The following is a 72089-nucleotide window of genomic DNA, read 5'->3' as shown; positions in this document are numbered from 1 at the left end:
GACTTTTTTAAGAATTTGATTTCTGTTCCACATTTTGCTCCCATTCTATCAGGATCCATCTATTTTTTTCCTGATCAGAATGGTCAGTAGTGGTAGCCAGGCACCATCTAGTTTGGGTCTCACGGTAGATGAGATCATGCTTCATGTAGATTATTAGTCCTATAGACTAGTTTCTTCTCTGAGTCTTTGATTTCCTTCTTTCTCTTTTATTCTGGATGTGTAGAGACCAATAGTATCTTAGATGGCCACTTGCACGTTTTTAAGACCCCAGATGCTACTCACCAAACTAAAATGTAGAATATAAACTTTATGTACTATATTACGCCAATTGACCAAGTTGTCCCAAGAGAATATGGTCCTAAGACTTCATAGTCCATAAACCAATCTCAGGAGGTACTTGGTTAAGTCTAAGAAGTATCCTTGTTTGTGCCCCACTATGTGGTTACTGTATATACGAATGTATATGGATACATATACTTACATATATGTGCACTTATATATAGATACATCAATATATGCCCACATATATACCTATACACTTGTATGCATACATACATATGCATGTAATGACACTAATATTTTTTAGTTGTTGCTGCTGTTATTGCAAAGCTGTATGCGTCATAGCATTTACCAAAAACGTTTTTTTCTTGTGTTTTTCTTAGTGACATCATTTACCTTGGTCAAACTATGTACTTTTCACCCACATTTGGTGTTACTTTTCACATTACCAAAAATAACAAGCATTTACTATCTAGAGAGTCATCTTGCCCCCACACAATCCTATTCCTGGTAACCACTAGTCAACATTGGTTTCAGTGTGTATACCTATTCTTGTCTTTTTACAATAGTGAGATCATACAGTATTTGTCCTTTTTTGATTGACTTATTTTACTCAGCATAATGTCCTCAAGATTCATCCAGATTATATTTTGAGAACTTATCATTATTCTTTATGACTGCATAGTATTCTACTGTGTGCATGTACCACATTTTGTTTATCCATTCTTTTGTTGAGGGGTGCTTAGGTTTCCAAATTTATGCTATTATGAAGAGTGCTACAAAGAACATAGGTGTGCATATGTCTGTTTATGTCTTTAGTATTATATCTCCAGGGTATGTTCCTAGAAGGAGGATTGTTGGATCATAAGATAGTTCTATTTCTAGTTTTTTTGAGGAAGTGCCATATTATTTTCCACAGTGGTTGCACCATTTTACAATTATTTACAGTTCAACCAGCAGGGGGTAAGGGTTCCAATCTCCCCACATCCTCACCACCATTTGTTGTTTTCTGAGTTTTTTTTTTTCTTTTTTTTTATCAGTTCCGTTTTAGCAGGGGTGAGACGGTATCTCAGTGTAGTTCTGATTTGCATCCCTCTAATGGTTTTTTTTTTTTTAATGGTTAATGATCATGAGCATTTTTTCATATGTTTGTTGGCCACTCAAATGTTCCCTATGGTGAAGTGTCTGTTAGTGTCTCTTGCCCATTTTTTGAGTTGTCTTTTTTTTTTTTTTTTTTTTTGAGTTCTTGAAGCTTTCTATATATTTTAGAGATAAATTCTTATCAGAGAAGTCATTCCTGAAGATTTTTTCCCTAGCCTATAGGTTCTCTTTTTACTCTTTTGGTACAGTCTTTTGATGTGTGTTAAGTGTCTAATTTTTATGAGGTCCCAGTTATCTAATTTGACTTCTGCTGTTCACCAATTAATAGTTATATTTGAATTTTTTTTTAAATTAGGTCCCATAGTTTTGCCTGTATGCTTTCTTCCAAGATTTTTATAGTCAGGTCTAATTCATTTTGAGTTAGTTTTTGTGTATGGTGTGAGGTACAAGTCCTGTTTCATTTTTCTGCATGTGGATATCCAGCTTTGCCAGCACCGTTTGTTAAGGAGACCATTTCTTCCCCATTGAATGGGCTTTGAACTTTTCAAAAATCATAGTCGATAGATGTATGGATTTATTTCTGGGTTCTGGATTCTATTCCACTGGTCTGTATGTCTATCATTGAACCAGAATCAGGCCATTTTGATTATTGTGCCTCTATAGCCCAGGTGGCACATTGATTAAAAGCCTAGCTGCCAAACAAAAGATCAGCAGTTCAAATTCAGCAGCCACTCCTTAGAAACCTTACGGGGCAATTCTACTCTATCCTATAGGGTCACTATGAGTTGGAATCAACTCAACGGCAACTTTTTTTGGTTTTATAGTATATTTTGAGATCAGTGAGTGTGAGGCTTTGGCTATTTGGAGCCAACTTGTTTTACTTTAAAGTTGAATTTGATCAAACAGGTATGTGTGTAGAAAAAAAAAAACAAAACCTTTCCATATGAAACTATTACAGGATTTTAAAAAAAGATAGCTTTATTGGTAAAAATATAGATTTCAGTTCAGGTCTGAGGTAGGGTCTGAGAGTCTGCATTTCTAACAAGCTCCCAGGTGACATCAATGTTGCTGGTACACAAGCCACAACTTTAGTAGCAGGACTATAAACTATGTAGCATTGGATTTAAATCTTTTGTACTGATGTTCACTTTGTGTGTTATTTTATATTACAAAATTGATAGGCTTTACAATTATAAAATTATAATTGTCAAACTACACCTCTCTCAAATTATTTCTACTGCATTCCAATGGGGAGGATGGAAGCATATAATAGGTAACATAAGAGCAGAAACTCTCCACAGGTTCCTTTGCAACCAATCTAATCCATTTTCCTGAGCACCAAGAAATCACTAAGGTAGGTACTTAGAAAGACTTACTATTGTCTCCCTACTAGAAAGTGGTAAGCTCCATGATAGCAAAAACTGTCTTGCTCATGGCTTAATCCCCAGGAGAGAGAACACAGCTTGGTAAATAGAAGGCACTGAATGTTTGTTGGATAACTGATTGAATGAACAAATGGAAAGAAAATTAATAATACACCACCTTCACTAATATTTCCTCCATTCTGGTAATTCTCAGGCAGGCCCCTCTCTGTAAGATTGTATTTAAATCCAATCCTTCCAATGATACCTCCTGCAAAGGAGGCTGCTCAGGTTTTTTCCAGGGTTGAAAAATCAGTGACTTCTTCTCCACATTTCTACAGGTCAAAACCAAAACTGAAACAATCCACAATCTGTTTTTCCATAAATATCTCAGCACAATGCCCTGAACCAGCCTCACAGTTCAATTTCCTTAATATTTTTAATTAACTTATATTAATAGAAATGCAAAAGCACTTAAAAGCAGGCTTGATTTATCACAGAATTCAGGACCCACATGTATCTCATATTGAGCACAGTTGTTTTGCCTATATGTTTCCCCTACCATCTAGTATTTGTCATGCTTGATGTTAACAGTAGAGGAATACAGCACTACTTCCACTAGGGAAATAACTTTCTAACCAGACATCTTTAGAAGAGGAGTCCAAAATCAGTGAAGTTAAAATATAATCCTAATGGCCCATAATTTTTATTTACCAAGAATATTACTTGCCAAAAAAAAAAAAAATGTAATTAAGGGAACAGGAACAAATTTAAATTTGTCTTTTTTTTTTTTAAAGTACCAATTCTATGATAAAAATTTTCAATATAACTCACCATATTACAGCTTAAGTATTTCCACCTGAAATCTTAGAAACAAAGCTCTTGTGGTTGTAGATTTCACCGTTTCAATCCTGTTGCTTTTTCTCTTCCAATTGTTGGCTACCCAGCGCCAAGCAGTGGTACTAAGGGGGCTACCCCAGCGTGGTACAAGACAGTCAGGTGGTATCCAGTTTGGCGTAGTTCAAGCCCCAAAGAAAATCATATCATATTTGACCTTATCATTCCCTAATTATATAAAAACACAAGGTGCTTTCTATTAATTTTTTTTTTCTTTTTAGCCAGAGCTCCAACTCCACAATGAACCCATTTTCCCACTGTGAAATATTTAGCCAACTTTAAATAGTTATTTTTTGTTTTCCTCGCTCCATGTTTCTGGATAGCAGAAGCGAAATCTGGAATGAGATTTTCAAATCACTGTCAATGGACATGTCTGACCCAAGAGAAAGCAGGAATGAAACACACAGAATAGTATAAATTCTTCTTTACGTCCAACTTAACATTTCTTCTGCTACTAGTATCAAGTGATATTGGTAAAAGCAGTAAAGCATCATGGTTAAGAACATGGGCTGTCATATCAGACAGATTCAACTCTTTGGGTCAAACCACTAACCACATGTGTGGCCTTGGGTTAGCTCCCAACCTCTCCATCTGAACCTACCGGCATGTGAATGTGAGGGTGGTAAGAGCACCACACTCATGGGGTTGTTGTATCAAACGTGATGGTGTACATACAGCACCCAGCCCTGTGTCTGTCACGTAATGGTAGCGAGCACCCAGTAAATATTAGTTAATTTTAGAAACAGTGGTAGTAATATAAAAATTCGATAAAAATAAACCAGCAAAGTAAACACAAAATTCTAAACAAAACATTAAGGGAGTAAGCCTTAATAATTGAAATGCTAGTTACTGTTTATGCTCCTGGTAGAAAGCTCTGGCATGGAAACCATTATTGTCTTATTTAAAAGAGAGGTACTTGTTTAAAATGTAAGTTTCTATTAGTATTAAAATCATAATTCCAGTTTCAAGAAAGGAATTCAGCTTGACTTAGGTGCTTATAGTGTATTAATAATTTTAATGTGTAGGTCAACAATTACTTTAAAACAAAGATGAGAATATAAGGGATCAGGGAAACTAGATTAATGGAAACAAAACAACTAGAATGAAAATAATGGGAATGTTCATGTATTGTGAAGAATGTAACCAATGTCACTGAACAATTTGTGTAGAAATGGCTGAGTGGGAACCTAAACTGCTGGGTAAACTTTCACCGAAAACACAATAAAATATTATCAAAAAATAAAATTAAATAAAAATATATTTTAAAAATTAAAATAATAATTTTGACATGTAGCTGCCCATGGTTTTGCTTTGGTTGTTTTGTGTGTGGTCAAAATTTTTGGACCTCTCAGAGATTGGTCAGTAGCCACCAGGCTAACTGACAGAATCACTAGAGCACCAGCTTCTGAGGGAGGCAGTTATATTGGACTTAGATAAGTACGTTTACTTCTACCCATCTGTCAGTTTGTAGTACTGTGGTCACTTGTCTGTTGGTATGATGCTGGAAACTATGTCACCAGTATTTCAAATACCAGCCTATCACCCACAGTGGACAAGTTTCAGTGGAGCTTCCATACTCCGCTAGGAGTCTGACTAGTGTCTTCCTAGTAAGGCAGACAATAAAGAAAGGCCTGGTGACCTACTTCTGAAAATTAGCCAATGAAAACCTTATGGATCACAATAGAATACTGTGTGATATAGCTTCTCACAGTACTAGAACTTAGCAAATATCCAGCGGGAGAAGCCAACTGTGCTTTCTAGGCCTCTCATGTTTCCAATTTGTCGCACCAGCCCTACATGGTCACTGAAAGCTTTGCTTGTTTCTCGTTGCCTGAGCAAGTCCTGGGTAGACATCTTCAACTCACTTCAGAGAGATTCTCTCACCTCTGTCATTTTCATTCATTTAGTCCTTGTTGTTTTTATAGATTTCTGATGACTTTTATAATATAATTTTATATGACCTCGTCTAGTTGCTTTCATGGAAGCGTTGGCCTGTCATAAACTACTACCTTGCACCCAAGAGTGAATGCCTTCTATATCTATTCTTAACAAAGATTTTAAGGAAAAAGAAGAAAAGCTAAGTTTAAACATGCTATTTCACACTAATAAATTTGAAATATATTTAAAGTTTAAAAACATTGATTAATCAAAACACAATATTTTCCCTTCTTATAGAGTTTAGAAATATCTTAAATATAACAATTTTCGTAAGTGCTTAAAAAATGCTATGATATAAAGGCTCAGATTACATGTGATGCTTTGATTTGCAACACCTTTTGCCTCAGCTATAACATCTTAAAGACCTAAATTTTAACGTTGTTTCTTTCATGATCTCTTTACTGATTCTTCAGATAAATTAATTTCTTCTTTTTTCAATCCCTTCAAGCACTGAAATAAGTAAGTGCTGAGCCCTGGTGGCATAGTGGTTAAAGTGCTCAGTCGCAGCTCAAACCCACGAGCCACTCCACAGGCGAAAGGTGTGGTAGTCTGCTTCCGTAAAGATTACAGCCTTGGAAACCCTATGGGGCAGTTCTACTCTGTCCTGTAGGGTCGCTATGAATCAGAATCGATTCTACAGCAATAAGTTTGCTGCCTAACTAGCCTAATAAATTTGCCTCCTTAAGTCAATATTCTTAAAATATTTATACAGTATGTCTAGGGAGAGATACTGCTATTAATTAAAGCAGTACATCTCTTTGCTAAAAACTGATAAGCCATAAATCAACTGAACCTCAATCCTCTTCTTTGATCTTTCCCCAGAACATTACTCTCCCTGGTACAAGTCTATTAATTTACTGAAAATTCTATAGAGGAGATGAAAAGTCATTTACATTGTAGAACATATAGTATGTTACAAGAAAAATTGTGAGAGAGCATGCATCCCTTGCCTCTCAGCTTCATATAAAAAAATACATACAGCATACATCAAACACCATTATACTAAAATGTTTATGATACAGAGAGGATTATACATGGATTCCATACAAGGACAACATCTATATATTTGAAGTGTGCTAGGCAATAATTTTGCGAAGAATGGGAATTCCAGAACACTTAATTGTGCTCATGAGGAAACTTTACATAGACCAAGAGGCAGTTGTTCAGACAGGACAAGGGGATACTGATTGGTTTAAAGTCAGGAAAGGTATGCGTCAGGGTTGTATTCTTTCACCATATCTATTCAGTCTGTATGCTGAGCAAATAATATGAGAAGCTGGACTATATGAAGAAGAACGGGGCATCAGGATTGGAGGAAGACTCACTAACAACCTGCGTTATGCAGATAACACAACCTTGCTTGCTGAAGGTGAAGAGGACTTGAAACACTTACTAATGAAGATCAAAGACCATAGCCTTCAGTATGGATTCCACCTCAACATAAAGAAAACAAAAATCCTCACAACTGGACCAATGAGCAACATCATGATTAATGGAGAAAAGATTGAAGTTGTCAAGGATTTCATTTTTCTTGGATCCACAATCAACAGCCATGGAAGCAGCAGTCAAGAAATCAAAAGACACACTGCATTGGGTAAATCTGCTGCAAAGGACCTCTTCAAAGTGTTGAAAAGCAAAGATGTCACCCTGAAGACTAAGGTGTGCCTGACCCAAGCCATGGTATTTTCAATAGCATCATATGCATGTGAAAGCTGGACTACGAATAAAGAAGACCAAAGAAGAATTGATGCCTTTGAATTGTGGTGTTGGCGAAGAATATTGAATGGACTGCCAAAAGAACAAACAAATCTGTCTTAGAAGAAGTACAGCCAGAACGATCCTTAGAGGCAAGGATGGCAAGACTGTGTCTTACATACTTTGGACATGTTGTCAGGAGGGATCAGTCTCTGGAGAAGGACATCGTGCTGGGCAGAGTACAGGGTCAGCGGAAAAGAGGAAGACCCTTAACGAGGTGGATTGACACAGTGGCTGCAACAATGAGCTCAATCATAACAACGATTGTACGGATGGCGCAGGACCGGGCAATGTTTCATTCTGTTGGGCGTAGGGTCGCTATGAGTTGGAACGGACTCGACAGCACCTAACAACAACAGGCGACAATATTAAAAAAAACATGAATTTATTTATTTATTTTTAGTTAAACTGCATTCAACTTTTATCTTGCCACTTCAGCCCATAATTTAAAACAAACTGAAAGATGGGTTCAACCATACTTTCTGGCCCACAAGAATATAATCCAGTGGTTCTTTATATTGACTAAAGGTGTGGCATGGGGAAGGGGAAAGGAGGGAATGGATCATGAACAGGTAGAGGTTAAGAACACCTTGGCAAAGAGTGGAAGTGCCTTTTCCTTTCACATAGGAGATGTGGAAAAGGCTAAGTGTGTTTTGAACAAAAATGAATGGTACAGATAGGAAGAGGAAGGGTAAGAGATTCCAGGTAGATGGTTTCAACAGTCTCCTAAAACTGAGAGCTACTCTGTTGGTCAAGGGCATCTGGGAAGCTTATTGAAAGTACTGATTTCTGAGCCCTGTGCCTGCTGAAAGATTCTGATTCCACTGGATTTTGATGAGTTTCAGTCTATTATGGTCCTTACACCAAAAGAAAAGGGGACAGGCTGGGAGAGCCTAAGATAAAGTTGGCCTCACAAAGGAAGCTTGCTTTGGGTTAAAACATGAAGTTAGGTGAGAAAGAGGAGCGTTCTGTGAGTAGAGCTGTGGTTCACTGTTGGTTTGCTTTCGTTCTTTTGAGTAATCACAGTTATAAAGGTAAGGGAGGTTTTGTAATGTTAAAAAACCTACCTTTCATGTCTACCCATCTCTGTAGTACTGAATTCTTTTTACAACTAAATTTAGTTAGACTTGGCATTTTATAACCATAAAAGTAGAAAGTTTCTTTCCGCTAACTTTACTGACTATTTAAAATGTTTTCTATTTAGATTTATTCCTACTTATTTGATAGGTATTTCAATAATATCTTTTGGCATGTTTAGTACTAAAATTTAGTCATTATATTTTTAAATGTAATTTCCTTTAAGAAATTAATTAAAGGTGATACCTGCCAGACTCAAATACTTACTGCTTAGTGCTCTCCCCATCTTGAAAATGTTTACTAACCTTTGCAGACAAATTTTGCTCACTACTCAGTGTGGAATATCAGTACTTTTCCTAAGCAACTGGTTTGTTTTTACCCTATAGGCACCAACTCTAAATTTTATCACATTGTCCTCTTTACCTGATTTCTACAAACCTCAGAACCAATTCTGTGGCCCACCTCTAATACATGAAAAAGAATCCTCAGTCACTTTAGTCTTCATTTTTTCTTTTGCTCAATTTGCTCACTTGGTTGTATCATGTAAGCATTCATAGATTAGCTTAAATAGTTTTTGGAAACAAGCAGAATACAAATAGATAAATGAAACTCAAACTTGGCAAGAGTTTCCACTGAACCATTATGCACACCTCTTACTGTTTGACGAAAATCATTCATTGAAAGCAGGGACACAAACAGATACTTGTATACCAATGTTCGCTGCAGCATTATCCATGATAACCAAAAGGTGGAAACATCTCAAATGTCCATCAACCAATGAACAGATGAACAAAATGGGGTATATACATTCAGTGGAATATTACTAAGCCATAAAAAGCAGTGAAGTTCTACCACATTATAGTAAGTGAAACAAGCCAGACAAAAAAGGGCAAATGTTTTACAACACCATTTATAAGAAATATCTACTCTAGAAGGACATAAGGACAGAAAGTAGATTTGTGTTAACCAGAGGATGGAGGGAGTGGGAAATGGGGATTGATTCCTTAAGGAGTGCTGAATTTCTGTTTGAGGTGATAAAAAAGAAAAATTTTGATAATGGATAGTGGTGATGGTCCACAACTCCGTGAATGTAATTCATGTCACTAAATTGTACATTTAAAATGATCAAAATGGCAAATTTCATTATATATGTCTACAATAATTTTTTAAATTATTCTTAAAATAAGTCTCTAAGTGAATGCTCAGATATTCATCCAGGGATCAACGTCGTTGGTTCAGTGACATAAACTTGAAATTACCATTTGTTCCTATTAGTACCCCGTGTACACAAAGTGTGTCATCTCCCTCCCAGAGGCTAATCAGCAATCTTTCTTCCATCTGCTGCTTGATGAATATTCAATGCTGTGGCGCATTCACAGGAAAACCCTGGAGGCACAAACTCCTCTTTTCTCCCATTTGCAGCATCTGCGATTAGGAAGTCAAAAAAACAAACTAACAAACAGAACCCCACGGAGCATGGCTCCTAAAGGGCAGCATTCACTGTTTGTTTTCTTGGCTGCTCGGCGGTTCTTGCTATTACCTGCCTCTCAGTAGAGTGTTTATTTATATTTGTACAGAAAATACAGGCTGTCTCTCAATCCTGTTTGTTTAGCGCTCTGCTCTTGATCAAGTAATACATGTTAGAACGATATGCGCTCTAAGTTTAATATTATTCATTTAATAGCACTTCAATCTGGATGCAATTCCCAAATACGAGTTGTATGCACGCAGATGATTTCGCGAGTACAAATTAGAGCATCCTTTTAAGGGAGGCCTTCAGATCAGCAGTTCTCCTGGCAACTGTTACTTTCACCCAGGCCCTAAAGAACAAGTATCTTTGCAATGACGCAGGAAGCCGAACAGGAAGTGCCGGCTAAGTGTATTTGGTGACTCATATCCATTTGCTCTCAGCTCCCTCGGTTTGATCATTAGCATCAGTGCTGGGGACTAATGGATACTCAGTAGGAAGTAATTTTTCTTTGTAAATGTCTGTTGAAAAAAGGGGAAATGAAAAACTTAATGAGGGCCCTGTCCCTGAACAAAGCTGACAGAGATTGTCTCTGTGTGTGTGTGTGTGTGTGTTTTGCTGGAGGGTGTCCAGTTACACGATTTTTTGACGAATTTTCTGTTCTTAAGACTGATTTCCTTCCTCCTGAGATGGACTTTTAATTAATACAAAAAATAAATAAATAAAGTGCGAAATAAGTAAAGCTAAGGCAACGAGGTTGCATTTATCTCTATTGTCTGTTTCTTTTAATATTAGAGTGAGCTTCTCAAATACCATGTACTCATTATGTATCCAAGCACCCAGCAGTGTGTTGGTAAATGTTTAACAACAGCCTCTTGGGAACAAGAAGAGGCACTGATGTTCACTGTTTGCTGATTTCCATGGTCTAAGTACTCCCACCATGGCCAATTTCAAGCTCCAACATGAGTCACTCAACACAGAATCTGGGGGGAAATGTGAATAATCAGCTCTCTGGTAAACTGTAAGTGCCAGTTCCAACACACCATAAATGGGGGCTTATCTTCCTATAGAATGAAAAACCATCATCCTTCTTCACAGAGGATTCCCCCAAATCAAAGTATGATACTGTTCCGCTAAAGGTCACATATACGTGTATTTAGATAACATTTTCAAGCTTTTGCTTTTTTCATTCTTAGTCCTGTCACATGCAGCTCTCGGGTCTCTCTAGTTGCTCATGAGTAATATTTGAAAGGTTATAGAAATAGCCAATTCACTCCAATAAAAAAACTGGGTGTGCTCTGATATTAGGCAGTTTTAAGAATTTTTTTTTTTTTTTGTACAAGAAAACTCATGCGTAGTGACACAAAGCCACTGACACACCAGCCATATGGAGTAGTTTAATGTCTGCCACTGCAAGCTATTTGCTTTTTGCATTTATATCCATATTATTAATGCTATTGGTAGTGATTATTTTTATGGACGTTAAAAAGAGACAATGATATTTTTCTGGGAATATGTGAACACTGTATGTTTGTACTTAACGTTTGAAAAGTGAAGTAAAGATAGGGCTACTTAAATGAATGAAATCTAACACCTGATCAATTTTATGCCACAGATGGTGGATCTATTGTGCAGAAAACGGTATTGGCTGTACGTTACCAAAAAATTCTGTATTAAAACTCCAGATTGCTCGGGATTGTAAAACAAAGGCAACTAAGAAGAAAGATTGTGAAGCAGTTTGGTTCCACGGTCTTCGAGGACCTGGAACAATGGCTTAGAGGATGGGCCCTGGAGCCAGACTGTTTGGTTTGAATGCCAGCTCCCCCACTTGCTAGCTTTGTGATCTCAGGCCCCAGTTTTCTCAACTATTTAGTGAGGACAATAAAAATACCTAACTCACCAGGTTATCTTAAGGATTAAATCCACCACTATAAAATGTCTAGGAAGACATTTTATAAATAACATATAAGAGTTTTCTAAAAAAACATAATGGAGCATCTCCCTTATCTTTATTTAGCAAACAAAAATGAGTGGATTAGAGAATAAATCTAAACCTCGTTTATAGAGGAAGTTGCAGTTCAGTGTAATACATTACTTGACCCACAATATTGCTCTTGCTGTCATCATTATGCAAATTAACTGGAATGCGAGTAAAATTTTAATTTAACAATCTAGGCTAAAGAAGCTACCTCTTTCTATAAACCTGGGAGTCATTTCTTAAATGTGAACATTCAGGTAGTCAAAGGTATCATTCTCATCACCAACAAAAGACATTTATGGACCATGAATCATTTACATCTCTGCAGCATTTAATGCCTGGGGAAAGGGCTCAAAGCAGTTCTGTGGTATAGCTGGTCAGATCTGAAATGTCATGGAAAGTATTTAATGAAACTTTGATATATAGTCCTTGAACTGGATTTAAGCCAAGCATTATGCTTCTACTTTATAAACCCTACTTGATGATAATAAGTGTTTCCATATTAACATTAAATATCAATGAATTGAAAGAAGAGACAGGCCTATGTTCTTCATCATGTTTGCCCCTCCTTTGGTCCCTCCAAACCTCTTCATACAGCCGACCTTCTCCTGGGCTTCAAATCTTCCCTTCCCCAGCCATCAGAATGAACCTTGCCTTTTCTCAGTTTCAAAGCAACTTTTTCACAGGATTTCTAATACTACAGCAAATAATAAGGGAACACTATGGATAACCATATGCTCATAAATTTGACAATTTAGAAGAAGTGGACAATTATTTGAACACCACAAGCTACCAAAAATCAACTAAGATAAAATAGATAACCTGAATAGTTCTATAACTAGTAAGAAATTGAATTCATAATTAAAAGACTCCTCCAAAGGAAATCTACAGGCCAAAATGCTTTCACTAGAGAGATAGGACTTAAAATTTTTTTTAAAGTGGCTATTGCCTCAATCCCACTGCAATCGATTCCATCTCACAGCTACCCTGTAAGACAGAGGGGAACTGCCCACATAGAGTTTCCAAGGCTATAAATCTTTACAGAAGCATTCTACCATGCTTTTCTCCTGCAGAGCTGCTGGTGGGTTAAAACTACTGATCTTTTGGTTAGCAGCCAAGTGTTTAACCACTGTGCCACCAGGGCTCCTCCACTGAGGAAGAAGACCAAAGAAGAATTAATGCATTTGAATGATGGTGTTGGTGAAGAATATTGAATATACTGTGGACTGCCAGAAGAACAAACAAATCTGTCTCGGAAGAAGTACAGCTAGAATATCCTTAAAAGCGATGATGGCAAGGCTTTGTCTCATGTATTTCGGACACATTATCAGAAGGGATTAGTCCCTGGAGAAGGATATCATGTTTGGTAAAACAGAGGGTTAACGGAAAAGAGGAACACCCTCAATGAGATAGATTGACCCAATAGCTGCAACGATGGGCTCAAACATAGCAATCAGTGTGAGGATGGTGTAGGACCAGGCAGCATTTTGTTCTATTGTACATAGGGTCACTATGAATCAGAATCAACTCGACGGCACCGAACAACAACACTGTCTCGATCAGAATCTCTTTTCCAGATAACACATTTTAGAACAGCCCTTATGGAAATATAACCTCTTAACCTTATAGTAATTTTAAGAGTAGACATTTTAGGCATGTGGCACACCAACAAAAGGGCTAAAAATATAAATAAGGGGAATCATTTTGGGCAAGGAGGCATTTCCAAAGAATATATGTTTTTCAATTTCTTTTTGAACCACGCTACCTGAGTGGTCATTTTCTTTACCTGATACAACATTTTGTCCCATATCAAGGCTCCCAAAGTATTGAACACTTCCCCAAGTTAATCTAGTCCTCTTAATATAGAATTTTTTTACACTTACAAGGATTAAATATATATATTTTGCAAGTTATTCATTTGTTTTTCAGTTATTAATATCTAAGAGGCCAAACGAAAGTGAGAGACCTTATATCGGACTGTTAAGCTACATTTAATAACAAAACAAAACTTATTTAATGCAAAATAGCTGGGAAATAGAAGCCTCCAGTATTCTTTAGACACATGTATTCTTTTAAATGTAACAATAATTACATCACTTAAGCCTCACTATCATGACCGTTGCAAGTAATTTGGATAAACAAGCAATAATTACAAAAAAGGGAGCAGGCATCTGTGTGTGTGATATGTGTCTGTCCTGTATTTCACACATGTCATCTCATCGCATCTCCCAATAACAAAGAACAAGAGAGAAAGTTACATTTTCCCTGTTATGGACAATGATGCTGCCTACCTATTATCCATCCCCAACTTCTTCCTTACTACCAAAGCTCCAAACTCCCTCTCTCTCATGCTTGAGGATAACTTTCCATAAATGCTTTAGACAAAGAGGTAGCAGTGGAAGCCTGTTGGGTTGGTAAGGTTTGTTTTCCTCATGAAAAGGGACAGAATCAATTGACATAGCCCTTTTGTACCCTACCTTTCCCTTCTTCCTGCCTAACACATTGACACTATGCTTGGTAGTATAATCATAAAGATGAAGCATAAACTTAGCTGGCAAGTAGAAGAAGCCTGGGATAATGCTAACATGAACGCCTAAGCATATTGAGTCACATGGTCTCACTTAGAATTTTGACTCTGCTGCGAGTGACTCACAGCCTTGACACAGTCTGAAATTATTTGTAGTGGTTGGTGCTGAATTGAGAGTGCTTTGCCATGATGATAAGTTTCCCAGGGAGCAGGGTCCAGAGGTGGCTGGTCAGTGGTGATGGCTCCAGTAATGGCAGGCAAACTCTTCCTATGACCTAAAGCCTTGGCTAGGCTTTGTGTCCATTGGTTCCTGCATCTAGTTCATCCTGACTCCCATCAATTTCTTGAGCTATTCAAGATCTTCTACAAATTTCTTTTCAGTTTAATTTAGATTTGGTATCTACTGGCTGCAACCAAATAACCAACCTTGATATTACAGAAGAAGAAATGGTTTACAGAAAATAGACCCTTACAGAAATGAGTGGGAACCTAAAATTGCTTATCTAGCCTAACTGAGGCTGAAGAAAATGGATATCCTTTTAATATTTGGTGATAAATTCCTGATAACCCATGCATATTGAGGCAAGAAAGCTAATTAATATGTATGCTGGGATCACCTGCAATGCCATTCTATTAATGGTGATATTTGTGAGACTGAACGGAAATTGTCACAGCACAGGATAAAGACCATGAAAGAGTCAAAAAACTTTGGGAAGCAATGGATAATTCTAAAGACACTGAGTACTTAACCAAAAACAAGATAAGCTCAAATTCTTAAACCTTTACAAGGAAAGCACTGAAAACAAAGGACTCTTTATGGCCTTACTAAAGGAATAGCTAACCTCTTGTAACCACAAGGCTCATATAACCTAGAGCCAAAAACAAAGCTTGATCCTTTGGGTGGTCCAATTACCATGTCAGCTGATTTCACATCTTTGCTGGATTACCATTTCAAACTGGGGAGTTAATCAAAAAGTAGTGGACCCCAACAGAAGAGGGATAAACAGGAGAAGTTGATGGACTTAGATTTAACCCACTCACTGATCCCCCTTACCAACAAAAACAGCCCTTACTCTCTTATCTAATGAGGCTTCCCCACTTCTTATGTTGAACGTACTGAAACTCCCTCACCTAAGGAAGTCACCTTGCAAGAGGAAGTTAATTCTACTACTTCTTGCCCACAATTGTCAATTGTTCTACTGAAAGAACTTGGATCCCTTAGGAAAATAAAGCTCATACACCAAAGAACTATAGGACCTTCTAGTCCATTTAAACAAAAATCAAGGGAGTTTGTGTGGAAATGAATTTTGAAGGTGCTTGTGGAGGGACAGAGAGAATGTAATATTAGATTATGGGAGCACTTACCATGTGGTAGTCTGAGCAACTGGAGTGGTGCTAATTATTTTCTTGGCTGTTTGATCAAGATTTGAACTCAAGAGAAAAAGTTAAATGATAGAAATTTTTTTATATAATGTAGAAGAAAAAATTCAGACTTTGGGAAATAAAATAATGTCATGAAGTAATCATTTATGCCACCCACCCAGGGCCACCTATATGATTGTGCAAGTCTTGCACTGCCCAAAGATTCTTGGTTAAGGGGACAAAAAAAAAAAAAACCTGTTGCTGTCGAGTCGATTCTGACTCATAGTGATCCTATAGGACAGAGTAGAACTGCCCCATAGGGTTTTTAAAGAGCAACTGGTGGATTCGAACTGCCGACCTTCTGGTAAGCAGATGGATGCTTAACCATTGTGCCAAGTAAGTGCTAATATCCAGTCTGTGTGCCACTTCTTTGGTCCCAAAGAGTCTCCTCTTCTTCCCACAAACTCCTGCCTGTTAACAAAGTCTTACATCCACGAGGTGCATCAACTCAAAAGAAGTATTGTTATTTAATTTTCCAACCAAAAGGACACATTTTTTTTTAACAAAAGTGGCTTAATTCTGTCTACTCCCTTTTTAAGACTCCTTTAAAACTCTCTTTGCCAAGACCTTGAAGAATACCTTAGTGATGGTAGTATCAGCCTCTTTCAAAACTGCTTTCATAGATATTCTACTAATCCAGGGATACTGAAGGAAAATGCTGCAGTTTAAATGATCTCCATAATTTCGGTGGTGGTGGGAGGATCCCGGCTGACTGAGGACAAGTAACGACATTGAGTCACTAAAGGTGAAGGCTAGTAATCAAAATCATCTAAATTACATGGGTCTTTAACAATGGATAATCGATCTTGGAGATCTTACAAAATTTAAAGGTACGTCTCAAAATGAGACACTAGGTGATTTCCAGCATCAAGTAGAACACTTATAACAAATAGGGCCCAAGAGAATTCTCATCAGCTGATTCAGGTTGTAGTGTAAGTAGTTTTACAACTCAGTCCTATGACCCAATGGATTTGTGTTTGAAATTATGAAGAAAAATCAGGCTTAGGATGTAACATGGAGCCTATAAAAGACCATGGAGCCCTAGCGGCACAGTAGTTGAGCATTCAGCTGCTAAACAAGAGGCTGGCAATTCGAATGAACCAGCCCCTCCTTGGAAACCCTATGAGGCAGTCCTACTCTGTCCTATAGGGTTGCTATGAGTAGAAATCAACTTGGCAACTTTTTTTTTTCTTTTTTTAATAGAAAATCAGAGGATCATAGCCCCTAGTATTTTCTTTTTCAATAGATACTGTTCTCCTTTTAAGAAAATGTTCTTGCCATTTAACTCGCCTGGTAGAGATAAAGTATGTGTGACCAGTAGGTTAGGCAGAAGCTTCTGGATAGAGAAAAGGGAAGGTTGTAGGAGAAATACTTGCATATTGATTAGGGGTAAGAAGGCAGTGGACTCTGATGAACATTTGTCTTTTTGGTAGCACAGCAAACAACACACTTTCTGCCTAGTGGGAATCTTAAAATAAATGGGAATCAGGGCCTCCCATACCAATATGGAAGCCATGGAGGCTTCTTTTAGATCCCTGACAGCCAGCACATAGGCTTAAGCTCAGCCAATCAGGTGCTTCCACCTAAAAAAAAACAAACCGGTTGCCGTGGAGTCGATTCTGACTCATAGAGACACGGTAAGTGAAATATGGAAGACCTGAATCTTAAAAAAAAAGTCATAGATTATTCATTCTGAGTTTGACAGAGTTAAAAGTATACCCACAGGGCAGCCAGTGTCAAAGTATGACAGAATCAAGAGCAGGGCAGCTGTTCTTTGATGTGTAATGTAGTGCCCTGGGCTTTCCTGTGGAATGCTCTAGAGCAATATTGGCTTCTCTTGGTGCCTACCCATTTTCTCAGCCTTGTGCTCCAGAGTTACATTGCTTTCATGAGCTACCCAATTTATTTTTTAAGAATTCCTTTTTCATCTTATTTGGACAGCTATTTCTGTTGCTTGTGACCAAATACCCTGACTGTTGAAGAACCAAAGACCCACAAATATTTAAGAATTTTTTTCATAAACTTTAAGTTTATGGGTATTAGGGGCAGCATAAAATATAGAGTTCTCATTTGGATGTCAGACAGTTCAGAGTTGGAATTATCCTCCCTTACCTTGGTTGGACATATGACCTTACATAAGTTTTTGTCTATGTTTATTAATTCACTGTATCTCCTTCTAATCTGTAAAATGACAATAATACCACCTACCTTGACTTAGACTGGCAACCACATGTCACATAGCTAGCATGAGGCCCTGGATGTAACATATTCTTTCTTGTTCCTCTCTGCTAATACACTGGCCTGACCTCTTTTTCCTGTTTTTCAGAGTTTATACTATTCATGAGTGAGCTTTCTCTTCATTCTATTCCTTCTACCTGGTATGTTCATCCCTCTACTCCACCTCTAGTTAACTCTTAATAGTTAAAAGCCCTCAGCTCAATGCTCACTTTATCAAGGAAGACTTCCGTGGTTTTTCCAGACCAGGTCAAATCCATCTATTGTGTATTTTCTTACAGAACTATATTCCTCTTTGGCATAGCACTTAATTATTCATTTAACAAGCACCTAATGCATGCCAGACACTATAGTGCTTAAAAAAACAGTTAAGGTCTCTGTTCTCATATAACACACATGCTAGAGTCCGACAGGCCATAAATAAATAAGTGAACAAACTTCAGCCAGGGATAAATGATATAAAGAAAACAAAATACTAAAAAGAGATTAAGAGTGAACAGATTTTTAGTTGGAATAGTCAGCAAATCTTTTTCTTAAGAAATAACATCTGAGCTCAGACATGAATAATAGAGGAAGATATGGAAAGTTCTAGGGCAATGGTATTCTGGGAAAGGGAAATAAGAAATGTAAAGGCCTTGATGCAGTAATGAGCTTGGCATGTTCAAAGATCTCAAAGAAGCCCAGTGGCTGGAATATAGTGAACAAGGAAAATAGTTTGTGATAAAATCAGATGAAGAGATTGTAGAACACCACAGTCCAATAGAAATATAATGTGAGCCAAAAAATGTGAGCCACATATGTAATTTTTAATATCTGAATAGCCACATATTTGAAAAGTAAAAAGAATCAGGTGAAATTACTATTAATACTATATTTTTTTAACTCAATATATTCAAAATATTATTTCAACATGTAACCACTATTTGAACAATTATTAATGAAGTATTTTACATTCTTTTCTGCTTAAAACCCATTGCCATCAAGTCAATTCTAACTCATAGCCACCCTATGGGACAGAGTAGAACTGCCCCATAGGGTTTCCAAGAAACAGTTGGATTCAAACTGCTGACATTTTGGCTAACAGCCATAGAACCTAACCACTGTGCTACCAGGACTCCTCTTTTCTTTTTACTAAGTTTCAAAATCTATTGTATATTTTATGCATACAGCATACCTTAATTTGAACTAGCCTTTTTCCAAGTGCTCAATAGCCACAGGTGGCTAGTGGCTACCATCTTGGACAGTACAGTTTTTTGTAGAACAGGATGGCCTTTTCAGTTACTATAGGGTTTGGAATTTGATCTAAATACAGTGAGAACCATCCAATGGTTTTCAATGAAAGGGTAATGTAAATTATCTGCTGCTAATTTTATGGATTCATTTTTTACATTGAAACATAATAAAGCTAGAAAATATTTTGGTATGATATGTGAATTTTAAATTTTTGCCTCCAAAAATAATCAAGTATACTGTATAATATAATAAGTACCATGTACTGAGAATAATAGAATGTATACAAAAACCAACCAATTCTCACCAATCCCTCCACTGCCATCCTGGTCCAATCCCCCATCACTTCCTGTTTGTATTAGAGACATGACTCCTACCCATCTCCCGGCTCTTCTCTTGCCCTTCTGTAGTCTATTCTCAACACAACAGTCAGATTATGATTAAAACCTAAATCAATAATAAAGTAAACCCTCAGGTGGCTCTCTACACATTGTCCTTCTGAGGCCCTACCTGCCCTGGCCTCCTGTTACATCCCTGGCTTCATCTGATATTAGTGGCCCCCTTGCTCACTCTTCCTTGGTCTCTCAGGACTTCATGATATTCTGAGAACACACCAGGCATCCTACTAATTTAGGAGATTTTTCCTTGTGTTCTCTCGTCACCAGTTATACACATGTCTTTCACCCTCACCTCCTTCAGTTTTTTGCCCAGATGGTATATTTTCAGTAAAGCCTTACCTGACCACCTCATTTAAAATTGCATCTGTTTATGCCACCACTCTCCATAACCCTCCACCACTTTATTTTCCCTATCTCATAGCATTTATCAGCATCTAAAATATGTATTTTTCCTTTTTATTTTGTTTATTCAACGAGATCAGGGATTTTTTAGACCCTCTATATCCTCAATGCCTAAACACAGCCAGAACATACTCCAGTAAAAAAACCAGTGCTGTCGAGTCAATTCCGACTCATAGAGACCCTATAGGACAGAGTAGAACTGCCCCATAGAGTTTCCAAGGAGCGCCTGCACTCAATAAATACTTGTTCAGCAAATGATTATGTCAGTAATGTCTATCATCACCACTATATTCTAGGCCTCCATGAAGAAACAGCTAGTTCCTCTTTTGGCTCACAATTGTATTACTAGAGACTAGTGCTCAATAAAGGAGCCCTGATGGCACAATGGTTAAGCACTTGACTACTAATGAAAGGTCAGTGGTTCGAACCTACCAGAGCTCTGTGAGAGAAAAGACCTGGAGATCTGCTCGGGTAAAGATTACAGCCAATGAAACTACATGGGGCAGTTCTAGTGTGTCCTATAGGATCACTATGAGTCAGAATTGACTCAAAGCTACCAAAACAACAGTGTTCAATAAATACATATTTATTTCATAGAAACTCAATAAATATATACTCAGCGAATAAATATACTCATTACCCATGTATATTAAATAATATTACACAGAAAACAATAATGCTTTCATGGTAGTTAGACAGAATAAAAGCAACAAATGTGAGCCAAAAAATGTTAAATGGGAATTAAATGTGCTTTGGCTTATAGAACCTCAAAGATAATGGTGGTTTATTGTTTCCTGTTTATTACTTTGGTTGGTAAAGAAAGATCTCTGGGGGTGGAGCCAAGATAGCAGACTAGTCAGAGGCACTAAGATATTCTACTGTAACAAAGACCTGTAAAACAGATACAGATATCAATCCTGGAGCCCTAAGTCTTAAATAAAGAGATAATGTATTAGATCGTAAGTCACTGAGGAGAAGAAGAAACTGATAGAAAATGAAGAAGGAATAGAGATACGGAGTAGAGGATCCTGGCCAAACAGCATGACACGGCATGGCCGTCTTAGAATAAAACCAACAACCCCACATACAGAAAGGCACTTCCACAGAATTCTCAGTAGGAAATAGAGGTACAATGTGGACACACCCAGGCTAAGCATGACCACGTTTGCTGGCTGCAACTCAGGGAAGAGCCCAGACACTCTCATCTGGCAACCAGAGGAGCACACTCCTGCAACCCCTACCCCTTGAGTGAACTGTGGCTATAACCACCCTATCTTGGCAACCTCAACTGCTGGGAATCACAGTGCCACCTACCCTATTACCTTCCTCCATCTAGCCCCCTCTGTCCCTGCCTTCTCTCCACCTCCTACCTTTCTGCTCTGGCTCTCCAGCAACAGCCACAAAGGAAACAAGCCTAGACTCCACGCCCCTCCCCACTAGCTCCAGACTCTTCTCTTTGCCTGCCACAGACCCAAAGGCACCAGACCCAGACCCCAGGTCCCTCCCCACCAGCTCCAGGCCCCTTCCACCACCCGCCATGGCCTGAAGGTAGCCAGTGCAGAACCAAGGTGCCTCCCTGCCAGTTCAGGACTCCTGCAACTAACTGGTGTGGCTCCACTCCAGCCGTCAACCAGGTTCATGATATAGACAAATGACCCATCTCTGCCCCTCCCCCCTCTGCTTAACCTGCCCTGTTGCACCACGCCTGAGGGACCAGCCCTGCACGCCCGGACAAGGAGGTGAGAATTTTCATGCCCACAGATGACCAAGCAAAAAAGTACACATGGCTGCCCTACCCAGACATAACCAAACAAAACAAAAAAGCAAGACAAAACAGAAATAAACCTATAGTTGATAAATAAATAGTACCTGAATGTATTGTAGACAGCAGACAATATCCAAACACATTAAGAAAACAGGACAAGATGGCTCCAGCAAGTGATCAGAAGAAAGTACCAGTTGAAGTTCTGGCAGAAGAAAAGGCACTCAAACTATCTGGTAAGGAATTCAAAACACTAATGTTCAGAGCTCTCCAAAAGATTAGGAAAGAGATCAAGCAAAATGTAGGCAAAATCATGGAAAACACAGATAAAACCAACCAAAACATAGCCAAAATCAAAGAAAACACAAAGCAATGAGAGAATTCAGGAAAATAATACAAAAGCAAAATGTCACAATAAATAATTAGACATTATACAAAAATAACAATTAGAAAGCCCAAAAATTTCAGAAACAGACAATGCAATAGAAGGTTTAGGAACAAATTTAAAACAATGGAAGACAGAATCAGTAAAATTGAAGACAAATCCATGGATGCTACTTTGAGGAAAAATCAGTGAAAAGAATAAAGAAAAATTTAAAAAACCTAAGAATTATGTGGGATACAATCAAGAGGAAAATCCTATGCATGATTGGAGTTCCAGAAGAGGGGAACAAAATGGAAAACACAGAAAGGATCGTTGAGTATTTGCTGATAGAAAATGTCCCTAATATTATGAAAGATGAAAAGCTGGCCATTCAAGAAGGTCAACAAACCCCATATAGGATAGACCTCAAAAGAAAGTCACCAAGACATATCATAATCACATTTGCCAAAACCAAAGACAAAGAAAGAATCGTGAGAGCAGCTCCACAAAAGCAAAAAGTCATATATGAAGCGGAAACAATAAGACTAAATTCTGATTACACAGCAGAAACAACACAGGGAAGGAAATGGGATGATATATGTAAAACCTTGAAAGAAGAAAAATTTGCCAAACAAAAATAATATATCCTGCAAAACTCTCTCTCAAATATGATGGCAAAATTAGCACGTTTCCAGATGAACAGAAATTAAGGGAATTTGTAAAAGCTGAACTTAAAAGAATTATTAAAGGTAGTACTTCAGTTAGAGGACAAACGACATCAGACGACAGCCTGAATGTAGGACACGGATGAGCATCAGCCCAATACCAACCTAGGTAATGAAATCTCAAGGATAACACAAATTAAAATTTCAAAACGGGGAACTAGAAACATCAATCTGTAAATGATGACAATGTCAGAACAATAAAAGGGGGAATAAACAGTGTAGGTATAGAACTTTCAAATGGAGAGGAAATCAAGGCAATATCAAGTAATAAAAGACTTAGATTCAAACTTGGGAAGATAATGGTAAGTTTCAAGTTAACCACAAAGAAAGTTTGCAAACCTACTTATCAAAATAAAGAAGAAAAACATAAAGCCTCAGTAAATACAGAATCTACAACAACAAAAGAAGTGAAATTTGATAAGCAAAAGAAACTCAGCACAGGAGAGTTAGAGGAACAAAGAAAATGTCAGCACCACAAAAAAAGTTACTACAAAATGACAGCAATAAACTCACACCTATCAATGATCACACTGGATGTAAATGGCTTAAATGTACCTATAAAGAGATAGAAAGTGACAGAATGGATTTAAAAAAAAAAATGACCCATCTATATGCTTTCTAAAAGAGATACAGCATAGACACAAAGACATAAATATATTAAAAATCAAAGGATGGAAAAATATATATCAAGCAAACAGCAACCAAAAAAGAGCAGAAGTGGCAATACTTATCTCAGATAAAATACACATTAAGGCAATATTCACCACTAAAAAAAAAAAGAAAGGACATTATATAATGATTAAAGTGACAATCCACCATGAAGGCATAACTGTAATAAATATCTATGCACTCAAGAACAGGGCTCCAAAACGCATAAAACAAACTCTAACAGTATTGAAAAGAGAAATTGACCGTTCCACAATAGTAGTAGGGGGCTTCAACACACCACTCTTGGTAAAGGACAGAATATCTAGAAAGAAACTAGAGAAAGTTACGGAAGATCTAAAGGACACAATCAGGCAGCTTGAACTCATAGGCATGTATGGAACACTCCACCCAACAGCTGCAAAGTATACGTTCTTCTTCAACACACATGGAACATTCTCCAGAATAGACCACATCTTAGGCCACAAAACAATCATCATCAAAATCCAAAACGCTGAGATAATACAAAGCATCTTCTTTGATCACAACACCATCAAAGTACAAATTAATAACAGGAAGAGCAAGGGAAAAAATCAAATACATGGAAACTGAATAACGCCTTGCTTAAAAACCAGTAACAGAAGAAATCAAAGCTGGAATCAAAAACTTTCTACGATCAAATGAAAATGAAAGCATATCATACCAAAGCCTTTGGGACACAGCAAAGGTAGTGCTCAGAGGTCAATTTATAGAAATAGATGCGCACATCAAAACAAAGGGACAAAATCATAACATTAGCCACACAACTCAAACAAATAGAAAAAGAATAGCAAAAGAAGCCCACAGCCACAAGAAGAAAGGAAATAATAAAGATCAGAGCAGAAATAAATGAAACAGAGAATAGAAAAACAATAGAAATAATCAACAAAACCAAAAGTTGGTTTTTTGAAAGGATCGACGAACCATTGGCCAAATTGGCAAAAGAAAAACAGGAGAGGAAGCTAACGACCCAAGTAAGAAATGAAATGGGGGACGTTACAACAGACGCAACTGAAATAAAAAGGATCATGACAGTGTGCAATGAAAAGCTGTACTCCAACAAATTTGAAAACCTAGAGGAAAGGGACAAATATCTAGAAACACACTACCTACCTAAACTAACACAAACTGAGGCTGAAAATCTGAACATACCTATAATAAGAAAAAAGATTGAAACAGTAATAAAAGACCCCCAACAAAAAAAATCCCGGACCAGATGGTGTCAATGGAGAATTCTACCAAACATTCAGAGAGTTCACACCAGTACTACTCAAACTATTTCAAAATATAGGAAGGGAAGAAATACTTCCAATTTCATCCTTTGAAATCAGCATAACCCTGATACCAAAACCAGGCAAAGACACCACAAAAAAAGATTACAGGCTATTATCTCTCATTAATATAGATGGAAACATTCTCAACAAAATACTGGCCAATAAAATTCAGCACCGTATAAAAATATAATTCACTACGACCAAGTGGGAGTCATACCAGGTATGCAAAGGTGCTTCAAAATTAGAAAATCAATCAACGTAATAACATAAATAAAACAAATGAATTGCACGATCATCTCAATCAATGCAGAAAAGGCACTTTATAAAGTCCAACACCCGTTACTGATAAAAATGGTCAATAAGATATTAATAGAAGGGAAATTCGTCAAAATAATAAAGGGCATCTATGTAAAACTAACAGGAGTCCTGATGGCACAGTGGTTAAGTATTTGGTTGCTAACCAAAAGGTCGGCATTTTGAACCCAAGAGCCACTCCTTGGAAATTCTATGGGAGCACTTGTACTCTGCCCCATACTGTCACTGTGAGTAGAAATAAACTCAACAGCAATGGCTTTGGTTTTTCAGTTTATATAAAACCAACGACTAACACCATTCCCAATGGAGAGAAGCTGAAAACCTTTCCCCTGAGAACGGGAACAAGAAAAGGATTCCCTTTATCACCACTCCTATTTAACATTGTGCTGGAAGTCCTAGCTAGAGCAATAAAGCAAGAAAAAGAAAAAAGGGGTATCAAAATTGGTAAGAAGCAAAACTATCCATATTTATGGAATGATATGATACTATACACAGAGAACCCAGAAGCCAAAAGGCTCCACAAGAAAACTACTGGAACCAATAGAGAGATTCAGCAGAGGAGCAGGATACAAGATAAAAAGACAAAAATCAGTTGGAGTCGTATACACCAATAAAGAGAATGACAAAAAGGAAATCAGGAAATCGATACCATTTATAATGGCCCTTAAAAAAAAAAATACCTAGAAATAAATCTAACCAGGGATGCAAAAGACCTATAAAAAAAAAAAGAAAAAAAACTGCAAAACACTACGGCAAGAAACCAAAAGAGATCTACATAAATGGAAAAGCATACCATGTTCATGGATTGGTGACTCAACATTGTGAAAATGTCAATTCTACCCAAAGCAATCTATGAATACAATCTCAATCCAAATACCAACAACATTCTTAATGAGATGGAAAAACTAACTATTAACTTTACATGGAGAGGAAAGAGGCCCCAGATAAGTAAAGCATTACTGAAGGAGAACCAAGTAGGAGGCCACACACTACCTGACCTCAGAACATACTATACACCTATGATAGTCAAAACAGCCTGCTAGTGGTAAAATGACAGACGCATTGGCCAATGGAACAAAATCGAGAACCTGGATGTAAATCCTTCCATCTACAGTCACCTGATTTTTGATGAAGGCCCAAAGTTCATCAAATGGGGAAAAGTCAGTCTTTTTAACAAATGATGCTGGCAAAACTGGATGTACATCTGTAAAAAAATGAAATAGGACCCATAGTTCACAACATACACAAAAATTAATTCAAAATGGATCAAAGACCTAAATATAAAATGAAAAACTATGAAAAATAAATATAAAAATAGAGTCAACACCTGGGGTCCTAATATATGGCATAAACGGCATACAAACTATAATACACAAATACCAGAAGATAAGCTAGATAACTAGGATCTTAAAATTAAACATTTACATGCTAATCAAAAGGCTTCAACAAAAGAATAAAAAGGGAGCCTACAGACTGGGAAAAAAATTTTGACTGTGACAAATCCAGCAAAGGTCTAATCCCTAAAATCTATAGAAAGTCCAACATCTCTACAATAAAAAGACAAATAATCCAGTTAAAAAATGGGCAAAGGATATGAACAGACACTTCACCAAAGACATACTATAATGAGATACTATCTCACCCTGATATTACTGGTACAAATTTAAAAAAATAACAAATATTGGACAGGTTGCAAGGAGACTGGGGCTCTTGTGCACTGCTGGTGGGAATGAAAAATGCAATAACCTTTTTGAAAAACGATATGGTGCTTCCTTAAAAACTTAGAAATAGAAATACCATACAATCCAGGATTCCCACTCCTAGGAATATATTCTAGAGAAATAAGTCATCACACAAATAGACGTATGTACACCCACGTTCATTGCAGCATTATTCACAATAGCAAAAAGATGGAAACAACCTAAGTGCCCATCAGCAGATGAATGGATAAACAAACTATGGTGCATATACACAATGGAATACTAGGCAACGATAAAGAACAATGATGAATCTTCAGAACATCGCACAACATGGGTGAATTTGGAGGACATCATGCTAAGTGAAATAAGTCAATCACAAGTGAACAAATACTGTATGAGATGACTCTTATAAAAACACATGAAAATGTTTCCACACAGAAAGAAACAATCTCTGATGGTTACAAAGTAGGGGAGGTATGGGGAGGAAAAAACACCAGGTAGTAGGTGAGTGGTAATTTTGGTGAAGGGTAATACAGTACACAATACTGGGGAGTCAGCACAACCCGACCAGGGCAAAGTCATAGAAGCTTCACAGATGCGTCCAAACTCCCAGAGAGACTGAGCTACTGCACTGAGGGCTGGAGATCATGGTCTTGGAGGACATCTAGCTCTATTGGCATAACATAGTCCATAAAAAAAAAATGTTGAACATAAGACTGTGGTGAGTAGTGTCTGGCATCTTAAAAGCCTGCAAGCAGCCATCTAAGATACATCTACTGGTCCCAACCCGACTGGGGCAAAGGAAAATGAAGAAAACCAAAGACATACGGAAAAAATTAGTTCGAAGGACTAATAGACCACAACTACCACAACCTTCACCAGTTTGAGCCCAGGACAACTACATGGTGCCTGGTTACCACCTCCGACTGCTCTGGCAGGGATCACAAAAGAGGGGCCCTGATAGAGCTGCAGAAAAATGTAGAACAAAATTCAAATTCACAGAAAAAAGACCAGGCTTGCTGGTCTGACAGACAGTAGAGAAATCCCAAGAGTATGGGCTCCGGAGACCATTTTAACCCAGTACTGAAGTCAGTGCTGAGGTTCACCCTTCAGCCAAAGATTAGGCAGATATATAGGCCCAACAATAACATACTTGAGGACCATGCTTCATAGTTCAATCATGTGTAGGAGACTAATGGGCACACCAGCCCAAAAGCAAAGACGAGAAGGCAAGAAGGGACAGGAAATCTGAACGAATGGAAACAGGAAATCCAAAGTGAAGAAAGGGAGAGCATTGACATATCACGGGATTGGCAGCCAAAGTCACAAAACAATTTGTGTATTAACTGTTTAATGAGAAACTAATTTGCTCTGTAAACCTTCACCTAAAACACAATTAAAAAAAAAAAAAAGTTTGAAAAATATTAACTTGAGTCTTCTTTATTTTTCCCCAATTATGACAGCCCTATTTCAAGCATGTGAAAATGAACCGGGTATCATACGTCACTATCATTCACTTTAGAGGAAAAGAATTTAGTATGAAATGGAAATAAGTGAATACCTCAAGTAAAAATGCTTACCGTAGCCATCAATCATTCCTATCTAGATAAGGGAATATATTTTTCTTTGTAAAACTGAGTATACTGGTATAGTCCCTTTTCTATTTTTACATAAATCTGTTGTGTCTCTTAGTGTTTAATTTGTTAAAATTCAGTTAAAACAATCTAATAAAGGCAATTCAAAATTGTATATGATTCATGGCATTTTGTCATATAGTGAATTTTTCAGGAGTGCTGAGAACAATCAAGGATTTAATAATGTGTCCTGCTTCTCCCCCAGGGTTAATAGGACATGTATGCTGCGTAACTTTTTCCGAGTGCGGAGAGAACTTTGCAGCTTTCTACACATGCTGTACATTCCTTCCAGCTAACAGTATGCATTAGCAGGAAGGTTGGCTGAGGTTAAAGGTGCAAGCGTGATTAAATAAACTGACCCATACAGGAACCGAGTCCCTGAACGTGACTTCATTCATATGGTGGTTTAATCAACTGAATTAAGCAACCAAAGTTAATTAAAGTGCTAACCATCTCTAACACTCACAGACTTCTAACCTACAAATCAATCCATTCATTGTTTCTCTTTATCATTCAAATACTTGGTTTGTGAGTGGGCTTAACAGTTTTTATCATAAAACAGCTATTTAAAAAAAAAGTGTCGTATAATTTTTATTACTGTTTTACTCAGCAGAACAAGAGTATGCTAAGAAAATTCTTGCCTTCTCAAATTGACACTTTCATGAATGATAGAAATAGCAAAATTAACACAAAGAGCAGCACGATCTGATTGGCCTGAGGAAGCAGTGTAGTGTAATAGGAAGGCAAACTGGGTTTCAGGCCGATGAGGGTTGAACTTCTGGCTCTGCCTCTTACTGTGTGTGACCTTAAGCAACTTGGCTTCTCTCAACCATAATTCTCTTATCTAAAAAATGGAGTAATGATATTACTGTAAGAATTAAATGGCCTAATAGATGTTAAGTGTCTGTCATATGGCAACTATTCAAGGCATTTTCTTATTATAGACATATCATTCTGGTAGCTGTTTAAAGTACAAATTAGAAGAGGTCAAAACTGGAGGCAAGGGACCTAGCGAGGAAGATGTTACAATAACCCTGGCCTGAAGAGAAAAGAGAACCACCAAGAAAAGATGTGAGAGACATTGAGGAGATAGAATTGATAGGTGCCTGGCATGTGGTGGTGGGGATTATGGGGGTAAGGAAATGTATCGAAGAGATGAATGAGAAAGAAGAGTCTAGATGGCTTTCATGAGGAGGACATTCTACAGAGTTCTGAAAGAGGGAGAGGTGATAAAGTCACTGAAAGCTATATGCAGTATTGTTTTTATGCTGAAACTCAGTGTTCTCAGTCTCTGGATCCTTGGGGACTAGATTTATCACAAGGTATGTATAAATCTATGTGAATTCCAAGCAATCCTTGTAAATAAGTATTATTACCCTCATATATTTTACTACTGTTTTTCTAATAAATTATAAAGTCTTACACAGCTATTTCTTAAAAAGTAGCTTTTTAATTATTCACATTCTTGAATTTTCAAATATCATGTCATGTTATGACTTACGGGTCAAAATATGATTCTCTCTTTTCACTCTCATTACAAAGGAGTCTTTGTTTTTAATATAACAGTAACCACTGCATACCCAGTTCTTAGCAACCAGTTTCCAATTTCAGAAATACTTTCAATACTTGAGTTTTAATAAATACAACTATAATGGAGAGGAACTGAGCATGAAGCCATGGAACATTCTGCTATATCTAAACAATGTCACATTTGTTTAGTAATTGTTGATCTTTGCAGTGTTTCAGCTGCTGTGACTGTTTCCATAAATATTTGTACACAGCTGTACCTAATTCTGAAGTGCTTATTTCCCTATTAAATGTTCTACTCATTCCAAAGGAGTTTCAAAATATATTTGAGGGGATATTCCTCCAGGTAATTGCAGTACAATCTGTATTCCCCTGTGAAATGACTTAACTGGATGGGTTAAGAGGAAAGACCTTGAGTTGAGTTAGCCCTGAACTAACATTAATCTGGAAATAGATGTTAAATAAACAGATGAGTTGCAAACACTGCCTGCCTGCCATTTTGACACACCTGGGACATTTAGTCATTGGATCTGCATTTTCAGTTAGGGTGTATGTAGCAAAGAGAAGCTAGTATTAACCAATAAAGATATGGGGAAATAATTGCTACCATCTCTCACTACCAACCTATTTCACCACCTATTTGATAACCCCAGTGCCATCGAGTTGATTCTGACTCATAGCGACCCTATAGGACAGAGTAGAACCACCCCCACAGAGTTTCCAAGGAGCGCCTGGCGGATTTGAACTGCCGACGCTTTGGTTTGCAGCAGTAGCACTTAACCACTACACCACCCAGGGACTCCATGCCTATTTGATAGTTCTCCAAAAAAGAAATTGAGTAATAAAAAATATCCAACAATTACTTGAATAGGATGACAGTTTTGCTTATTTCATTTTACTTTTTTTCTGGAAGCCCAAGACGAGTATGTATGGCCTAGTTAAGTCAAGTAGAGTGTGCATTCCATTTAACCACCCACCACATCACCACCACCATCACCATTCTACACACACAGACGCATACACACTTTTTTTGTTTAGAAATATTTTGGTGCATTTTAATACTTAGAAGAACATTTTACCACAGGGTGTGCATAGTCAGCTCTACGGCTGTGCTTTTCAAAACCAAACTTGCCGACTTTTTCTGGGTGAAAATAGAGTTGAATTTGCAACAACGGCATACCACTCCACCACAGCTCTGAGAGGCCCTAAGTAGAGCATACAATTCAGAGCACTAAGAGCCAGGAGACCAGCCTCAAATTTCAGCTCTGCTACAACTGCTGCCTAATCTTAGGGCAGTCACTTTGATAATCCGGACTTCTGATTACTGGTCCAAAGTCAGAGGACTACACTGGATTATATCTAAAGTCTTTTGCAGCTGCTGAATTCATAGTTTCTCTGATCTTTCTGTCCATAAATTGAGGGCCCCACATTTTTGGTGTGTTCCCAGGCAGAAGACAGGCAGACTCAACACCATTCTTGTCCTGAGAAACTGCCTAGGCCTCACCTAAAGGCCACATGTTTAGATCCTTTCTACATTTGCCTTACTCTGTAAATGAAAACCTAAACCCTACATTTACTGAGGTATGGGTAAAAAATGCACAGGAAAAATGTGAGTAAAATGAGGCTGTATATATCCCATATCAAAATACCTGATTGACTCAATCGAACCACTGAAATATTCATAGAAAGGAATATTGAAATAACTGACCCATTCAGCCAAAAGAATTAGGGAGTTTCAAAAAAAAAAAAAAAACAAACCCAATCAACTGCTGTTGAGTTGATTCCAACTCATGGTGACCCTGTAGGATAGAGTAAACTGAGGCAATAAATCTTTATGGAAGCAGACTACCATATTTTTCTCCCATGGGGCATCTGGTGGGTTCAAACCACCTACCTTTAGGTTAGCAGATGACCACTTAACCACTGCACCACCAGGGCTCCTTAGAAGAGATCAATAATTATCAAAGTGTGTTTCATATATTGTTAAATGTGTTCCTGTTTAAAAAAAAAGGGGAGGGAGGGGAGCTGGTGGTTATTATGATCAAATTAGTCTGGGAAAATTTGCTGTAGGACCTCAATACCTTTCCCAAATTCACTGACCATGAAATCCTTCTTTCCCAGAATATCTCACAGAGCCACTGTCAAAGAAAGACACTTTAGTATAGAATGTCTTAGATAAATTAATAAAAAGTACGTTAAAGAAACATGTCAATGCGCTTTCTGATATTCACTACTGGGTTGACAAGTCAACTTTAAAAATCACGTGCACATTTGTTATCTACTTGAGATTTTATTCAAAGGAATAAAATCATTTTTTTTTCAAAATGACATCTGTCAAATGTCTAAATGCATCTCAAAATCCAGCTATTATATTCCAAGATAAATATGTTATACGTGTTATCGTTAGGAGCCATCTAGTCAGTTCCGACTGATACTGACCCCATGCACAGCAGAACAAAACACTGGCCGGTCCTGCACCATCCTCACAATGGCTGCTGTGTTTGAGCCTATTGTTGCAACCAGCATGTTGAGGGGTCTCCTCTTTTTCACTGACCTTCTACTTTACCAAGCATGATGTCCTTCTCCAGCGGCTGGTCCCTCCTGATAACAGATCCAAAATTATGCAGACAAAGTCTCACCATCCTTGCTTTTAAGGAACATTCTGGCTATACTTCTTCTAAGAGAGATTTGTTCATATTTCTGGCAGTCCGTGGTATATTCAATATTCTTCAACACCTTAAACCAAATGAATCAATTTCTCTTCAGTCTTCCTTATACATTGTCCAGCTTTTGCATGTATATGGGGTGACTGAAAATACCATGGCTCGGGGCAGGTGCACCTTAGTCCTCAAAGTGACTTCTTTGCTTTTTAACGCTTTAAAGAGGACTTTTGCAAAAGACTTGCCCAAAACAATGCATCATTTGATTTCTTGACTGCTTCTTCCATGGGCGTTGATTGTGGATCTAAGTAAAATGAAATCCTCCTTTGATTTTCATCAGTTAAGTTCTTCAAGTCCTCTTCACTTTCAGCAAGCAATGTTGTGTCATCTGCATATCGCAGATTGTTAATGAGTCTTCCTCTAATCCTGATGCCACATTCTTGTTCATATACTTCAGCTTTTCATATTATTTGCTAAGCATACAGACTGAATAAGTATGGAGAAAGGATGCAACTGTGACACACACCTTTCTTGGTTTTAAACCATGCAGTAGCCCCTTGCTCTGTTTGAATGACTGCCCCTTGGTCTATATACAGGTTCTTCATGAGAACAATTAAGTGTTCTGGAATTTCCATTCTTGGCAATTTTATCCATAATTGGTTATGATCCACACAGTTGAATACCTTTGCATGGTCAGTAAAACACAGGTAAACATCTTTCTGATATTCTCTGGTTTCAGCCAAGGTCCATCTGACATCAGCAATGATATCCCTTGTTCCACGTCCTATTGTGAATCCCACTAGAATTTCTGGCCATTCCCTGTCAATGTACTGCTGCAACTGCTTTTGAATGACCTTCAGCAAAAGCTTACTTCCATGTGATATTAATGATATTGTTCAATAATTTCCATATTATCTTGGATCACATTTCTTTGGAATGGGCACAAATATGGATCTTTTCCAGTCAGTTGGCCAGTTAGCTGTCTTCTAAATTTCATGGGGCTTCCAGCATTGCATCAGTTTGTTCAAACATCTGAATCAAGTTCTGGAGCTTTGTTTTTCACTGTCTTCCCTGTAGCTTGAACTTCTTCCTTCAGTGCCATCCGCTACCTTGTGAAATGGTTTAACGTCAATCAATTCTTTTTGGTACAGTGACTGTGTGCATTGCTTACATTTTCTTTTGATGCTCCCTGCATCGTTCAATATTTTATCCATAGAATCCTTCAGTTTTGCAGGGGGAGCCTTGAGTTTTTTCTTCAGTTCTTTCAGCTTAAGAAATGCTGAGTGTGTTCTTCCCTTTTGGTTTTCAAACTCCCAGTCTTTGCACTTTTAACTATAATGTTTTACTTTGTCTTCTCACGTCTCCTTTTGAAATCTTCTGTTAAGGTCTTTTACTTCATCATTTCTGCCATTCCATGTAGCTACTATACATTCAAGAGTAAGTTTCAGAGTCTCTTCTGACATCCATTTTTGTCTTTTCTTTCTTTCCTGTCTTTTTAATGACTTCTTGCATTCTTCATGTATCATGTCCTTGATGTCATTCCACAACTTGTCTGGTCTTTGGTCATCAGCATTCAACGTGTCAAATCTGTTTTTGAGACGGTCTCTAAATTCAGATGGGATGTACTCAAGGTTGAACTTTGGCTCCTGTGGACTTGTTTTAATTTTTTTCGCTTCAACTTGAACTTCCATGTGAGTAATTGATGGTCTGTTCCAAAGACGGTTCGTGGCCCTGTTCTGACCAATGATATTGAGCTTTTCCATCGTCTCTTTCCACAGATGTAGTTGATTTGATTCCTGTGCATTCCATCTAGGGAGGCCCACGTGTATAGTCACCGTTATGTTGTTGAAATAAGGTTTTCGCAATGAATAAGTCATTGGTTTTGCAGAACTCTACCATGCAATCTCTGGCATCATTTCTATCACTAAGGCTGTATTTCCTAACTACTGATTCTTCTTCGTTTCCAACTTTCACATTCCAATCACGAGTAATTATTGATGTATATTGATTGTATGTTTGCTCAATTTCAGACTGCAGAAGTTGGTAAAAATCTTCAATTTCTTCATCTTTGGCCTTAGTGGTTGGCACATAAATGTGAATAGTAGTCGTATTAACTGGTCTTCCTTGAAGGCATGTGGATATTATCCTGTCACTGAGAATGACGTATTTTAGGATAGATTTTGAAAGTTGTTTTTGATGATGAATATGACACCATTCCTCTTCAATTTGTCATTCCTGGCATAGTAGACCATATGATTATCCAAATCAAAATGGCCAATACCAGTCCATTTCAGCTCACTAAAGCCTAGAATATCGATCTTTAGGCATTCCATTTCATTTTTGATCACTTCCAGTTTTCATAGTTCATACTTAGTACGTTCCACATTCCAATTATTAATGGATATTTGCAGCTGTTTCTTCTCATGTTGAGTCATGCCACCTCACCGAAGAAGTTCCTAAAAGCTTTACTCCATCCACATCATTAAAATCAACTCTACTTTGAGGAGGCAGCTCTTTCCTAGTCATAGTTTGAGTCTTCCAACCTGAGGGGCTCCTATTTTGGCAATATTATCAGGCAACGTTTTGCTGCTATTTCTGATTTTCGCTGGCCAATTTTTTTTAAGAAGCAGATCGCCAGGTCCTTCTTCCTAGCCTGTCTTAGTCTGGAAGCTCTGCTAAAACCTGTCCACCAAGCTCTGCTAAAACCTTGCTGGTATTTGAAATACTGTTGGCATAGCTTTCAGTATCACAGCAACACACAAGCCACCACAGTACGACAAACTGACAGACAAGTAGTAGACGATACATGTACTTTTTAAAATGGACTTTGATACTTACAGACTGAAAAGCCAAATAGAATTGGAAGAAAATGATTTTTAAATTGATCTATGTCTTCCATGAAATTTTTTCCATCTTTTTTAAAAGAAGTTCCCTGGCCAGTTCTGGCATCTCTCAGGAAACTACAAGCCAGGGTAAACCAGGAGCCTGCTATAACACTTCATTCTTATGCATCGTTTAAAAGGCATGTACGCTTTGCATGATTCCAATAATACTGAGAGTGGGGGTTATGTTAGGACCCCATAAACGATGCTTGATGAACAAAGGAATCTTGTGGAGGAAAAAAGTTACATTCAAGAATAAAGTGACCAGCTTTCTGAAGAAGTTGGAGAAGACATCAAGTATACAACCACAAAAATGAGTAAGACTCCATAAAACAACACCATTACTTAAAAAATAGAGATTGGCTTTTTTACAGAAGTAATGGTTGAGAGTATGCTTGTCCATGAGCCACAAGTAAATGAAGTGCTACTATAAAGAGGAGAAAGACCTCTCTTTCTAAAAGTCAAACTAAAGGAAAACAGCTCAAAGTCAGTATGATAAAGAGATTTCACTTGCATATTAAAGGGATAGTAAGGCCTGATTATTTACTTTAGAAAAAAAATCAGTAATTGAAAGTCCTATGGAGCACAGTTCTACTCTGACACATATGGGGTCGCCATGAGTGAGAGATGACTTATAAATTTAAGCCTAAACTATATTTATCCTCATCTGGCAGGGCTGTAGGGTGTGCCTTCTAGGGACTATTACATAGACTAAAATTCCTTCTAAGTAAAATTTATGGAAGAGGGAATTGAGTAACCAAATTATGTTTGGTTCAAGGATAATGTGCCAGAACCAAAGCAAAGAAGTAACTATGAGGACAGCACAATGTCAGTCACTTATATCCATTCCCCTTGCCTCAGAGTCTACAGTTCTTAGCCATGTGCCAGAACATGGAACCACACATTAAAGAACAAGTGAAAAGCTGGGGCAGATATAGAGAACACAAGGCAACTGTACCATGTGGAGCTGGCCTCATCCTCCACAACAGGAGAGGCCGGTGGCTCATGCTATGTCAGATTCATCAACACACTCAACGATAGGCAGCCTGGACACAGACACTGTCACTTCTAGAATCATCGTAATAGAGTGACATTGGCAGCAAAACTGATGTTTTTTATCCCAAGAAACAGAAGACCTTCTACATGGAATTTGGGCAAGAAGAAAGAAAAATAGAATATATGATGTCACTGGGTAATTAAAAGGATAAATCTGCTGGTTGTAGATGACATACATCTTAAGAATGCTATGAAGTGTGGTATTTAGTAGACATGTAAGGGTAGTCTATAGTTGTCACATAGTGATTAGGAGCAGGGCCAGAGAAATTCCAATTTGCAACAATCATAGTATTCCATTTTTATTCCCACACTGGTGTGGCCCGAGAATCAAGAATTATATAAGAAAGGATAGCATAATATTGAAATTGCTTGTATTGGAATAGATGTTGGCTAGCTGTAGTAGTCGTTGTAAACAATGGAAAATCTCATATAATCGAATTGACTAAAGTTTGGTCCATTGTAAGAGGCTATGAATTTGATAACCTATTAAAGTCATCTTCTGAATCACCACAAATGTCCTAATGAACACTTTTTTTATCTGATTCCCAAAACTCAGACCACTTTGACTTAAAAAAACTTGTTGCTGTCAATTCTGACATATATTCTAAAGTGTAATAAATAATGCATTCAAACTAGCCACAATTATCACTACTTAAGTATCTTTAATATGAATAAATAATTTTTTATAAAAACCGCAAAACCAAACCCATTGCCATCAAATCGGTTCTGACTCATAGCGACCCTATAGAACAGAGTAGAACTGCCACCACCGGATTTCTAAGGAGCACCTGCTGCTTTCGAACTGCCAACCTTTAGGTTAGCAGCTGATCTTTTAACCGCTATACCATCGGGGTTTCCTCATAAAGACAGTTCATATTTTTATAGCATGCTAAGTTTTTCAAAGTACCTTTATTTGATCATGTTATACTGTAAGAGTAAGTAAGATAATTTGGCAGATGAGGAAAAGAGTTCATGTACTGTCCAAGGACAAACAATTATTAAGTGATAAAGCTAGGTCTAGAATTGACGTCTCTGGACTGTTAGTCCAAGCCAACTCACTGAACCATATCACACCTCCTCATCTCCAGCGCCTTCTCCTGATCTTTGAGTCACTTCATCAAACTCAAATGTTATCCATACACAATGCACCAAAAATCTAAAACAACACCCTTCTTTAAACTATATCACAAGAAGCACAGGGCAGTTAAATATTCTTTTAAAGTAAAAGGTGTTTTTTGAGTTTGCAAACTTTATTTATTAGTGTCCATAATGAATTGAATGCCAACAATGGTTTGTTTCTGTTCTGGACGTTTTACAAAACACTCACTGGCGTGTTCTTCTCAAGCCATATGCTGTTCTTTCCACGAGTTGCACAACCCAACTACCCAGCCAGAGGAAAGACAAGGTATCCCCCATAGAGTTCCAGAGAGTTTATGCCTCAGTACATGGAGTAACCACATCCTGATAAAAACTAATTCACTACAGGATAGAATAGACAACAGGAGAAAAAACATTTTCACAACAGTTAGAAATTTTGCTTTTTCCTTGGCACAGGCAAATATTAAAACTATTTCTGTTGTTGATCAGTCATGCAGACACTAACAGAAGTACAACACACAAACATATCAAATCTACTTCCTCATAAAAATAATTTCATCTGCCTCAGTCAGGGAAATCTACATACAACTTGTTTTTAAAGATCAACCCAAATAACTAAATCCAATATAATCCTACCTAAAGTCAGAAATTACAAGAGTGATGAAGAGGCCCACCATGAAACTACAAGAGTGATGAAGAGGCCCACCATGAAACTACAAGAGTGATGAAGAGGCCCACCATGCTATGTTATCTGGAAATTTCCATAGTTCATGTTTAGATTTCATTGGTGTAAAATTTTATACATGCCAACACAGAAAAAACTGTCAGAATCTTATTATTTATAATTATCTTCTTAATAGTGAAATATGCTATAATGCTTTTTTTCCTGATAACCTTCAGCAGTTGAATAAAACGATTCATATTAAACTCAAATTAGTTCTGTACTATCAAAGATTTTTCTTCGTTTTTTTACTTTCCTTGTGGCTGTGCTTTAATATAAAAAAAATGTGGCTGTGCTTTAATATAACTTTATTAAATTCAGAAGAAAATTTTGGAAATAAGACCTTATACACCTAAGGAAACCTCAGATTGAACTCATTCAAAGAATGCAAGAAATGAGATTTTTAAACCTTTGGAATGGATGCTGTAGTCACACACAAGTCTTTGGCCAACTTCATGAATATACTTGATAGAATTATCTGAACAAAAACGCCCAGATAATGGGCAGTCTTTTTGCCTTATAATGTTTTAAAAGACATTTTATATGGAAGTGTACACACATATTGGAAACCCTGGTGGTGTAGCGGTTAAGTGCTACAGCTGCTAACCAAAAGGTCGGCAGTTCAAATCCGCCAGGCGCTCCTTGGAAACTCTTTGGGGCAGTTCTACCCTGTCCTCTAGGGTCACTATGAGTCGGAATTGACTCGACGGCACTGGGTTTGGTTTTTGGTTTGGTAAACACATATTATGGACAGTATATATATTATACATGTACTTATACACATTTGCAGGTAAATATTTTTTTAAAGGATTCTTTACAGAGGAGACATTTATGGTTTTCCCGAACGTACAGAAAATACAATGTTATTTTGAATCTAGTAAGACCTCTGTTGTGGAGTACATGTGAATATCTTATAAAAGGATTTTCAGATAACCTTAAATAACATAGTAGGAATTCTTTAATATCATTTAGCCTAAGAAACAGCTAGAAAACTTTTTTTTTCCTTCTTCCAAACATCCCTTTGCCTTATAACCTAAGCTACCCAGATTAAAAAAAACCCATTGCCATCGAGTCCATTCCAACTCATAGCAACCGTATAGGACAGAGTAGAACTGCCCCATAGAGTTTCCAAGGAGCGCCTGGTGGATTTGAACTGCCAATCTTTTGGTTACCAGCTGTAGCACTTAACCACTGTGCCACCAGGGTTTCCAAGCTACCTTAATTAAAAAAAAAATTAGGAGGTGTAAAACTTTAGTCCCAGATGTTCATCTAGTAGTTCTTGAGTTTTTCATGGGACTTAAAATTGTGGAAAGAAATTCTGCAAGTAGAGTCTCTTAGAACTGACTTCACTGACGTATAATAATTATAGCATAATTTCTGCCCGGAAATTGGGGGAACTATTTTTTTATATGCTATAGGGACACTATGAATTGGAATCGACTCAATGGCAATGGGTTATACGCTAAAGATACAGCCTAGCTCTAGACGGCAACCACGCAGGAAGACCTACAAACAGAAACAGGAAAATTTATATATCTTTTTTGCTCCCTCTGCTGGTTGGTTTCATAGAATAGTTCTAAAGAATGGGTCTTTGATCTCTTTCCCTTCAGCAGCCTCAGAAATGCTGAGGCATTTCATTTTCCCAGATGTTGAGAAATCGTTTGTCAGGGCTTGTCTAGTTAGTTAATCGTGATTGAGTTGTTGAGTCATTGCTTATCTGAATTATGAGAGTTGGGTATTACATAAAAATAGATGCCATGAAAATGGAGTTCCACTAGATTGACAGTCCAGAGATTATTGAGCATGGCACAAAAAGGAATATATGAATGACATCTTCATCTTAAAGTCTGTTTCTGTCGAGTCCAACTCATAGTGACCCTGTAGGACAAACCCGTTGCCATTGAGCCGATTGTGACTCATAGTGACCCTATAGGATAGAGTAGAACTACCCCATAGGGTTTCCAAGGAGTGCCTGGTGGATTTGAACTGCTGACCTTTTGGATAGCAGCTCTGAGCCACTATGCCACCAGGGTTTCCTAACCCATTGCCGTTGAGTCGATTCCAATTCATAGCAACCCTATAGGACAGAACAAGGAGATACTGGGAGGTTTAGAGTTAGGAAAGGTGTTTGTCAGGGTCATATCCTTTTACCATACCTATTCAATCTGTCTGCTTAGCAAATAATCCAAGAAGCTGGACTATATGAAGAAGAACAGGGCATCAGGATTGGAGGAAGACTCATTAACAACCTGCCTTATGAAGATGACACAACTTCCCTTGCTGAAAGTGAAGAGGATTTGAAGCACTTACTGATGAAGATCAAAGACCACAGCCTTCAGTATGAATTACACCTCAACATAAAGAAAATAAAAATCCTCACAACTGGGACAATAAACCACATCGTGATAAATGGAGGAAAGATCGAAGTTGTCAAGGATTTCACTTACTTGGATCCACAATCAACACCCATGGAAGCAGCAGTCAAGAAATCAAAAGACACATTGCATTGGGCAAATCTGCTGCAAAGGACCTCTTCAAACTATTGACAGCAAAGATGTCACCCTGAAGACTAAGGTGTGCCTGATCCAAGCCATGGTGTTTTCAATCACGTCATATGCATGTGAAAGCTGGACGATGAATAAGGAAGACCAAAAAAGAATTGATGCCTTTGAATTGTGGTGTTGGTGAAGAATACTGAATATACCATGGACTGCCAAAAGAACAAACTAATCTGTCTTGGAAGAAGTACAACCAGAATGCTCCTTAGAAGGAAGGATGGTGAGACTGCGTCTTACATACTTTAGACTTGTTGTCAGGAGAGATCAGTCCCTGGAGAAGGACATCATGCTTGGTAAAGTACAAGGTCGGCAGAAAAGAGAAAGACCCTCAATGAGATAGACTGACATAGTGGCTGCAACAATGGGCTGAAGCATAACAACAACTGTAAGGATGGTGCAGAATCAGGCAGTATTTCGTTTCTGTGGTACGTAGGGTCACTATGAGTCGGAACCGACTCAACGGCACCTAACAACAACAAAGATCATTTTAAAGTAATACCATCTTACATTGGGGGGAGATGCACGTACAGAAAATAACAAGAGCAAGGCAGGATATACTTAAGGACTAAGTTGTATGGTATTGACTACATGTTGTAGAGTTCAGAGAGTAGGAAACTTTCATAAACAAGAGACAAGACTTGTGCTAAACTCAAAAATGACTGATACAAAACAAAAACTAGAAGTTGATAAGAGGGATTGTTAAGGGAACAATATACAATATCAACAATGATACTCTCCTTTGACTTCACCTAAACACATCCTTCCTCCCATAAATATAATTGCAAACAGCAACAATAGAAAGAACAGCATGCTCACACTTGATGTAACAAAAATATCTATATTCCAAGTGAAAACATGTGTATCCTCTCCCCAAAAGTGAAGATCCACAATCATTCAGTCGCTATCACTATCTCTGAGACAGATTCAGTCCTTCTCTAGTTGAGTCACAAGCTAGTATTTATATCATCTACCTATGGCTCAAATAATATAGTTAATCATCAATAATATACTCTGTATAAAATACTAGAGAAAGATATACTTGAGACTACTACAGGGCCCTTCTTCAATGGCACAAATCTCCCTTTCATTTGAAGAGCTCTGGTTCTGTGATCTGATTGAGGTCAAGCAAATGTGGGAGAGATCATTAATTTCCAATGTAATGGCTCAGTAGGGTCTCTGCTAAACCTAGACAGTGTTAAAATAGGACCTTAGTGGGCTATCATCCTAAAATCCCCATGGCCACTTAGCCACTTCCAAAGTTCTCTGCATGTCAAACTTTTCTGATTACCACTCTCACCCTAATGCTTATTATGGCAACCACAACACTTCATTTGGCAATTAATTGCTGCTATTTGTCTTAGTTAATATGGGATCTCATGTTAGTGGTGACATCTCCCAATGTCATCCCAGGCAAGACATGATAGTCACTGTAGTCTTTTTCAAGGATGCAGCACTCCCCTCACCAATGAATTACTTAATACAGGAAAACTTGCAAAAGCTGAAATCTGCATAAGGCAGAAACATGTCAAATAAGGAAAGATCAAATATCTTCCACTAAAAGGAGCAATAGAAAGTGGTAAGACTGAACCCTGTCAAAGGTGGAAAACTTGCAAGACCCAGAAAAAATAAGGAAGTTCCAGTAAGTTCTGACTCTCACAGGTTTCACTGTATCTAGTGAAGGAAGTGTCTTCTATATCCTGTTAAGGGACAGTGTTGGAGGATAGGTAAGTTGGTAGCACATTATGAATCCATTCCTATACCCAATCTCCTTTAGTTCTTTTGATTTATATTTCTACAAGATACTAATTCACTTCCAGCTTTTCAAATTAATTGGCAAATTCCATTGATCAACCCAGGTTTTAGATAATCAACCAATCACTTTCGACTGCTCCTAGCTGCTCAAGTTAGCATATCGACTCAGTCAACCATATCTATCATCTGTCTATATATTCATTTCTTCGTTCATTTAATAAACATTCAGTTTTTACTGTTTGTCACACAATATTCTAGGCACTGGAAACAGAGCATTGGATTAAAAATCAAACCAAACAAAACAAACTCCCTGGTTTCCTGAAGTTTACACCTGATAAGGAAGGTGGGGAAGACAATAAACAAATACTTAAAAATATATAATATATTTGAAGGTGATAAGTTCACTAGAAAGAAACCGAGCAGGTTAAGGGAGATTGGGAGCATTGGGGCATGTAATTTTAAACGTTGTTGTGCTGCCAGGTCAGTTCCAACTCATAGCGACCCTCTGTACAACAGAACGAAACACTGCCTGGTCCTGTGCCAACCTCACAATTTTTTAAATAGGGAGGGGTTAAATTAGGTGAAGAATATGGCATTTTAGCACCTTCTTAGATAGAGGTTCAAAGCAATGTGAATATCTGAGGGATTAGTGCTCAGGGCAAGGGTCACAGCAAACACAAAGGCTTTGAGGGTGCAGGGTGAGCAAGGGGGAGAACAGTCGTTAATGTTATACTTTAGATAAACTCCAAATTTGAGAAATAAAGGTAAATACAAGTCCCATTTTCCTCATCTTCATAAACCACTTGTAGTTTTGCTAATAGCCTGTCCTAAAATTTATCATCATTGTACATTTTTTTTTTTTTTTGTACATTAGCAAGGAACCCTGATGGCGCAGTGGTTAAGAGCTCATGTGCTAACAAAAAGGTCAGCAGTTTGAATCTACCAGCTGCTCCTTGGAAACCCTATGGAGCAGTTCTACTCTGTCCCACAGGGACACTATGAATTGTAAATGACTTCATGGCAATGGGTTTTTTTTTTTTTTTTTTTTGGATACATTAGCAAATGCCACATAGCAACCAGTTTACCACTGATTCTTTGAAGTGTAATGGGTTAAATTAACAATTCAAACCAATTCTTTCCATGTTAGTCAACTCATAACAAGTTTATCAATTGTCTGTTAAGATTCTACTTAATCACCACAAACTACGGTGGAAATACCGTTGTGTGCTTGGTGTGTATTATAAATTAGGAATATAATGCTAATATTTAAGCACCCTGATCAAGGGTATTTAAGATTCCTTTTTCAAATAAAGCAATACTCTTCAAAGGGCTTGTGAAAAACCCTCGCAACATCTTCCAACTTGCCGATAGACATACATCTTCTTGGAGTTTGGCTTTTCTATTTTTAACTAGCAAGCTTTAAGGGAAACATCCAAGTCATAGCTTTTGCATGAGGGAAATTAATTATTGATTTGCCTCTAGGCCTATAATTTAGTTAAAGCTATATGCTGAGAGACTGGTTAATTTCAGAAATTGAATATATAAACTCATTTCTGATTTAAAATTTTTGTGGCTTACATCAGTTATCAAAACATATTATATCTATTAGACATTAAGAATAGATTATAGTATGGAATAAGCACACACTCATATTCAGTTACACCAGGGACCTCTTTTTTACATAGTAAAGCCTCGTTGAAAAAGTCATAGCTGTAACCTCATGTTAATGGATAATGTGACAGACTTTTTCAATAAAGTTTCTTGTAAGGTAACTTATCGACTTAGGACTAATCACATATGGAGATCATTTAACTTTCTATTTCCCGTTTCGATGGAAAATTCATTTTCAATTTATCAGTTATATCTAATGTGTGTTTGCTATACCCCTGTCATTAACATTGTATTAAATGATTTTCCAACATACTCTGATGCTATCTTCGTAGCAATCATATTGGGCACGTATTATTATCCCCATTTTAGAGATGAGGAAGCTGAGGGTCCAAGGTAGATGGATCTTCCTGAGATCATACAGTGGGTAAGAGGCAGAACCAGGATTGAAGTGTCCATACCCTGGAATCCCCTTTACCACACACCAAGCTGCCCCAGTATCTCACTGTGCCAGCCTGGCATCAAGACCATGTCTAAGAGTACCTGTATCTTTTTTTCTTATTACTCAGCACAATATTTCCTACATTTTTTTCAGATCATTATCTATTAGGAAATTACATCCATAACAGAAAACTAGTCTATCATATGGAAAGCATCAAATTTGCTTATAGAATATTCAGGTATTTAAAAAACAGGCAAATGAGTACCTGTACTCAAGATTTAAACAGTGGAATGAAGGTCTGTCTGCCAAAATCAAAAAAAAATATTTAAAGAGTAAAATTCCTTCACAGTGATTTCTTTTTAAACAAAATGTAAAGCATATACAGATTCATACAGGTATGTGGGAAGCAAACTTTTGCTTCGAGTACTGAAGATAACACTTGTGTATATATATTCCCATATAAAATCTCATAAAATTTAATATCAATATCTTAGCTACAATACATAAGAAATTCTAAATATTTTTTCTTGCTCTTATATGCCACTAAAAAACCAAAAAAAAAAAAAAAAAAAACTCATTGTCCTCGAGTCAATTCCAACTCATAGCAACCCTATAGGACAGAGTAGAACTGCACCATAGAGTTTCCAAGGAGTGGCTGGTGGATTCGAACTGCCAACCTTTTGGTTAGCAGCTGTAGCTGTCAATAACTATGCCACCAGGGTTTCCTACATGCCACTATATTGCTAATTTATATTACAACTAGTATTATCTGTAAAATGACTATTCATTTCTTGGTCTTTAAATATTATTATTAAAACCTAGACTTACGGCATCCATATTGTTTATGTAATTTTTGAGATAATTAAATACCTTCTAAGTAATATATAAATATTATTCGTAATTAAGTCCTTAATATATAATATAAACACGTTATATAATCTCAAACTTTCCTATATCTTAAAACTGTAATTTCACATAATCCTATAATTTTCTTACATGTCAAGGAAACCTGTATGGTAACCTCATCTTATTTTTATCACTAAAGAGAAAATTCATCACTTAAAAAAAGAAAGTTCTACAAAAGACAAATCACGCAAAGGGTATTCTGTTCTCTTTATACATGGAAAATAATTTCTCTCCAGAAACAAAACCAAAGGGGAAACCATCTTATAGTTTTTTTTTTTCAATTGAAAAATACCTCAGATTGGTCAAAAATCTAAATTTTTACATTTAACATTTTCCATTTTCTTTATATGGAATCTTAAGCCATATGTCAGAATAGGAATTGTCTCCTAGTTTAATTTTCATGCTTAGAATCCCCAAATTTTCCTCTTGAGTGGAACGTACAACAGAATGAAACACTTCCTGGTCCCTTGCCATCCTCACAATTGTTGCTATGTTTCAGTGAATATAAGAGGTCCAAAATTAAAAGTAGAGCACTATGAGCTTCCTCAGAGACTTTTATCCGTCTCCTTCAGTTCTCTGTTAAAGGACTCAGGAAAAAAATAGATTAGGCTGATGAATAAAACAAAAGCACCTGGGGGCCACCAGCTGAACGTGAGCCAGGATTACACAGCTGCTAAAATGCAAGCTCCCTATTGTTCTTGCAACGATGCCTCACATATATCCAGCACTGCACATGCTACCTTGTTTAATCTTCTTAAAGTCTTAAAAATTAGGCAAAGCAAAAATTTTCTTCCACAATTCCCAATGAGGAAACAGGCTCAGAGTGATCTGAGTGACTTGCCTAATGATACTGGCAGTTGTTGTTGTCGGTTGCCCTTGACTAGATTCCAACTCATGGCAACTCCATGTGTGTTGTTGTTAGCTGTCATGGAATCGATTCCAACTCATAATGAACATAAGTACAACAGAACTAAATACTGCCAGGTCCTGCACCATCCTCACAATCATTGCTATGTTTAAGCCCATTGTTGCAGCCACTGTGTCAGTCATCTCATTGAGAGTCTTCCTGTATTTTGCTGACCTTCTACTCTACCAAGCATGATGCTCTTCTCCAAGTACTGGTTTCTCCTGATAACATGACTATCTTAGTCATCTAGTGCTGCTATAACAGAAATGCCACAAGTGGATGGCTTTAACAAAGAAAAATTTATTCTCTCACAGTTTAGGAGGCTAGAAGTCAAATTCAGGGTGCCAGTTCCAGGGGAAGGCTTTCCCTCTCTTTTGGCTCTGAAGGAAGGTCTTTGTCAATCTTCCCCTGGTCTAGGAGCTTCTCTGAACAGGAACCTTGGGTTCAAAGGACATGCTCTGCTCCTGGAGCTGCTTTCTTGGTGGTATGAGGTCTAACTGTCTCCCTTTTATATCTCAGAAGAGGTTGACTTAAGACATAACCTAAACTTGTAGATTGAGTACTGACTCATTAACATAACTGCCTCTAATCCTGCCTCATTAACACCATAGAGGCAGGATTTACGACACATAGGAAAATCATAAGATGACAAAATGGTGGATAAACACACAATACAAGGAATCATGGCCTAGCCAAGTTGAGAGATATTTTGGGGGGACCCAATTCAGTCCATGACAATGTCCAAAGTATGTAAGATGAAATGTCACCATCCTCCCTTCTAAGGAGAATTCTGGCTGTATTTCCTCCAAGAAGGATTTGTTTGTTCTTCCAGCAGTTCATGATATATTCAATATTCTTCACCAACACCTTGATTCAAATGCATCAGTTCTTCTTCAGACTCTCTTATTCACTGCCTAGCTTTTGCATGCATATGAGGCAATTGAAAATACCATTACTTGAGTCAGGCGCTCCTTAGTCTTCAAGGTGACATCTTAGCTTTTTAACACCTTAAAGAGGTCTTTTGCAGCAGACTTTCCCAATGCAATACATAGTTTGATTTCTTAACTGCTGCTTCCATGGGCATGGATTGTAGATCCAAGTAAAATGAAATCTTTGCCAACTTTAATCTTTTCTCTGCTTATCGTGAATGTTGCTTATTGGCCCAGTTCTAAAGGGTTTTTGTTTTCTTTATGTTAAGATGTAATCCATACCGAAGGCTATAGTACTTGATCTTCATCAGTAAATGCTTCAAGTCTTCTTCACTTTCAGCAAACAAGGTTGTATCATCTGCATATCACAGGTTGTCAGTATAGTCTTCCTCCAATCCTGATGCCACCTTCCTCTTCATATAGTCCAGTTTCTTGGATTATTAGCTCAGCATACAGATTGAATAACCAAAACAAAAAACCCATTGCCATCAAGTCGATTCCGACTCACAGCGACCCTATAGGACAGAGTAGAACTGCCCCACAGGGTTTCCAAGGAGCGCCTGGTGGATTTGAACTGCCGACCTTTTGGTTAGCAGCTGTACGCTTAACCACTATGCCACCAGGGTTTCCAAAGGTTGAATAAGTATGGTAAAAGGATATGACCCTGGCGCACACCTTTCCTGACTTTAAACCACGCGGTATCTTCTTGTTCTGTTGAAACAGCTGCCTCTTGGTCTACGCAAAGGTTCCTCATGAGCACAATTAAGTGTTCTGGAATTCCCATTCTTTGCAATGCTATCCATACTTTGTTATGATCCACACAGTTGAATGTCTTTGCGTAGTCAATGAAACACAGGTAAACATTTTTCTAGTATTATCTGCTTTTTGCCAGGATCCACCTCACATTAGCAATGATATCCCTGGTTCCATGTCCTCTTCTGAACCTGGCTTGAATTTCTGGCAGTTCCTTGTCAATGTACTGCTTCCACCGCTTTTGAATGATCCTTAGCAAAATTTTACTTCCACATGATGTTAATGATACTGTTCGATAATTTCCACATTCTGTTTGGTCACCTTTCTTTGGAATAGGCATAAATATAGACTTTTTTCAGTCAGTTGGCCAAGTAACTGTCTTCCAAATTTCTTGGCATAGATGAGTGAGCACTTCTAGCACTGCATTCATTTGTTGAAACATCTCAATTGGTATTCAGTCAATTCCTGGAGTCTTGTTTCTCACCAATGTCTTCAGTTCGGCTTAAATTTCTTCCTTCAATACCTGAAATGATTGAAGGTCGACCAATTCTTTTTGGTATAGTGACTGCATATTCCAATTTCTTTTGATGCTTCCTGCGTCATTTAAATATTTTCCCCATAGAATCCTTCGATGTTGCAACTTGAGGCTTGAATTTTTTCGTCAGTTCTTTCAGTTTGAGAAATTAGGAGCATGTTCTTCCCTGGGTTTCCAACTCCAGGTCTTTGCACATGTCATTATAATACTTTACTCTGTCTTCTTGAGCCACCCTTTGAAATCTGTTTAGCTCTTTTATTTCATCATTTCTTCCATTTTTTCTAGCTACTGTACATTCAAGAACAAGTTTCAGAGTCTCCTCTGACATCCATTTTGGTCTTTTCTTTCTTTTGTCTTTTTAATGACTTCTTGCTGTCTTCCTTGTAAGCATACAGATATTATCCTGTCACTGATGGCATTGTACTTCAGGATAGATCTTGAAATGTTCTTTTTGACAATGAATGCAACACCATTCCACTTCAATTTGTCATTCCTGGCATAGTAGACCATATGATTTTTCAAATCAGAATAACCAATACCAGTCCATTTCAGCTCACTAATGCCCAGGATATCTATCTTCAAGCATTCCATTTTGTTTTTCAGAACTGTTAATTTTCCTAGATTCATATGTTGTACATTTCACAATCTGATTACTAATGGATGTTTGCACTTGTTTCGTCTCATTTTGAGTCATGCCACATCAGTAAATGAATGTCCTGAAAGCTTTACTTCATCCACATCATTAAGGTCAACTCTGCATTGAGGAGGCAGGTCTTCCCCTGTCATATTTTGAGTGCCTTCCAACCCAAGGGTCTCATCTTCCAGGTCTATATCAGACAACGTTTTGCTGGTAATCCTAAGGTTTTCACTGGACATTTTTTTTAGAAGTAAATCACCAGGTCTTTCTTCCTAGTCTGTCTTAGCCTGGAAGTTCTGCTGAAACCTATCCACCAAGGGTGATCCTGCTGGTATTTGAAATACTGGTGGTATAACTTCCAGCATCACAGCAACATGCAAACTGACAGATGAGTGGTAGACTCCATGTGCACTGAGGCTCAAATCCAGGTCTTCATTTCCTAGTAGAGTTCATGCCACTGCACTGGATGGCTTCTAGGAAGAAATAAGAAAATAAAAATGCATGTCCAATAACCTTCTTCTGTTCTGGGTAATATTATTGTAGTTAACAAAGGCATAGGCCCATAGACAGTAGTGGTTAAATTAGTGTTAAGATTATAGAACTGCTACAAGAAAGAACTTATGAGGTAAGGAACTGTAAGGGTTTATGAGAATTTTCGTTATTAGGTACATACTCAAGACATGATTGTTTTAGCTTTGTGATGAATTGATATATTCATCATTATAAAATATTCCTCTTCATCTCTGATCTCTCTTTGTATTCATCTCTTTTGCTATGAAAAATACTTTATCTGGTAGTAATGAGTCAGAATTGACTCAACAGCAATGGGTTAATATAGCCACACAGCTTACATATGATTTATGTTAACATGGTCTGTCATTTTTCCACCCTTTTACTTTCAATTGAGTCCTTATATTTGAAGTGTGTCTCCGATAAGTAGTGTGTAGATGGTCTTATTTTGATACACAATCTATGCCTGAGTTTTAATTGGTGCTTTTAGCATTTGCATTTAATTACTAATTAGGTTTACATCTACCATGGTTCTGTTTTCTATTTGTCCCATATCGTTTTTTTTCCTTCTCCAGGACCATTTCCTTTCAGTCCAAAGAACTTCCTTTAGTAATGCTTATAATGTGAAACTGCTGGTGATGCATTCTCTCAGCTTTTATATGTCTGAAAAAAGTCTTAAGTTAGCTTTCATTTTTGAAGTTTATTTTTATTGGATATAGAATTCTAGGTTAATAGTTTTTTATTGTTGTTGTGTTTTTGTTTTTGTTTGTTTTGCTTTGTTTTTCTTTTTCAGTACTTTAAAGATGTCATTCCATTGTTTTCTGGCTTCCATTCTTCAGATTGTAAATTGCCATCTGAATTTTACATTGCCATCTGAGTTACAAATTGTTCATCTGAGTGTATTCTGTCTTTTTTACTCTTTTTTTTTTTAATTGGTCTTTTTTAAGTAATTTGAGGCATTATAACTATTACAACTGAGCTATTAATCTTGTAGTTTCAACAACATTAACTGGGTCATTTTCGTAATGCTACTAATGAACCAGTTGTTTCTGCAGAGGTCCAAAGGAAAGGCATTTTTGAGGAGTGTGCAAGTTCTTTTTGTGTATCTACAAAAGCTTTATTTTCTCTTTGAACTTTTTCATCATTGTAATGGTTAAGATTGTGTGTCACCTTGGCTGGGCCATGATTCTCAGTGTTTATATGTGATCACCCCCATGATGGGATCTGCTGTGAGTAGCCAGTCAGTTGAAAGGGAGTTTCCTTGGATATGTGGCCTGCATCTGAATATAAGTGGACATTTTGTCTTTTGCCTGCACTGGGTTCTGCAGCTGCCTCCTGCTCATCTGACCCCTGGTTCTAGGGGTTTGAGCTAGCAGCTTCCTACCGATCTTTAGATTCATTGATCTTCAGAGCCTAAGAGCAAGAGCCCTGCTCTCTGACCTGCTGATCTTTGATTCGTCAGGCCCTGCAGCTGTGCGAATCAGGAGAAGCCTCTATCCTGATCCATGACTTGGAATATTCCAGCCTTTACAAGGAAAGCTGTTTCCTTGATATAAATACCTCTATCTCTCTCTATGTGTGTATATATATATATATATATACACACACACATATATGCTTTACTGGTTTTGCTTCTCTAGAGAACCCAGCCTAAGACAATTATTCACAATATTTATCTTCTTAAGATTTGTAGTAACTAAATAGACAACAGATAAGTGGTAACTTTGGTGAAGGCTAAGACAGTACACAGTACTGGGGAAGCCAGCACAACCTATAGAAGGCAAGGTCATGAAAGTCCCATAGATACATCCAAACTCCTGGAGGGACTGAATTACTGGGCTGAGGGCTATGAAAACCATGGTCTTGGGCAATATCTAGCTCAATTGGCATAACATAGTCTATAAAGAAAAAATCCTACATTCTACTTTGGTGAGTAGCGTCTGTTGTCTTAAATGCTTGTAAGCAGCCACCTAAGCTATTCCACTTGTTTCATCCCATCAGAAGCAAAGGAGAATGAATAAAACTAAAGACACAAGGGAAAGGTTAGTCCAAAGGACTCATGGACTACAACCTTCACCAGACTGAGACCAGCACAACTAGATGGTGCCCGGCTACCGCCACTGACTGCTGTGACAGGGATCACAAGAGAGGGTCCTGGAGAGAGCTGGAGAAAAATGTAGAACACAATTCTAACTCACAGAAAAGATCAGACTTACTGGCCTGACAAAGACTAGGGAAACCCCAAAAGTATGTCCCCCAGACATCCTTTTAGCTCAGTAATGAAGTCATTCCTGAGGTTCACCTCTCAGTCAAAGATTAGGCAGGCCCATAAAACAAAATGAGACTAAAGGGGCACATCAGCCCAAAGGCAAGGACTAGAAGGCAGAAGAAAACAGGAAGGCTGGTAATAGGAAACCCAAGGTCGAGAAGGGAGAGTGTTGACATGTAGTGAGGTTGGTAACCAATGTCATAAAACAATATGTGTACTAATTATTAATGAGAAGCTAGTTTATTTTGTACATGTTCATCTAAAGTATAATAATAAAAAAGTCAACATAAAAAAAAGATTTGTAGTAACCAGTTTTACTTTGTTCCTAGACTTCAAGGTTTTTTGGCTAGCTATCCTTTAACGAGATGAATTGATACAGTGACTACAACGATGGGCTCAAGTATAACAAGGATTGTGAGGACTGTGCAGGACCAGGCAGTGTTTTGTCCTGTTGTACACAGGGTAGCTATCAGTTGGAACAAAGTCAATGGCATCTAACAAAAACAATGATGTGAAGTACAATCCTGGACTTCTCTATTAGTTTAGTCCTGGTTACTGTTTTCGATATCCCCGTGCAGCTGCTCAAGCCCTGGGTGACATCATCTACATGAACAGGGTCTAGACTTTACTATTTTCAATTTCTCTTACTCTTTGTTATTCTGCATGGTGACTATTATGTGTCTCTGTGTGTACTCTTTGTATTTATCCTGCTTGAATCTGTGAGGTGATGTTTTTAATCCATTTGGAAAATTCATGGCCATTATTTCTCAAATACTTCCTTTGACTCATTTTCTCTCTCTCACCTCTTTCTGAAACTCCAATTTCATGTATGACAGGCCATTTGATGTTATCCCACAGATCTGATCCTCTCTTTTTATTTTTTTGTTCTATATTTCAGTTTGAATTATTTTTATTGATATGTATTTTAGTTCACTAATTCTCCTATACTGTCTAGTCTGCTGTTAAGTCCACTGGAATTTTTTTTTTCAGGTATTATAGTTTTTATTCCCAAAATTTACATTGCTTCTTTTTTAAAAACTTCATTTCTCTCTTAAATCCTTTATCTTTTCACCCATTTCATTCATCTTTTCCTCTAAAATTTTAAAAAACATATTTATAATAATTATTTTGAAGTCCTTTTCTACTAATTCTAACATCTGTCTCATCTGTGAGACATCTTGTATTTTTTTTATTATTATTATAGACCATATTTTCCAGCTTCTTTGTGTGTCTTCTATTGCATGTTAGGCATTGTGTATGAAAGAAGTCAAAATGGAAGTAGTTGGTATTTTTCCATAGAAACAGCTCTTCTTTTCTTCATCAGATATCAGAATAGAAGGGTAAGCTCTTCTATCTAATAAGGATTTGAATAAGTTGAGGCTTGTTTGCCAATTTAGTTGTTTTAATTCACTTCTAGTTTCAAATGTCTCAAGATGGGTATCAGGCCAGTTCTTCAGCAGGAGTTTGGGATCTAAGGACCTTGTGAAATCTCTGCCTGCCTTCCAGCCTAGGCCCTAGGTTCTCGTGCAGCTGCATATTCAGCAGAATTCCAGTAGAGAAGAATTGGCAGTTGGGGTGGACAAGCTCTGTGTTTGCATCTCCACTGAATTCCAAACCTGCTGTGACAGGCATCACAGTAACAACCACTGAAAGTTCAACCACTCTCTTCTTGTCCCAGCATATTTCCTCTGCCTATGGCAGGATTTCTCCTCCATCCACTGATTTTTCCAGTCTCAGAAAATGCTCCAGGAATGAAAGTGGCCACCAGTTTCTGCTCATCTAGGAACAGCTTGTCCCTCCTAAAGTATAGTTCTTTTACGTTTCTTTGCATTTGTAGTGCTTTGATGCTTTTAAAGAAAACACATTTATTTTAGGTTTATTCAGTGAGTTCAAATTGTCATGGCAGAAGCAATGATCTTTTGTGACCTTCTATATTCTAACTGGAAGCAGAACCAATAGTAAGAAATGTAGAAGACATTCAGTCAGGCCTGAAGCAAATGTAAATGATTTATGAATTAGACATGAATTGTTATATAGATAGGAGCATATACTTTTCCTTTTAAATAGATTAATTGAAGTTGAAGAAAGAGAAACCTAGAATATACTTAATGTTTTACATTATAGAAGAGCTTGCTTCCAAAAACCATCACAGCTACTCTATTCTTGAAATTATGCAGAGAGAAAACTCCCTCTTGGTCCTGAATCTTCCAAATGTTTCCTTGTTTTGCAACAAGGACGGATATGATGACCACTTCAGGATTTTTTCAGTGTGTGGTTCTAGAATTGATGGATCTTCTGTTTCATCCAAAGTCCTGCTAAATGATGTATGAATGGGAAAAAAGGTATAACAAGAGAAGCAGAAGAGAAAAATAAAAGATGAGGAGAAGTAGGAATTATATTCAAATAACAGAGGAAAAAATAAGATAATGTTTAGTCATGATAACACACAAAATTTGTTGAGCAGTTAACCTTACACCAAGAAGCTGTGAATGCTTTACAAAAATTGTACTTATTTTACAGAGGAGGAAATTGAGGTTCAGAGAAGTTAAATAATGAGACCAAAGTTACAGATAATAAGTGACTGAGCCAGATTTGCACCAAAACCTGTGGAATTCAAAAGTGTATAATGAACCAGCATAATGTACTGTGTTCCTAAAACATTAACAAATCCTTATAGGTAGCCTTGGCTTCAGCAGTTACAATCAGTGGGGCAGATTTAGGAGGTAGTTTTGCACATAACATAGTTTTAGTAAAAACAAAGATCCCAACTGAAGTCTGTTACATCTATTTACATTAACTTTATAACATTAGATTATATTTTTACATTTTGGAAAAAATACCCTTAGTTTGTCTCCTTGTTTATTTTATTAACATCAAAACTTTTAAAGGAAAATGCTGTTTCCAATGATTCAAAGCTCTATGAAGTATATCCTAGATTATACAAATTTTACATACACATGGAGGAGAAATGAAGAAACTAGAAAAAAATAGGTTTCAGAGCCTAAACATCAGGGGAACAATTTCCTAAGAAGTCAACCTTCACTTTTAATAACACCAAGGGCAAATTTAGGCAGTGTCAGGCAAATCAGGTGAAAAACCCTATTTTTCCATCCTTATCTTTCACCTGCATCCTCTTAGGCATGACAATTCTTTTGCATGCATAATCCTCTATGCAATTTCTGTCTTCATAGTAACAATATTTCTTCAATCTGATATTTTTCTTTTTTATCCATTTTTCATTTTAAATGCATCACTCTGAGCATGGTTTTTCATTTCCCAAGGCTTTTCCAAGTCATTCTCACTCCTTGTTTAGACCCTTGACTTTTGAGATGTTTATAAATATCCAACCATGTTTGTCAATATGAAACTTCTAGATCAATTATCACTTAGTAATCACACACACTTTGAAGTCTGTGTATGGAACCAGATGGACTGAATTGAGAAAGAAACAGCTGTATAAAAATTTAGGAGTAGGCATAGTCCTTGGGAAAATAAAACTTCATCCACCAATCGGTGCATCTTCTCCACAAAACCAGCAGACTATCGGCAAAGGATTTTACTCTATCGTCTCCGGAAGTAATGTTTTCTAAATTTTTCATATATGATTTATTTAGACTACTCATAATTTTTTTGGAATTCAATAAATAAGGAAGTCAGTTATTACCATTTCTTTCCACAATCACCAAAGTAAAAGCTGGCAATTTTCTAAATAAAATGGTGGAGGATGAGACAGTGTTAAACAGTGTAGGATAAAACTAAATAGCTTTACTACAAATAATAATACTTACATCAGTTGCTACTGTCCTTTTTTTTTTTTTTTTAATTCTTTAGAACAAATAAACCCCTCCCCGGCTTTTTTTTTTTTTTTTTAAATGACTATATAGACGTCCTGGACTGTCCATAAAAAAGAGGCAGTAAAACAAGGCAACCAAGATAAATAGCAGTACTTACATAAAAGACTGGTATACATCTCAGTAAGAAAAGATAAAAGGTGTTTGTACTCTACTTTAACATAGTAGTTAAAAGAACGGAGAGAGGTAAACACATTAAAACCCCAAAGTAACATTTATCACCACTCAGACGCATCTTTTTTGGGGGGGTGTGGTATAAAATGTAAGAGCAGCTCCTGTGTTAGATCTGGCAAGTGTGCTGTTTAGCAAAGAGTACAACCCAGGATCTGTAATTGCTTCTGAAAAGAACAGGTAGCAATTGAGTATGTTAACTTTCAATAAACATCTGTTAAAATAGTTAAAACCGAAAGATCCTTGGAACTCAAAATAGACATAACATCATCCATGCGACAGTGCAGTAAATGTTTTTTCTGAGGCATCAGATTAGTTTAGCCTTGTCTGATGGAAGTTTACCAGTTAAACTTTCCTAGTTTAGATTCTAAACTGGCTCCTTTACATAAGTATCAAGCATCTAAAGTCCTCTTTATTGGATGGTTTAAAAAAACTGTGGTCATTGGAATATTTGCATTCAAATACAAGGTGTCACATAGCCACACATAACTGAGCAACAGAAAGGGTGAAATAACTAAACAATCAAAAAAACTATCACATAATCCATCTTCTAAAGCCCTAAATTTACCGTAACGAGGGAACCACTGGGCATCTACTTGCTATTATTTTAAACGCCTTTCCAACAAATTTGTTTTTAGAATACGGCTTACGAGACTATATTCAAAATTGGACAGTTACATGTGGAAAAAAAAAAAAAGATTAGGTGACTGCTGACAGCCAGGAATAGAAGAAAGAGAAGGGGGAGGCGATAGGAAGAATACAAAAAACACAAAGTATAGAAGTTGGAGTCAATTTAGTTCAAGAGGCAAACTAAGTGTTTCACTGACGCTGATCTTTTGTTCTTGTTACAATTGTAAAGCACTGAATTACATTCATATTAACATGTTGTTGTGAGGTGCCTGTCAAGTTGATTTCAGGTCATAGCAACCCCATGTGACAGAACAGAACTGCCCCACAGGGTTTTCTAGGCTGTGATCATTTTAACGTGTGGGCAATAACAATAAGATTATTTGAAGAGAATGTGTTTAGAAAGGAGAAAGCTAGGGAAACTGGAGACACTAGATGCCTGAGAGCCTCATTAGAAAGAGAAGAAATAAAAGGGCACTAGAAAAGAGAAAAACAGTTCATAATGGGAAGGTTGGAATTACTGAAGACAAACATCCACTTCAATTTTTATACGCAGGACAATTTTGTTTTTAGTATTTAGGTGGTTTGTAACAATTCCTGAGAGACCTATGCCTTCTCAGAAAGAGTTCAAGTTCTGTGTCACAGTCAGCTGAGAATCCCACATTCTAAGGTCCATTAATGTCTCCCACGGCCACTTTCTTGTGTGCCTGCACATATATGTAATTGGTAAAAGGAAATATACTCATGATCTCGCAGATTACAAATTGCAGCACATTGGCATGATGATTCCATCATAGTGGCTCATATATACTGCCTGAGTTTTCTGTGAAATTACATTTGTTGTTGAGCTTTTAGCAATAGGTATAAAGTCAATATCAGTGTATCAGCATCATTTGTGAATAGGAAAATGCAAAAATCAAAACCATAATGAGATAACAATACCTCCTACCCAGTAGGAGGGCTATACTTTTAAAAAATGAATAAAAACAAATATTGGAGAGGATGTGGAGAAATTAGAACCTTCATACATTGCTGAATATGTATAAATATAAAATCACATAGCCACTATGAAAAACTAATTTGGCAGCTCTCATAAAAACTAAAGATAGAATTACCATGCGACCCAGCAATTACACTCCTAGGTATATACACAAGAGAACTGAAAACACATGCTCACACAAAAACTTGTACATGAATGTTCATAGCAACATAATTCATAATAGCCCAAAACTGGAAACAATCAAAATGTCTAGCAACTAATAAATGGGTAAGTGAAATGTGGTATATCCGGACGATGACATATGATTTAGCCATAAAAAAAGAATAAAATACTGATCCATGTTACCACATAGATAAACCTTGAAAACATGCTGAGTGAAAGAAGCCAGGCGTAAAAGGCTACATATCGTATAATTCCGTTTATATGAAATACCCAGATTAAGCAAATCCATAGAGAAAGAATATAGATCAGTATTTGTCTGGAGATAGGGAGAAGAGGAATTAGGTTTCTTCGCAAGGGGTGATAGAAATATTCTGGAATTAGATGGTGGTGAGAGTTGTACAACATTGTGAATATACTAAAATCCACTGAATTGTATACTTTAAAGTGGTTAAAATGGAGTGTCTATGTTATGTGGATTTTATCTCAATAAAAAAAGAGAAAAAATTCAGCATATGCACCTTTCGTTTCCATGTGAGCATTTTCTAATCCACTAGGTTTTAAATGCCCCCTGGAGATAATTAAATGCATTCTTAAAAATTAATAAATGTCCAACTCTGCTCTTACCAGCAGGGTTTCTTCTGAATGGTGCATAATTTTTTATTCTCAAAAGAATACATTTTACTTTACTCAACCTTATAAAACATTTAATGGGCTGTAAGACTTTTTTTTCAAGACTTTAATGTAGAACATTTTACCCGTACAGAAATAATCTACCATGCTACTTAGATTCTTTTCTGCAGAGTAAAACTTTCTTCTAATATTCTATATTTTCACAGAAAACAGAGAAGAAAAGGTAAAAATCACAACTGAAGTTCATGTAGGTCTGATAATAGCATCAATATTTATTATCCCTTTCATGACAATATATTTTAAAGGAGAGCAACTAAGAGTGGTTGAATATTTTCTAAGCAGGACGCTTCCGTTCCCCTTCTTTAGAGAGGCACTTTCTTTTCTCTGTCTTTAGTTTTTTGTTGTTGTTTGTTTGTTTGTTTTGTTTTTGTTTTTCAAAGGCTTAAATCATTACGGATTTTCTAAATGTTACTGAGACAAAGAATTAAACATCAAAGCACATTATCTTAGAGGTAATGGATATGGTGTTTTCCAAAAGTTTAACAATAATGGTGATTACTGAGCAATTCACTAACAAAGGCCAAAACCCTAGCTTGTGCTTTTAAAATCGTAGATCGATAGCCATTCATTCTGTCAAATGAATAGAAATCCAAACTACAATTTTATTTGAATACCCAGAGAATTCCCTCAGTTTCTTCAGGATCAGCAAACAAAATAGGCCAAGATGTCCCAATTGTTGGAGCATAGCTTGCTTACATTGTCCACTGGTAAAATGGGGATACCCTGTGCTCCACATCACCTTCAGGAATGTCTGTGTTTGATATATACACTAAAATCAGAATTCTCCTTGACTTGAGTGAGAACAGAGGGACAGAAATGTTCTTACACCTGACCCTTCATCTGCTGTTGTGAAGAGCCTGGACAAAGACAGGAGCAGACGAAGAGGGAGGGACAGAGCACTATAATGTGAGGCCGTCCTCGCATTACACTTTTGACTTTCAAAAGAAATAATCTGTAGTTGCCCTGCCTCTCCCCATCACTCCACCTTCTACCCTGATATAGCTATATTGGAAGAAAGGAAGGGGAAGTCAGATATTTCTCTGTATTAACTGAGGCTGAGAAAGAGGGGTGAGGAGGAATAGAACAGAAAAAAGGAACAGGAAGCAAAAAGAAGAAAAAGGGCAGCTGCCAGAGTTCAGTGGGTTTAGGAACAATTTCTCAGCCTGGGTGCCCCTGAAACATCATCTGTATAAGGAAAAGGAGCATGCGGTTCTTGGTTTGATCCACCTAGCATTCCTTCCTCTACTTCAGGTACCAGCAAATAGCACCTCCCCATCTTTCTTTGCAAACTGGTCCTCCCTCATTCCATGTGGCTCTGGTGAGGCTGTCAATCACAAATAGCACTGGCAAAATAAAAATAAAACATACTCTTTTACTTACTCTTATATGTATACATATACATGTATATGTACAGGTGGGCACTTGAGCTGAGATCAGCTAATTGGATGCTCTCTTGAGATTTTAAATCCAAAGAGGACACCCACAAGGGTAAAAAGCAGCATCCTGCAATTTGGGCCTCAAGTTTCTTGGACTGGAGTCACTGAAGCTTCCCAGGTTTTATCTCTCTTATGGCATGATATTTCAGATTTTTCTTTAATTCTATGAACTACCTAGTATTCTCCAATATATCCCTTTTTTTTGCTTAACTTAGAGTCAGTGCCCCTTGGCTTACAGCCAGAGAACCATAACTAATGTAATGTCTTGATGCAGGGTTCCTGTACAGAGCATTTTAATGTGAATGTGACTTACGACAATGGTCCTGGACTTAGGTGGCACTTACAACTCCTTCCAATCTTGGTTTTAACACTGATGTGCTATGTATTTTTGAGTAATCAGAGTGCCTTTCTTGGCCCCAGATTTCACAACTATAATATGTGGGGTTGAGCTTAAAGATGTCCTCATGCCCATTTCAAAAATTCTAAGTTTCATGAAGAAAAGGGAAGTGAGTAGGAGAATAGGAGTGTGGTGTTGGCATAGACTTGCTTTGCTAATACAATTTCAGGAGACTTGGAGGAACTTTTCTGGAAACGTTGTGGGGCATTTTAGCACTGTAGGCTCTACCACTGAGAAGACTCAACTATCAACTGACCTGGTGAAATCTGCTGCCAAAGTCCATGCCCACATTCATGCTAACCAGAGTTTCTACCCTTAAGGAGCTGATTCCAGAAACCTGTGCTGGGATCCTGCCAATAGCTGCCATTTCTAGAAGAGTGTCATTCCATGGAAACCTTATAGCACCGCGGTCTCAAAGACGGTGTTCTGTGTAAGTTAGTTCATTGAGATATTAATAAGTATATCACAAACAGGCCTTCCATGATCAAATAATTTGGAGAGCCAAGGACATTCCCTTCATGGAGATGCTCAATGTAAAGATTAAATGTTAAAGACGTTGGGAATCCCTGCATTAAAGCAGCCTGTTTTCCTTTGTATAAACTAGAGTTTCTAAAACACATTTAACCATAGAACCAATTTTTCATATAAAGTTATTAAAATACTTAGAAATAGAATTCCAAAGACTATCATTTATGAATTATATACCTACAAAAATTAATGAAGCTTTCTTAAAAGGTAAATTGTTAACAACTGCAGACGCAGAGATATCTTTTTCAATGTGTACATGGTACTAAATACAAGAAAATTACAAGCTGCATCTAAGCTTTAGTGACTCAGTACAAAATGTAGAGGTGCTTGAGAAACAAAGTTCTGATTCTGTTTCAGTCACTCATTGGCTCTTTGACACTGGACAAGTTAACCTCAATCAATCTCAGTCTGTAGGACTGAAAAAATAATTAAGACATGTATGTAAATCCTTAGCACTGTATCCAGCATGCGTAGTAAATTCTAAAAAATAACTTAGGTATATACCTACTATAAGAAAATCAATGAAAAACAAAGAATTGTTATTCTTGTGTGCTGTCAAGTTAATTCTGACTCATAGCAGCACTACAGGATGAAGTAGAACTGCCCATAAGGTTTCCAAGGAGCAGCTGGTGGATTTGAATTGCCAACATTTTGGTTAGCAGCCTAAACTCTTAATGCTTCACCACCAGGACTCCATCCAACAAAGAACTAGATCCAAGAAAAAGACTTAGATCGAACCAGGAAAAAATTTCCTTAGAAAACCCAATGCACCAGTGTCCTGATGATTGGTATTTAACAACAGAACCAAATTCAACCCTGCTTATCCATTATTCTTATATGCCCATTTATTTGTATAACACTACACTCAAATTATTTGTGATCATCGAACAATTCAAGTGTTCTCTCACCTTGAAGTTTTCATACTCACTTCCTTTTATACGGAATACTCTTCTCCCAGGGGTACACATAACTTGTTTCCTCCTTTGCTTCGGAACCGTTGCCTGTGGGGTTCCTGACCTGTGAAGCTTTCTGTGATGCCTTCATATAAAAAGCAATAGCCGCTAACCCCAAAACAGCATTTTCCACTATTTTTTCCACCAGCACTTATTTGACATACTATACATTTATTTATTATTTGTTTATTGCTGTTCTTCCTTCAAGAATAATGGTCTATGCAGCCATGGGCTTTGTCTGTTTTGTTCATTTCAATGTCTTCAGTACCTGGCAGAGTTTCTGACACATAGTAGGTATCCATAAATATTTAAAAACTCTCCTTCACTCTTCTCATTAGTCTCCCAGAGACAAAAGTAAACTCTGGATACTGCTTTTAAAGTCAACGTTATATTCTTACTCTGTCTTTTTCTTAAAATGTTTTAAACTGACAGAATAAAATTTAAACTCTCATCTTAAAATTCCAACCCACAACTTTAATATAAATATCTGTTCCTTATAAATTGCAATATTATCATTTATGCTGTTTCTCCACACACTGTACAAAGCATACATCATTAATTTGCTGGGGGAAAAAATACCCTGGATTACATATACTTACCTTCACAATTTCTCTGAATGCCTTTCATATAAAATATATGGGGCATTATCTTTAAAATCATAAAGCTCTTCACATCAAGAAGATGACCCAACTGTGACAGTTAAGCAAGCAAATATCTATAAACTCATTGCCTAATGAATGTGTTTTATTATAGTTTTTCTTTATCTATTGAACAGTCTGATATTCACTGAAGTTAACATCTCATCTGGCCTTCCCCCAAGCCTTCTGTCCAGCCAATCCTAGGCTGTGTCCCTCTTGAAATTTTCCTTTTAACTTGTCATGTCTGTTACAAAAACTTATTGTATGACAGGTCTCTCACTCCTCCAAGTCCGTGGCACAACAGGCACTAAACACATGAAGTAACCTATACTTCAGTGGTTCCTTGTAAACAGGATGGCAACCTTTTTCACTATGCTAGTTTTGGAATTCACAGGTTCAAGACAGTACAGTTTATCTATATTTACCCTGGCAAACAAGATCGATTATGTTTAAAATTTATAAAACACAAGTCAGGATTTCCTCCAAAAAAGCCATGCTGTGCAAGCATGTATGTGAGAGTGTGTGTGTGTGTAAAAAGAGAATTTTAAAAATAGCTTCAGGGGGGCCAAGATGGCTGACTAGGCAGACGCTACCTCGGATCCCTCTTGCAACAAAGACTCGGAAAAACAAGTGAATCGATCACATACATAACAATCTACAAACCCTGAACAACAAACACAGATTTAAAGAGTTGACCTGAGTGACAGAGACGGAGAAGGGGCAGCTACGGGAAAGCAGCGACTGTTTTCGGAGCCTGGAGCCAAGTCCCAGTCAGGTAACCTTGGCGCCGGACTTAGGACTGGGTGCAGGGGAGCTGAACACAACATCTTGTGATGGCGCAAACACGGGGCGCAGCCCTACCCCCCTGAACTGATCCCAGGAGGAGGCCCAGCCAGTCAGCTCAGGCAGCGCGGCGACGCTGCGGGAGAAGTCGCTGGGAGGCAGTGACTGGTTTTGGAGCCAGGAGTGCAACATCCCAGCCGGGGAACCTTGATGCTGGGCTTTGGACTGACAGCGGAGGATCTGACCGCGGCTTCAACAGGCCAGACCCTCGGGGGCAATCTCCACAGAGCCAGCACACATAGGCGACACGCCCCTTGGGAATCTCAGATAAAATAGTCACCCCAAGCAAGATAAGAAACTTTGGCTATATTCTGGGGTGCTACTCTCTCCTGTTTTTCTGAACCTTCCCCTCCCCTTCCCAGGCGGCTTCATTAACATTGGAATTTCCTGAGCCAAAGGGAGAACAGCTCCGGCTCCACGGCTTTGCTTTTCCCTTTTTTTTTTGGTCTTTTCCTAACCCATTCTTCCGGCCTGAAAGAAGCAACCACAAAATCCCAGGGACCAAAAATCCTTCCTTAATTGGACTAAAAACACAGAACCAGCTCTAGCCAAGCATATATGATCCAAATCTCGGGCTTTCATCCCTACAGGGAACAAGGTGGCTGTTATAATGCAAAGGCAGTTCTGATAGGGATCTGACTGCATTTTTTTTTTTAGCGGATTTACTGGAAAAACAAGTTTCCCAGGTCTGATATCTCTGCTTATTCAACAGAGCCCTAACTGACCCACAACAGGGAACTGAGGGCTGAAGCTCCCCCCAGACCACCTAGCCTCTTGCCTTAGGGGTCTAAGGAGGGTGACACCTACCAATCAGTACAGGTACTTGCATTGGGGGCCTAAGGTACAGCTGCAGAGCCCTCCTACCAAGGTGCTTTAGGAATAGAGACACACCTACCTCACTGACACTTGGGGGAAGCCTGTCAGCATCCTGCCCCCCCTGGAGTGTGAACCCCAGCTGCTAATAGAATCTGGTGCACACAACTATCACCACTACTTCTCAAGGTGGATAGGTGTTAGGGTGCATCACACACTTGATGACCCAAAATCAGATTCTACTCAAGAATAGTGAATAGACTCAGGCATATATATCTGGCAACAGCCCAAACCAGCTAGTAATAGCTCATAAGTAAGTCAAGGACTACAACAAACAACACAGCACAATCTAGTAGCCCATCCATGTATATTGAAAGAAAACAAAACAAGATAAGACTCAGTGAGCAAATATAGAATAAATCACTACTATATCTTAGCGATGGCTCGGAGACAGCAGTCGATATCAAACCACATAAAGAAGCAGACCATGACAGCTTCTACAATCCCCCAAATAAAAGAATCAAAATCTTTCCCAAATGAAGGTACAATCCTGGAACTATCAGATACAGAATATAAAAAACTAATTTACAGAATGCTTCAAGACATCAGGGATGACCTCAGAAATGAAATAAGACAAACTGCAGAAAAAGCCAAGGAACACACTGATAAAACAGTTGAAGAACTCAAAAAGATTATTCGAGAAAATAGTGGAAAAATTAATGAGTTGCAAGAATCCATAGAGAGACAGCATTCAGAAATCCAAAAGATTAACAATAAAATTGCAGAATTAGACAATGCAATAGGAAGTCAGAGGAGCAGACTCGAGCAATTAGAATGCAGACTGGGACATCTGGAGGACCAGGGAATTAACACCAACATAGCTGAAAAAAAATCAGATAAAAGAATTTAAAAAAATGAAGAAACCCTAAGAATCATGTGGGACTCTATCAAGAAGGATAACTTGCGTGTGATTGGAGTCCCAGAACAGGGAGGGAGGACAGAAAACACAGTGAAAATAGTTGAAGATCTGCTGACAGAAAACTTCCCTAACATCATGAAAGACGAAAGGATATCTATCCAAAATGCTCATCGAGCCCCATTTAAGATTGATCCAAAAAGAAAATCACCAAGACATATTATCATCAAACTTGCCAAAACCAAAGATAAAGAGAAAATTTTAAAAGCAGCCAAGGATAAAAGAAAGGTCTCCTACAAAGGAGAATCAATAAGAATAAGTTCAGACTACTCAGCAGAAACCATGCAGGCAAGAAGGCAATGGGATGACATATACACAGCACTGAAGGAGAAAAACTGCCAGCCAAGGATCATATATCCAGCAAAACTCTCTCTGAAATATGAAGGCGAAATTAAGATATTTACAGACAAACACAAGTTTAGAGAATTTACAAAAACCAAACCAAAGCTACAAGAAATACTAAAGGAAATTGTTTGGTCAAAAAAACAATAATATCAGATACCAGCACAACACAAGGTCACAGAACAGAACATGCTGATATCAAATCAAATAGGGAAATCACAAAAACAAATTAAGATTAATTAAAAAAAAAATGCTCAAAACAGGGAATCATTAAAGTCAATATGTAAAAGATCACAATAATCAAAAAGAGGGACTAAATACAGGTGGCACAGAACTGCCATATGGAGAGGGATACAAGGCGATATAGGACAATACAAGTGAGGTTTTTACTTAGAAAAATAGGGGTAAATATTAAGGTAACCACAAAGAGGTATAACAACTCCATAACTCAAAATAAAAGCCAAGAAAACGTAACAACTCAACAAACATAAAGTCAAATACTATGAAAATGAGGATCTCACAATTTACAAAGAAAAACGTCTCAGCACAAAAAAGTAAGTGGAAAAATGAAACTGTCAACCACACACATAAAAAGGCATCAAAATGACAACACTAAACACTTATTTATCTATAATTATGCTGAATGTAAATGGATTAAACGCACCAATAAAGAGACAGAGAGTCTCAGATTGGATAAAGAAACACGATCCATCTATATGCTGCCAAAAGAGACACACCTTAGACTTAGAGACACAAACAAAATAAAACTCAAAGGATGGAAAAAAATATATCAAGCAAAAAAGAAGAGGAGTAACAATATTAATTTCTGACAAAATACACTTTAAACTTAAATCCACCACAAAGGATAAAGAAGGACACCACATAATGATAAAAGGGACAATTGATCAGGAAGATATAACCATATTAAATACTTATGAACCCAATGACAGGGCTGCAAGATACATAAAACAAATTTTAACAGAACTGAAAAGTGAGATAGACACCTCCACAATTCTAGTAGGAGACTTCAACACACCACTTTCGGAGAAGGACAGGACATCCAGTAAGAAGCTCAATAGAGACACGGAAGACCTAATTACAATAATCAACCAACTTGACCTCATTGACTTATACAGAACTCTCCACCCAACTGCTGCAAAGTATACTTTTTTTCTAGCGCACATGGAACATTCTCTAGGATAGACCACATATTAGGTCATAAAACAAACCTTTGCAGAATCCAAAACATTGAAATATTACAAAGCATCTTCTCAGACCACAAGGCCATAAAAGTGGAAATCAATAACAGAAAAATTAGGGAAAAGAAATCAAATACTTGGAAACTGAAAAATACCCTCCTGAAAAAAGACTGGGTTATAGAAGACATTAAGGAGGGAATAAGGAAATTCATAGAATGCAACGAGAATGAAAATACTTCCTATCAAAACCTCTGGGACACAGCAAAAGCAGTGCTCAGAGGTCAATTTATATCGATAAATGCACACATACAAAAAGAAGAGCCAAAATCAGAGAACTGTCCCTACGACTTGAACAAATAGAAAGGGAGCAACAAAAGAATCCATCAGGCACCAGAAGAAAACAAATAATAAAAATTAGAGCTGAACTAAATGAATTAGAGAACAGGAAAACAATTGAAAGAATTAACAGAGCCAAAAGCTGGTTCTTTGAAAAAATTAACAAAATTGATAAACCATTGGCTAGACTGACTAAAGAAACACAGGAAAGGAAACAAATAACCTGAATAAGAAACGAGAAGGGCCACATCACAACAGACCCAACTAAAATTAAAAGAATCATATCAGATTATTACAAAAAATTGTACTGTAACAAATTTGCAAACCTAGAAGAAATGGATGAATTCCTAGAAAAACACTTCCTACCTAAACTAACACAGTCAGAAGTAGAACAACTAAATAGACCCATAACAAAAAAACAGATTGAAACGGTAATCAAAAAACTCCCAACAAAAAAAAGCTCTGGCCCGGATGGCTATACTGCAGAGTTCTACCAAACTTTCAGAGAAGAGTTAACACCACTACTACTAAAGGTATTTCAAAGCATAGAAAATGATGGAATACTACCTAACTCATTCTATGAAGCCACCATCTCCCTGATACCAAAACCAGGTAAAGACACCACAAAAAAAGAAAATTATAGACCTATATCCCTCATGAACATAGATGCAAAAATCCTCAACAAAATTTTAGCCAATAGAATTCAACAACATATCAAAAAAATAATTCACCACGACCAAGTGGGATTTATACCAGACATGCAAGGCTGGTTTAATATTAGAAAAACCATTCATGTAATCCACCATATAAATAAAACAAAAGACAAAAACCACATGATCTTATCAATTGATGCACAAAAGGCATTCGACAAAGTCCAACACCCATTCATGATAAAAACTCTCAGCAAAATAGGAATTGAAGGAAAATTCCTCAACATAATAAAGGGCATCTATGCAAAGCCAACAGCCAACATCACTCTAAATGGAGAGAGCATGAAAGCATTTCCCTTAAGAACGGGAACCAGACAAGGATGCCCTTTATCACTGCTCTTATTCAACATTGTGCTAGAAGTCCTAGCCAGAGCAATTAGGCTAGACAAAGAAATAAAGGGCATCCGGATTGGCAAAGAGGAAGTAAAATTATCTCTATTTGCAGATGATATGATCTTATACACAGAAAACCCTAAGGAATCCTCCAGAAAACTACTGAAACTAATAGAAGAGTTTGGCAGAGTCTCAGGTTATAAAATAAACATACAAAAATCACTTGGATTCCTCTACATCAACAAAAAGAACATCGAAGAGGAAATCACCAAATTAATACCATTCACAGTAGCCCCCAAGAAGATAAAATACTTAGGAATAAATCTTACCAAGGATGTAAAAGACCTATACAAAGAAAACTACAAAGCTCTACTGCAAGAAATTCAAAAGGACACACTTAAGTGGAAAAACATACCTTGCTCATGGATAGGAAGACAACATAGTAAAAATGTCTCTTCTACCAAAAGCCATCTATACATACAATGCACTTCCTATCCAAATTCCAATGTCATTTTTTAATGTGATAGAGAAACAAATCACCAACTTCATATGGAAGGGAAAGAAGCCTCGGATAAGCAAAGCATTACTGAAAAAGAAGAAGAAAGTGGGAGGCCTCACTCTACCTGATTTCAGAACCTATTATAAAGCCACAGTAGTCAAAACAGCCTGGTACTGGTACAACAACAGGCACATAGACCAATGGAACAGAATTGAGAACCCAGATATAAATCCATCCACATATGAGCAGCTGATATTTGACAAAGGCCCAGTGTCAGTTAATTGGGGAAAAGATAGTCTTTTTAACAAATGGTGCTGGCATAATTGGATATCCATTTGCAAAAAAATTAAACAGGACCCATACCTCACACCATGCACAAAAACTAACTCCAAGTGGATCAAAGACCTAAACATAAAGCCTAAGATGATAAAGATCATGGAAGAAAAAATAGGGACAACCCTAGGAGCCCTAATACAAGGCATAAACAGAATACAAAACATTACCAAAAATGATGAAGAGAAAACAGATAACTGGGAGCTCCTAAAAATCAAACACCTATGCTCATCTAAAGACTTCACCAAAAGAGTAAAAAGACCACCTACAGACTGGGAAAGAATTTTCAGTGATGACATCTCTGACCAGTGCCTGATCTCTAAAATCTATATGATTTTGTCAAAACTCAACCACAAAAAGACAACCCAATCAAGAAGTGGGCAAAGAATATGAACACACACTTCACTAAAGAAGATATTCAGGCAGCTAACAGATACATGAGAAAATGCTCTCGATCATTAGCCATTAGAGAAATGCAAATTAAAACTATGATGAGATTCCATCTCACTCCAACAAGGCTGGTATTAACCCAAAAAACACAAAATAATAAATGTTGGAGAGGCTGCGGAGAGATTGGAACTCTTATACACTGCTGATGGGAATGTAAAATGGTTCAACCACTTTAGAAATCTATCTGGCGTTATCTTAAACAGTTAGAAATAGAACTACCATACAACCCAGAAATCCCACTCCTTGAAATATACCCTAGAGAAATAAGAGCCTTCACACAAACAGATATATGCACACCCATGTTTATTGCAGCTCTGTTCACAATAGCAAAAAGCTGGAAGCAACCAAGGTGTCCATCAACAGATGAATGGTTAAATAAATTGTGGTATATCCCTACAATGGACTACTACGCATCATTAAAGAACAGTGACGAATCTCTGAAACATTTCATAACATGGAGGAACCTGGAAGGCATTATGCTGAGCGAAATTAGTCAGAGGCAAAAGGGCAAATATTGTATAAGACCACTATTATAAGATCTTGAGAAATAGTATAAACTGAGAAGAACATCTACTTTTGTGGTTACGAGGGGGAGAGGGAGGGAGGGTGGGAGAGAGTTTTGTACTGATTAATTAGTAGATAAGAACTGCTTTAGGTGAAGGGAAGGACTGTACTCAATACATGGAAGGTCAGCTCAACTGGACTGGACCAAAAGCAAAGAAGTTTCCGGTATAAACTGAATGCTTCAAAGGTCAGTGGAGCAAGGGCGGGGGTTTGGGGACCATGGTTTAAGGGGACTTCTAAGTCAACTGGCAAAATAATTCTATTATGAAAACATTCTGCATCCCACTGTGAAATGTGGCGTCTGGGGTCTTAAATGCTAACAAGCGGCCATCTAAAATGCATCATTTGGTCCCAACCCACCTGGATCAAAGGAGAATGAAGAATACCAAGGTCACACGATAACTAAGAGCCCAAGAGACAGAAAAGGCCACATGAACCAGAGACCTACATCATCCTGAGACCAGAAGAACTAGTTGGTGCCTGGCCACAATCGATGACTGCCCTGACAGGGAGCACAACAGAGAACCCCTGAGGGAGCAGGAGATCAGTGGGATGCAGACCCCAAATTCTCATAAAAAGACGATATTGAGACCATTAGAGGAATCCCGGCGGTCACGGTCCCCAAACCTTCTGTTGGCCCAGGACAGGAACCATTCCCGAAGACAACTCATCAGACATGAAAGGGACTGGACAGTGGGTAGGAGAGAGATGCTGATGAAGAGTGAGCTAATTATATCAGGTGGACACTTGAGACTGTGTTGGCATCTCCTGTCTGGAGGGGGGATGGGAGGATAGAGAGAGTTGGAAGCTGGCAAAATTGTCACAAAAGGAGAGACTGGAAGGGCTGACTCATTAGGGGGAGAGCAAGTGGGAGTACAGAGTAAGGTGTATATAAACTTATATGTGACAGTCTGACTTGATTTGTAAACGTTCACTTGAAGCTCAATAAAAGTTAATAATAAAAAAAAATAGCTTCAGCTTTCACGACATTTTATATACCCACTTAACTTCCAGTCCTGAGGATCAAACTTTATGATTCGTGTAGTCAGACGATCCATGGTTTTGTTAGTCATTTATATTAATAGAACATTTTTGTTTCCACGTTAATCAAGTGTGGGCTTTAATTTTTACTTTAATTCAAGTAATGAAGACTTAGCTAGTAGTATTCAGAGAAGTGCCAGTTTTGGATGTTTCTGCTCTTAATTTTCTGTTAATAAATGTTCATTGAGCATACATTATTAGTTTAGAGAATACAGCAAAATATCTATTTCTGGTATGTGAAAATTTATGTTTACCCACATACCTCTATAACTAAGTAATGTGATTGCCATTTATGGTGTATTAGTATTCACACTTGAAAAATGATTGAAGAATAGAGGCTTGGGGGTTATGTAGCTCTCATGATATTACAAGGCAAATTATTAAAAAAAAAAAAAAGTCTGTTCCTCTGCTGTTGCTTAGGAGTGGTTGTTTTTGTTGTAACATGGGAAATTCAAACACAATATGGTAATCAATACGGATCCTTGGTTGCCCATTCAATAGCCAACTCCTCCACCCCGGTCAGAGAGTGGAAATGACAGAAACTCATTTTTCCACCCTTCTTTGTAGTGTAAGGCAGCCATGAGACAGAATTCTGAAAAATACTGTTTTAAAAAAATAGTGAAGCTCTTCTGGGAAACATGTTACCCTTAAAAATAAGGTACAAACTGGTACAACAGCAGATACATAGACCAATGGAACAGAATTGAGAATCCAGACATAAATCCATCCACATATAAGCGTTTGATATTTGACAAAGGCCCCAAAACAGTTAAATGCGGAAAAGATAGTCTTTTTACCAAATGGTGCTGGCAGATAAAAAACTGGATATCCACCTGCAAAAAAATGAAACAAGGCCCATACCTCACTCCATGCACAAAAATGAACTCAAAGTGGATCAAAGACCTAAATGTAAAATCTAAA

The sequence above is a fragment of the Loxodonta africana genome, chromosome 1 (genome assembly GCF_030014295.1).
Source record: "Loxodonta africana isolate mLoxAfr1 chromosome 1, mLoxAfr1.hap2, whole genome shotgun sequence".
Taxonomy (NCBI): domain Eukaryota; kingdom Metazoa; phylum Chordata; class Mammalia; order Proboscidea; family Elephantidae; genus Loxodonta; species Loxodonta africana.
The sequence above is the reverse complement of the archived record's forward strand: the minus strand, read 5'-3'. Positions refer to the sequence as shown.